Here is a 72,089-nt window from a genome sequence, read left to right on the forward strand (position 1 = left end):
CGATCGAAATATTTGAATTTTACACATAGTGTACTGATGCACCTTGAGTATGCATCGATGCAAACACGCTCCCAACTATTTTATTTAATTGTTTTCACAAAATAACGGCTCTATTGACTTCACCAATGATACCCAACGTTCAGAATGATTCAAGGTGTATTTAAACAAGCTTAGGAGCCATTGATCAACAACAATTAAGAAGATAATCTAGAGAATCAAAGAGAAAGCATCAAACCTCAAGTTTAAGCATTTCAAGCCAAATTTTCATTCAATATTCATTTTGCTTTCAAGAACACTTATTGTGCTCAATTGTATTCATTTTTAGTGTTCTTTCTTTGTTCTAGAATTGTGCAAACATCTTACCTTGTGAGGTTTTTCTGTAAGTTTGCAAATTTGTGTATTTCTCTTTGGGAGAGAGTGTTCTCAAGAATTTGGGGTATAATTCTTGAGGGAGTTGTAAGGTTACTCTTTTTCCTCAAAAGAAAGAACAAATTAGTGAATTTGTTGTGGATAGCTAAGGTAGTGGACGTAGACTTTGGTTGAGAAAGTCGAACCACTCTAAATCGATGTGCAAATATTTTCTATTTTCAGCAAAAACTTCCACCAAAATTTTAATTGTCAATTCACCCCCTCTTGGCTATTTCATTGATAGATTAACTCAACACCCAACCACTTGAAAGTTGTACAACCATAAACATCATCTTATAATTGACATAAATCCCTAAAATTTCATTTTCTCTTAGTTTGAAAATTACTAATTCGCCCCTCGAACTTTGTAATTCTTCTACTTTATCCCTTATCCTCCCATTTGACACTTCCTTGTTAGGAGTATCAATTTAACTTCTCTTAATCCTCTATTACTCATAACTCTAGTAATAAACAACTTAATATCGATTAACCATGTCTCGAGTTCTAGACCTTGTCTATACAAAAATCTCCATTGGGAGACTTGCCCACCGAAATTAGGTGTACAATGCGGGTCGATCAAATTAGTCAAGATGAAGCCCTGGAACCAAGAGGGAAACCAAAAAAAATTAGATTCTACACCAAAATTTCAAGGGTTTACACTAAATGTAAAATATAATACATGAACATTTCACAAAATAAAAAAGTTCCCTGGCGTTGCAAAGCCATATTTTATTTCCTTTTATTATTAATAATACCAAAACTTGATACAGTGTATACTTTTATGAATCAACAGTAAATAAAATTATGATACGTCACTAAGTATGAACAAATACATAATTTTACGTTGGGGTGAATTTATAAAATTTAAAGGAGAATGAAGTTATAAAATTTCAGAGACATGAAAATAAATTTTCAATTGAAAATATAAAAAATTATCTAAAATATTAAAAAAATCCAAAAAAAAATGTATGTTAAGGTATTACAATAAACTATACATGAATGGATTGAATTTGAGGGTCATGTGTAAAGTGGATGGATGACAAAGAGGACCATGCATGTGCATTTTCTTATAGTCTACTAAAAAACACTTTTTGACTTGATATTGGGAAAAGCAATAGAAAGAAGGGAACTTTATTATTTTCATGTAATCAATGACCAGTGGGACTTCAAACTTGGGGACTTCAAAAGTATGGTCCATGCCATAACGAGCGTGATTGTGTATTCGAACTTGAAAACATACTCTCTTTTTGTTATTTATTTACTTTTAGTTCGTTGTAGATTCTTTGCTCTTAATTTAGGTGCATTGCCATCCGTGGAAAGGTATCATGGTTAAACATTGTGCTGACCCATTGATAATTGATTATTGACCATTGACTATTTGTCTTTACATTGTTTTTGCATGATGATGGGGCTTTTACATATTAAACAAGCTCAATATACACGGATTATGAGGTGTAACCCTAATTAAGAAAGAGTAAAGATAATTCCTCATAACTTGTTTCCATCTACTTGGTGTGATGTGATGTGATCAAACTAGTAAAGAAGTGAGGAATAGGATAATTGGGTATTTAGTTGTAAGTAATCTAATTTAAAGTTCATATAAGACGATTTCAACTTAGAATCTTATCGTATTCAATTTAAAATATTATAAAATTGTAATATTTTCAGTTGTAATTAAAAAGTTACATTGAGGGAAGTTTAGGGTTTACAACCAAAAATTTTGTGAAGAATATAACATTTTTTGTTGCAATATAAAATGTTACGAAGAATGTAATATTTTTTGTTGCAACATATTCAACCTGAAAATTTATACTATTGATTTTTGCCTTTTTTAACCTTACGTTAAGGAGTTGCAATTTAGAATTTTGTGGATAATAGAAGTACCACATTAAACTGAAATTCTAAAAGTAAGTTCAAACAAGCAAGAAGCATCATGATTTTATTTGCTGAAAAACTTGATTAAAGAGCACAGAAACTATCATAAAATGTACAGTCAACCTTGGTATACATCAAGCTATTATTACTGTCTGAGGAACTCACCACAAGCAAAGAATCCAAGTGGTAAAAAGGTTATCGACAACTAAAGATACATGGACCTCTTGTTTGTTTTGCAGACAACAAAGAAATATATATATATATATATATATATATATATATATATATATATATATATATATATATCTGAAACTATGATAAGTAACGTTACTTACTATAAGAAATGTTACTTACGATTTAAATTAGATGAAAATTTGAAATTTTGAGAAGAGACGATCGCGCTTATCAATCTCTTTTGATAAATCTATCCTGTTGAATGTTTTACATATAACAAAGCTTCTTGTACCGATGAATCAGAACATTAAAATTTGTTCTCAGGTTTGCACCAACTCAAGCAGGTTTATTAATATGAAAATAATCAACAAATGGTCGAAAGAAACTGTAATAGATTCTTTTTCTCATACATTTAAATCAAGTTTAAATCGTAAAATTGTTAGTTTTTTTATTATTAATATAAGGTAATTACAATGATAATATATGTTCTAGAGACTTTCAACAGTTTGACAATAAATGCTCAAATACCCTTGCAATTACTAGTGCTCAAACTTATAAATTCTAGAGATAACAATCATCACTTTAACCATTGAGAAATGTAAAATTATTAGTATTTTTTAAAAGAATTTACCACTTAAACTTATATAAGACCGTTCTCAAACTATCAAATCGTAAAACCGTAAAAAGTTCGAGCACTCATGCTAATATTGAAAAAGGGTAAAGTACACAAATGATCGCTGTCTATATGGTGTTACTTTGAAATCAACCAGAATCGAAAATAATCCGAACAAAATCAACCCGAACCGAAAGCAATCCAAACTGAAAACAACTTGAACCGAAATCAACCTGAAACTAATTTACTCATATCCGATTCGAATCGAACTTCGACCAGATAATTGAGTCTAAGTAAATGGATATTTTATTATTATTATTATTATTTATTTTTAATAATTTGATAAATTGTAAAATGATGCATATTTTATTCCCATTTTGTATTATACTACTAGTTAACCATCGGTCTATCACCTTTAGTAATAGTTGAATGGTTCAATATAACATTTCCTCATTTAAAAGATCCTCTTTTTATCTGATTCAATAACTTTTAAATTATTTAAAAATTATTTATATCAATATTAATTCGAATATAATTATTTTATATTTTTTAAAATTCAATAAATATTATATTTATAATTAGACATCAAACATCTAATTAAAAATGTTAATTGATAATAAAATTTATAATTTAAAATTCAATTCTTCACCAAATAGGTTGCACCACAAAATTTTCATGTTAGACCATTATAAAATTCAAGTCACAAAATTTAATGTCTTATAGGTTCAGGTCAAATTGTCATCCATAAATAATAGAGTAATTTGAAACATTGAATGTTTGAAAGTTGAACTTGAACCTAAATGATAAGATCGACAAGAAAAATATATTTTTTCTTATGATTGGGCTCATACTTAACTCAACCCAAATTGACCCGAACTAAAATTGTTCAATCCGATATTGACTCGAACCGAAAACCAACCGATTTGATTTTGACCCGACCTGACTTACCATTGACTCGAATTAAAACCGAACCCGAAATGACCTGACATACACAACCCTGACTCAAATCAAGTCTAAAACCAAAATAACCTAATCCGAAATAACCTGGCCCGATCCAAATGACTCATTTACCACCTCTAATCTATATTATCGTAGAGTGACTAAAAATATCAATATATAAAGTTCAATTATTAAATTTAAAACTTTTAAAATACAATAAGTATAATATGAGAGAAATTAAAGTTGAATAAGAATACTTAGAATTTCCCTTGAATTAATTGTTTGCTTGGGGTTAAGGGTTTTAGGGTCTTTTTTTTTGTAATGTAATTTGGCTAAAGGGTTTAATTGTAGCTAGGGTTTTAGGAACTCGATGCCAAATGGGCTGTCGATGCCCTGAACGAAGCCATGGTAGAGGATAACCCAACAAACGTTTTGATAAGAGACTTTAAGGCGCTTTTTAAGGAGGGTTGTAATTGAGATTGTTTTTTTGCTTCTATTTACTGAAAAATATTAAATTATGATTTGATAATATTATGTGACTAATAGGCGTATTTAGAATTAGTGTATATATATATATACAACCACACGAATCTCACTGATTTCAGTGGTAAAAGAATTATTATTATTTTTTGAAATTTTTGGATTTAAGTACCAAGAATGTTAGGGGTACAAATCTTTCATATCAAGAGGTTAAGAATTATCTCTGAACAGATATTACATTGTACTGATCGCAGATTAATAAAAAAAATTAATGCATATATTTACACCAAGTTAAAAAAAAACCGAAACATTAGAGGACACGTTTTCCTTTTAATGGACTAGAAGATAATGACAAATTAGAAACTACTTTCCAATTATCACAAAAGTTAGTTGAAAGTTATGTCTAAGTTTCATTCTAGTCTTCTTCAAATTAGAAGAGTTCTAGATCAACTTAAATTTCAATTTGTGTAGGTTATAGTAACCAAGAAAACACTTCCCCTAATTTGATAATTGTTATGTTTAAATTCAGCACGAATCAGGCAACTTTGACTTTCAGATTTGAGCATTTGAATGATAAGATGTGAACATTCAATCTCATTTTTTATTTTTATAATTAAGATTCTTAAATTTTTTCAATTCCATAAAATTCTCAATTTCCTATCACTTTCTCCATCCCTCTCATTAATTCATTTAATTTTGAATTAAATTTAATCATATATTTCTTTTTTTTAAATTATATTTTTTAATTTATCAAATATTCTTTAACTCTTAATCTTCTCCATTCTCATTGTAACAGTAAAATAATACAATATTCTTTATTTTTTCCATTTATTATTCAAAATCAAATTTTGTATCATACTCAAATTTAATTTTTTATTTATTCTTTTAGTTGTATTTAAAGTTTTTTTTAACAAATAATAAAATACTATTTGACAAAATTTAATTATTTTTCTATAATTTATTAATATAATATTAAATTAATTATTCAAAGTAATAAAACATACTCGCACCCTATAATAGCTATTTTTAAATTTCGCTTAAGGCTCTGAAATATTCGAGACAGCTCTGAGGATTTTTATATTATCCCATCTCATATAGATTCAAACTTTTATATTTACTTTTATAAACCCTTTGGGGCTGAAAGAATCCCAATAAATCCCTCTGCTACAATATTACGTGTAAAATAACAAACTAACCGTCTCTGCCAAGAAATCCCTCTACTTTTCATTTCTTCATTCTAATTATATATATATATATATATATAACTGCATATATATAACTGCTTTCAGTAAATTCAAATATAAACCCCCTTTCCTGCATTTTCTTTCATTTCCCACTTTTATTTTGATCTCAAGTTTCCTCTCCAAGTCTTTTCCCATCTTTCCATTCGAAAGTATCTTAGCCAACTTGTCTTCCCTACATTTCTGATTCATTTCTTACGGCATAGATCAGGGGACTTCGTTAATTCATTTGGTCTTGGAAACAAAAAAGAAGGAATGCTGGGTGAATTCATTATCAGGTTGCTTATGTAAGTCTTTTTATTTTGCTTTGCATTTGAAGTTCTTGGCTGAATCAATCATAAGAATGTTTAGTTGGATTCTGTATTTTGATTTTTGCTTGTGTGGTTGCAGGTTGATTCTTGGATATGCATATCCGGCATTTGAGTGCTTTAAAACGGTGGAGAAAAACAAGGTTGAGATCCAGGAACTCAGATTTTGGTGTCAATATTGGTATTGAATGAAATTCTTTCTTCTTTCGTGTTTTCCTGCATTTTCCTTTCTAGCCGTAGACTTTTCTCATTCTGGACGACCTTTGGCCAATTCAATCTCGTAGAATTTTGTTTGTTTGATCACGCTAAGCTTGAAAAATTCAGCGCTGACAAGTTAATTGTTAATAAGACTAGATTTCCTACTTGCTTAGAACATGTCATACTCAGTTAGGCTCTTTAATTTGAATAGGATCATATCTTTAACTTTTATTTCTAACTTTGTAAATTTCATTGATCTTTTTAAAATTTTCTCCAAGTTTAACAGTATAATTGTCTCTGTTTTTTCAATTGAACAAAAAAATATATATATCATATCCAGGGACGAGACGGACCTAAGATATTATTGTGTCCACCCTTAAATTCGAATTTTTTTCGAATAATTATTTATTTTATTGTATTATTATCTAGATCTTCCATTGTATTATTATCCCAGATCATATAGAATAGGGGTATGGTTAACCTTTTATTTATTGTTTTATTATTTAAATCTTCCATTGTTGCCGGTGCTTCCTTTGTTTAGCTTTCTGTAAACTTGAAAATGATGGTGGACATGAATTTTGCAGGATCCTTGTGGCGTTTCTGACAGTTTTTGAGAGGATAGGAGACATATTCATTTCATGGTAATTCAAATTGTTAATGGCTCCTCCAATATCATTTGATTAGAAGCCTGATCTAAGATTCTTAACTGTTGTGAAGGATGCCAATGTATGGGGAGTTGAAGCTTACACTCTTAATCTACCTATGGTATCCCAAGACCAAGGTAAAACACAAAACTTATTACAAGGAACATATTTGATCTTTCTTCCCCCTGCAAAACTGAGCTCAAATTAATAAAAAAAATTGAAGCTTTTAATATAATGTAGGCAGTGATGGATAAGGGGGCGGTCGGACAATCACTGTCCCTCTAAAATCTTATAAGTCTGTGCTTTAACATAAAATTTTACGTTTGTCGTGAATGTTGCGGCCTTACATGGCAAGACATGGAACAGAAGTAGACAAAAAGGTGCAAGAGGTGAGAGCTAGAGCATGGGACTTTGCTTTGTATTACTGGCAGAATTGCACCGAATTGGGGCAGTCGAAATTCTTGGAACTGCTTCAGTATTTGGCTGGCCAATCTTCAAGCTTCAAACATGGCAAACAGGTAAAGCTTTTCCCCTTTCATGTTCATCAAATGTGCGATTAATAGTTTCCATTTTCATGTGGAGAATGAGCATAACTTGAAACAGTTTTTGCAGAAAAATGATGAGCAAAAGCCAAACATTCCACCACTATCAGGGAAAAGTAAGAAAAGCTCCGCCGTGGAATCTCCCAACTCAAAATGCTTTCAGTTCTGACCTGACGGCCAATCGGAATACGAGATTCCAGATGTCCAAAGTCAATCAAGAGTCCAGCAAGCTCTTCAGAAACTCCGCCGTACCAAACCACACAATTAATAGTTTGTAATCATCCAACAAAATATGTACAGAAAAAGAACCCAAAAAAAAAAAGGGCAGCTGGAATTGTTACTAGAATATCAAATCTGAAATTCAATTCAATTCTTTCATTTTTTAGTATAATTAATGTTTTCTATATCCATTAATTTATCGAATGGTCAAAGATGTTGATATGATAATTATAGTTAAAGAAACAATGGCGAAACTTTGTGATATAGTTTGGGGTGATCAACTTAAATTTTAAGAAAATTTAGATGTTTAAATTAAGATTTTTAAACATTTTAAAGGGTTTAGTTTATATTTTTTCTTAAAAAATTAGGATCTAACTACAATTTTTGAATTTTTAAGAGGTTTAATGAAAATTTTAAAAAATTATGAGAGGGAAATTAATTAATAACATTAAAAAATAAAATTTAATTTGAAATTTTTAAAATTTTAAGTGTCAAATTGAATTTTTTCTCTCTAAATTTTAAGAGTCATGGCCTCCTCTAGTTTAGCTTATGTTCCGCATCTCTAAAGAAACTCCATTTTTTATGTTTTATTATCAACCCCTTTTCTTGCATGTGAAACTCAATTCCTGTATTTTTTATTTGACTTAATTTGAGGTTTGGAAAATCACTCCTAACTTAAAATCCATCACATTTTTTAAGGACAAAATTCACACCCTACTCAATTTATCAAGTTCACATTTCGTTCGAATATTGTATTAAATAACACTATCTCTGTAAGGTGATGATTTTCACATCCATTCTACGACGAGTGTTCTTGAAAATGATTACGAGTAAGAAAACTTTATCAAACATTAATAGACGAAATATATATATATATATAATTCCTTTTTATTAAGTAAAATAACGATCTAATTAAAAAATAAAATAAAATATGATATGATATTATTAAAAATATCTTTAAAAAATATAAGAGATATTTATAATATTATATCGGATCGAATTAAATTATATTTTTTATCTTAAACTCCAAACTTTTCAAAATAAAATATGATCTGGCGTGATCGGATAGTGTCATAACTTTTCAAAAAGAAATGCACATCCCTAATTCTAACTGATCGAACGATCGGAGCTTCGGTCATAGAATTTGATGAGAAAAAAAAAATCAAAAAGAAAAGAAACGGCGGTAAGCCCAAACCGACAGAAAGAGTAAGGCCCATAGGGATGCGGAAGATGACATGGATTGAAGATAAGCCCCAGCCGCCTGTCAATTATCAATTTATCATTTATTTTTGTATTTATGACTTTTAATTTTTCTTTATGTAAAATAATATTAAAAAAACAGTATTTGTTAATGTCTTAATCTACATTGTAGTCCCGAACTATAACATTTATCTCACTTTGGCATTTAAATAATATTTCGTCTTAATCTGATATTTAAAATTTTATTCCGTTAACTTATTTATTTTAACTTACTTCAATAGTAGTAGTCAAATCGATCAATATGTTTCGAAACGTTTTATCTTCTAAAATTTAAACGTTTTATTTATTTTAATATATTGCAGATTTCAAAATGTACCACATGAATCTAACCAATTCAAATGTATCATGTGACATTGACTATTATATTAAAATAAAATAAATAAATTAGTTTTCTTAAATTTTAAAAAAACATATCATTGATATTTACAACCTTTGATCAGGCTGTTCGACCGTCTAGCACTAAGGGGATGTTTGGTTCAAGGATTGTGGGCCACATTCCCATGTTTGGTTGGCAGAGAATCTCATTCTCGGTAATATTTTATTATCAATAGTAGATTTTTTGGGGTATATTACCGGGAATGACATTACCTCCCTTCCCTTAGGTATTGTAACATTACCGGCATTTTGGACTAAAATGCCCTTAAATTTTTATTTTTTTCAAAAATATCATTCTTCTGTCGTTGAATAATAAAAATTCTACTAAGGTTAAATTATAAATTTATCCTTAAATTATTTTAGATTTACAAAAAAAATCTATAATTAAAATTTTATATGAAGTTCAGGGGTTAAAAAAAATTTACCCTTTCATTAAACCTTTTTTATATTTTTAATTTTGTAAAAAAATTATATAAATATTATAAATTTAACTTTTTAAAGAAAATATATAAATATTTTACAATTTGTAATATTATACAAATATATAATAAGGACAATTTGGTCAAATATACATTCTAAAAATCTTTTATTCCTTTAACCAAATACGGTAATCTTACATTCCTGCTAAACCAACCAAACACAAAATACAACATTCCCAGTAATCCTATTCCCTGGTAATCTTTTATTCCCACTGGTAATCTTATATTCCGTGAACCAAACACACCCTAATAGGAAGTTAATTGACATTGACTTATCTGTTGAATTGACACATTTGACGTCAATTTCTTTTAATTTTGAGATTTTTTTTAAAAATACACATTTTTTTAACTTTTTTGCAAAAAGAAAACTTTTAAAAGTAAAAGAATAAAAATATTTTTCATTTTAATTTTAGATATATTTTAAATTTATATTTTTATATATTGTAATTGTCTAAATTTTTGTTTTTAAATTATTTTGAACTTTTAAACTCTTTTTGACTTTTTTATATTTTTGAATTTTTAACTTTTTAAATTATATATTATGATAGAAAATACGTGTCGAATTCTTAAATTATATGATAAATTTTATGATATTCATTAAATATTTAAATGTAAAATAAAATTATAATTTAAATAATAAAATAAGACAAAAACTATTTAAACACTAAATTAAATAAAAGTTTGAATATCAAGCTGTGCACTAAACATTTGTCGATTAACAAAAGGCATAGCGATAAAGTTAGAGAATGTTGTATAAATAATTATTCCACGAATATAAGCAGAGTGTATAACAATAGCCAACGAAAAAGAATAAATAATAAAACCTATAACTTGATGTAATAGACGGGTGAAATTCTCAAAATATCACCGGTGATCGGTATATTTACCAATCTAACACTGATCAGATTATATTTTTTGATATAACACCCGTAACAGTAAAGCGCGCCCTTGTCCCGCGCTATATGTTGATTTGGCGTCACGTGGGGTATAGCGCCCCTGCACCGCGCTATACGCTGACATGGATTACACGTTGGTATAACGCGGCCCCTGATCCGCACTATACGCCACGTAGGGATATAGCGCGGATCAGGAGCTGCGCTATACCTAGTTATCTGACACATGGGGTATAGCGCGATACAGGGGGGCGCTATACCCATAATTACCCCCATACCCCCGACGCTTCACACCCCCAATCCTCCCTATAAATACCTCCATCCTCAATCACTTTCATCACACCAAATTCTCTTAATTTCTCTCAAATTCTCTCAAATATTCTCTCTGTTTAAGGTATATTTTATAATATTTTTAATATTATGTATTTAATTTATTTAATTATTTTACTTTATTTAATATTTTACTAATATAATTCTTTTGCAGATATTTAATGGAAGACATTCTACTTCGCTTGGATGGAAATCATATATCTCGACACTTTGCTGATACGGTAACATTTTAACGTTTTAATTTAATTTAAATTATTAGTAATAATTAGTTGATTTATTTAATGCATGATTATTAGATTAAGAATTATTTTTTGTAATTATTTATTTTTAGGAGAATGGCCGTGTATTAGATCATTTTATTAGGAATCTTAAGTTAGTGATACCTAGCTGTGTCTTGCCGTATTTAGTAGAGGCTGGATTTGGTTACATAGGTAGATATCAGGGTCACTGTAAGATATAACCAAACCTTATTTCTGCCTTAGTAGAGCGGTGGAGCCTGGAGACCCAAACATTCCATCTTCCGTGCGGAGAGTGCACGATCACGCTTGAGGATATTTCTATGCACCTGGGGCTTCCGGTGGATGGAGATGTGATATCAGGGATAGCTTCCGGTTCTTGGACTACTTTGTGTCGGGATAATCTAGGACGTGTCCCGGAAGTTTTATCGGAGGTAGGATACCGTTAAATTGGTTAGATGCCAATTTTCGGGAGTTGAGCACAGATGCCTCTGAGGATGAGGTTAAGATGTATGCACGGGCATGCCTATTGTAGTTGATAGGAGGGTTGTTGATGCCGGACAAATCGCGCAACCTAGTTCACTACATGTGGTTGCGACTTTCGTCTCGCCGGATCATTCAGTTGGGGCTCGGCAGTTTTGGCTTTGTTGTATAGGGAGATGTGTGGAGCCACTGACTACAGGCGTAATGCTATCGACGGATGTCTCCTACTGCTGCAGTCTTGGGCATGGTATCGATTGCCCTTTTTATGTCCCGTTGTGAAGAACCCATTCGTATTTCCACTACTTCTGAGGTAATTATAAAACTGATTTTGTATATTAATAATTTTATACAGCGTATAATAAATTTTTTTCCTTGAATAGGTGGTCTACTAATAGGAAAAATCATCAGGAGCTACCTGATGATTTAGAAAAAATTAGGGTGCTAATCGATCAGAAGGCTGGCATACAGGTATGAATTTTAATGTTTAAAAATCGATTTTAGATTATAGTTATATAATTAGATTATTATTTTGAACCAAATTATATATTATTTATTTTAGTTTGAATGGGTGCCATATTCTACTGATGATGTGAGGGCGGTGATCCCACCTGAGTTGAAGGGTCCATCAGATGTTTGTATGGCGATGGTCCCTCTGATCTGTTATGCGACCGTCGAGTGGCACTCCACTGATCGCGTGCTCCGACAATTTGGTTGTTTTCAACCAATTCCGGAAGCACCTCGTAATATGGATGAGTTGCATAGCTTAGATAGACGCGGCAAAACAGATACAGATTGGCTGGTGAGGCATCATGAGTTGGTCGTGTTGTGGGAGGATGGACATCGGCGCCTTCCACGTAGATAACCCATTTTTAATGACTTCTTGATGTATGCTGAGGATTATTATGAGTGGTTCAACAGTAACGGGAAACCGTTTCTACTTCCCGAGGATGCACGAGGCCTGACCTTGCCACGACGTCGACAGAGACGTTCACCGACACATCACCATCATCCCCCGACTCGCAGACGGAGAGCAGGTGCTTCCGGTTCATCCTCAGCTGCACCAGCAGGACCTTCACAGCAGCCACCGCAGCCATTTATGATGTCACCATCGCCTTTTCATTACCAGATGCCGCCGTCGCCACCGTCACATATGACCCCTCCTGGAGGCTATTATGGGTCTATATTTGCAGATTCAACTTGGGGTTCATATGCTGGATATTTGGCGGGTTCAGCCTCATCACCCATGGTCGCAGCACAGACACCTCCTGTACAATTTTCACACTCAGCGATGTCTGGGTTTTCCAGTTTTCCCAATATTCCCAGTTTTCACAGGCCGGTGGGATAGTTAGTCATACACCTCTAGTGTCCTTATTCTATGGAGGTGCTTCATCGTCATCAGCTCCTCATCAACCTAATGTACCTGCTCAGGACGGCGACGACGACGACGATGACAACGACGACGACAACGACGACGATGACGACGATGATGATGACAGCGAGGAGTCAGAACCAGTGATACGAAAAAATTCTCCTCGAGACCGACAGCCACCGCCCTGCGGAACACATTCGAGACGCATGCATGATAGATTTTTTTTATTATATTTGTATTTACTTTATTTTGTTTAATTATAATTTTTTATTGTTTTGAATTTAATACTTACTTTATTTTGTTAAATTTGTTGGACTTTTTTTAATATATTTTAGTTAATTTTGTTTATTACCATTTAATATCAGTTATTGTAATTTGGTTATCATTTACCATTTAATTCTTATTGTAAGTTTGTTGTATTTAAATACCAAATTGTTAATAGTTTGATAAAATTTAATGACTGTGTTCGTTTTTTTAATCTTCACCAGCGATTATCGAATGAAATTAACTTGAAGTAAATGCAAATTAAAATACAAGAATTATTATTTGATAAAAAAATACATCATTTCCTCATCAATTGTTACTTGATGACAACAGAAGTGGACATATTTTTCTAGTGTGTCCTGGGTTTCTACAATGGCCACATCTTCTGTCTTGTCTAGATCTTTCTCGTATATCCATATCGTAATGAATTCGATTGGATTTTGGACGACCACGCACCCTCAATAAACTCGGATTTGGTATAATCGGAAGCCAATCTTGAATCTTATCAAGGTCTTTGTCATTACCTATGGGGAGAAACTCAAATTCGTATACCTTAAAAACTTCAGATAGTAGGTATACGGGATCCACAAAATGGTTATAGTCTTGACGTGTATACGAGCAAGTTGCTATCACATGAGAGCATGAATACTTCAGAGCTTGAAAAAACCCGCAGTCGCACGTTCTGTCCCTTAGATTTACTCTTAACGACACAGCTTCAATCCCTTGAAGAGGTCGCGACAACTTTGTGACACGAAACATTTCATGCCTTCTAGAGAAGCTTGTTACAGACATTTCATTTGATGCATCAATTTTTTCCTGTAGATCTGTAACTAATCTAGGGTGATAGACATGACCGCCTTGCATCCAGGTTTGAGCTTGTCCCCCGAGCTTCGAAAAAAGCACCCCCAAACGAAAATATATAGTTTTTACCAAAGCCGCTACAGGTAAGTGACGTGCGCCCTTTAAGGTTGAATTGATTGCCTCAGCCAAGTTGGTTGTCATGTGTCCATATCGATATCCACCATCATATGCGTTCGTCCACATTTCTTTATCGATGAGGCTGATGTAATCGTATCCTTCCTCGTTCTTCGCTCGCAAATCTTGAAGCATTGATTCAAACGTTCGAGGAAGTAGTTCGTAACCCTGATCAAAAAATGTATAACTTACTAACTTGCTTTCTTTGCAAAATTAAAATGATCAAAAAATGTATAACTTACTAACTTACTTTCACTTACCCATGCGCACAATTAATTGACGCTCATCATTCTTCTTGTACCTTCCATGATAGTTCGCAGCAATGTGTCGGATACCTATGTTAGACAAAGGGTGGTTGCCATATTGGACCCAAATACTCCATTACTGCTTTGATCCCAACTCCGCGATCTGAAATGACACAATTGTTTTCCCTCGTGATAATATGTGCACGTAAATTTCGGAGGAAAAAAGCCCAAGAATTTGTATCTTCTCCTTCGACAAGAGCAAAAACAACTGGAAGAATGTTGCGATTGCCATCTTGGACAACTGCCAATAATAAAACTTGCTTGTATTTTCCATACAAGAAAGTCCCCGTCGATCTGAACCACAGGCTTGTAGTATTTAGCAGCATTAACGCACTGTGGGTAACTCCAAAAAACCCGGTAGAATTTGCTTCGATCGCGAAGAACTCGATCATTATGGTATGCATAGGAGGTTTCAAAGTCCACAATTGTCCCAGGATTCAACGTCCGCACCAGCCTAAACCAACCTGGAAATTCGTTGTAAGATGTATCACATTCGCCATGAAGTTTGACAATGACATTTTGTTTTGCCAACCAAGCTTTTTTATAGGAGACAGTTTACCCATACTGTGATTATATAGCTGAAATCAACACTGCAACAGCTATATGAGAGCTTGCTTTTACCATGGGCATGATGGCTTGTCATATCACTTCAGAGTCCAAGTTGGGATGATCTTAGTTGACCGCTCCAGCACAACATGTATGAGGATCGTTCTATACTGTTAGTTCTCATATGTTGTTTTTCCTCTTCCTTTTCGATACGCGAACCATCCAATTGCATCCGTTTTCGCGTCAGGCACAGTAGCATACATATTTTTCGGTCGTGGATCGGTTGACTCTGGACTGAACAGAATTACGGATATTGTAATTTTTTATAGCCATCACCGCTTCTTCTTTGCTTGAGAACTCCATGCCTAAAGATAACTCACCATTATTTATTGATGAGTAATATCCATAGTCACCGAGATGAGGCATATCTGCAAATTCTGGCCCGTACATTGCACCATAATCAGCTTCATACATGTGTGCAGGAGGGTCAGTTTGTGCCACATTTCCTGAAACTTCATCATCATCGGAGTTAAATTGCGGTGATTCTGGGTGAATGAATAGTCCAGTCTCAGCACCATCCGCACCAGGCTCACGAAGCAGTTCTTCTGGTGGAGATGATGGTTCCTCCATGCTCTCCACATTTAGGTCGAAGAACCTACTACTTGCACGCCTTCCCCTTGAACTGGAAGGCATATCGACATTGAGATCGAAAAAGCTCGCAGTCGAATGCCTCCCCCTGGAGCTTGAAGCCATCGTGTCAAATGGAAACTGCACAGATGGTTGCATCGATGGCATCTCCATATGGTCAAAGAAATTTGCAGATGAATGCCTTCCCCTTGAATTGGAAGCGGTGTTTCCATACGGATTGTTCGTGGACCCACCTCGGTACATATCGTAAGGAGTTGCGGATGAATGTCTCCCCATTATGGCATTAAAATCATTACACATTACTGTAGTCGGGCTGTCAACTTGATTAACTTGTTCAGCCAGCCCATAGTGTGAGCTTAAAGATTGACCCCGAACAGCACGCACTTGAAAAAAATATGCATACATCTCAATAGCGGCGTTTGAATAATTACTTTGAGCTTCAACTATCATTTGAACATCATCGTTGTTCGAAAGTTCGAATGCTGTATAAGTTAATGACAACGATGATGTTGGAAATCTGTACTGCAACGACGACATTCTTCTACTACTTCCAACATGAATCTTCCTCGAAATCTTCGTTATCAGCTCCTCAAGAGTTATGTTTCTCTTGAATGATATTTTAATACGCTCATTTGATACGAAAACAACGCCGGTTTCATCTTCTCTCGAATTTCACCATCATAATAAACAATAGCTGAAAGTCGCGCCATTCTTTGAGTGTAAAAGTGTGGCAATATTATATCTGCAAAAAAAAAAATAACTGAAACAAACCTGATTAAATAAATTATATATGAACGAAAATATAACACAATAAATTTTTTACACATCAACGTAAATAATTTAAATAATATAATTTTATATTATTACCTGCTCCGCACAACTATTTCGACGTATGCTCCCGCTTTTCAATTTTACAAACATAAATATTAATTGAAAATAATTAGTATAATATTTTTTTTTCAAATAATGATAATAAACAATAAGTATAATTAAAAAATTATAACAAAATTACCTTATAACGAAAAATCGCACGAACTTCTAAATTAAGTATGAGAAGATTGCCAGAATTATTATTCGTTGACAGAATTGTTGTATTAGTTTATAAGTTGAGAGGAGAGATGCGAGGAGATGTGAGAAACTTAACCGGCAGATGAGGTATTTATAACCATATAAGGCGCGGTACTTGCACCGCGCTATATGTAATTATTCAGATAAAAGATATAGCGTGGACCAGGGACCGCGTTAAATATAATTCACCCCTACGTGGCGTATAGTGCGCCCCCTGATCCGCGCTATACCCCTACGTGACGTATAGCGCACCCCCTGATCCGTGCTATACCCCTACGTGGCGTATAACGCGGATCAGAGGGCGCATTATACACACGTGTAATCCATGTCAGCGTATAGCGCAGTGCAGGGGGCGCGCTATACCCCACGTGGTGCCAAATCAACATATAGCGCGGTTCAGGGGGTGCGCTTTACTGCTACGGGTGTTAGATCGGAAAATATAATTTGACCGGTGTTAGATCGGTAAATATACTGATCACCGATAATTTTTCGGGAAATACACCGTAATACACGAGGTATTAAATTCCAAGCAAAAGAAAATCGCAGGGACTTGACGTGAAAAAGAGAAAACTGCAAGGGAGGACACAAACAATTTAATTACTTAAATACATTATTTGTATTAACGTGAAGGCATATGGTTTTCCGTTGTTGTTATAGATAGTCTAAAGAAAAAGTGGACATTTCTGGGCATATCCCATGCACATGAACAGTTTGGGGAATTGTGTGTCTTTTAGTTGGCCCCAATTTGCAATGGAGAAAGGTCTTAAGGTAAACGACGAGGTCACATTTGTAGAAAGACATCAACAAAACTATGAGGAGCCTTAGAGCATATTAAAAATTGAAATCAAAAGAAAAATCAGATTATTTGAAGTGAACATATGGGGAGTGCTTAAGGTGTAAACCACACATTACTCTTTAACGAGGAACCACGACAGAATAAGATTGTCATTTATGACTAAATATTTATTATGTAATAAAGTCTGTGGTTTAAAATAAACAATCATCTTTTTTATTTTTGATCTTTATTATTTTCAATCTCAATTAAACGTACTTTTATCATATCAAGAAATATAACGTGAAAGTAATTTCATTTTCATATTAAACTTTATTCATTGATTTCTTTAAGAAATCATTTTTCTTTTATATTTTGCTTATGCTACTTTATATTTTGCTTATGCTACTGACATGGTAAAATTAATATAGATTAACTTCATGTAATCAAAACAAAACAAAAACTTAAGTTTAATGATAGTTTTTTTAAGAAAAATAGTTGAACGACTAAAATAGAACAAGAATAATTGAGTGATTAAACATATAGTTTACCTTTTTCTCAATAAAATTAAGGATTTAAGGCAAATGAGATAACAATTTTAACTTTGATGAAATGAATAATAACTTATAATATGTAAATAGGTGCAAGTGGGCAATCAAATGTGCCCAGTAGTAAAAGCTTGTTTAATGGCATTACTGATTAAACACCATGGTTTCTTCCATCAGTGGTTCAGTCTCTCATCCTACAAACCACCTCAACCCTAGGAGTGAGCAAAACTCGACTCGAAAAAATTAATCTTTTCGATTTGACTCGAATTGAATGCAACTAATTAAATCTATGAACCATAGTTTCAACTAATGTGTAAATTATCACGCCAAAGCCTAAGCTCGCCATCATAACTGGCCTAGAAACCATCAAGGATACTATTACTTGACTTCAGTTAACAGAGAACTAAACCATTCGAATACAATGAACAAAAAGTTATAGTATGGACCCAAGATAATGAAGACATATATTTGCTTCACCTGGTTATACTACATTACCCTGTAAAAGAGAAATGAGAAAATATTCTCAACCGATTCAAAGGCAAAATGCAATTTATCCCACAAATGAACAGCTTCGAGCAAATATAACAAACCAACAAACACACTTAGATAACAAGAAGGCCAACAACGACCTCTAATCACAAATTTGATACCCGAGAACTATTCGAAAACTGTCAAAGAAAATACTACTCACGCCATTCATCTTCATTTTAATCTACTTTGGGTGCACTTCGATGGCCGGTGGGATTGTTCCACTGTGCCATCTCTACCCTTAAAGCTGTGCATTTAGGTGGCCATTGGGAGGGATTCCTACTACCATGGATGGACCGAGATGGGAAAGGCTGAAGAGTCGCCCCTGAAATTTTCAAATATCATATATTTAAGATATTTTCTCTGTATTTTCTATTAATAATCTGTTTTCAGCCCTCTGCCATCCACTAAAATTTTAGAAATTCGCCCCAATTTAGGCACCATCCAATTGCAGCTCCAATAATGAAGGCAAGTCACATAAAAATCAACTATTTTTTTCACTGTATATTGAATCATAGTATTAAGTATCACAGTTTTCTCTACACCATAAAGGAGACCCCTTCAACGGCAACGTTGAATTACAACAAGCCTCCAGTCTATTATTAAACTCAACTTCACTCGTCTTTAACAAAGCAGGCAAAGGAAAACAAACCCTTTTTTCAACACAAGTTTGGTGCCTCGGATTTATCCTGTTTTCCAAGCTAAACGAAAAATACTGAGGGAACTCTTTGATTTCTCTCAAATCTCTACCCATTTCCACCACAAAGTAATTCAATTTGGGCTCGTAATTTTCCTTAACACTGTAATTAAACAGTTGGGGAAACGTACGGAACATTGAAATGGATTGCCTGTGAGAGAATCCGATTTTTTTGGAAGTAATCGATGCGAGGGTTGAGTTTATTTTCCACGCTGCAAGACAATAAGGAAGTGAGTTTTCTTACCTCGGAGATTCCGATGCTTTGGAGGAAATACAGGGTGGGACGCAGCTGGGTCTCGACGTTGCATGCCAGTAATCTGGGCCGTCTGTTGATAACCCTCTTTAAATCGGAGCCGTTGACGCGGGCTTCGCGGAGAAGGAAGGTGAAGACAGGGAGGAGGGAAGTCGGTTCGACGGTTAGGATATGGGGGCACATGGAGAGGATTCGGCGAAGCTCGAGCGTGGTGAAGTTCATTGAGGCGAGGAAATCGACGGTGAATTTGAGATGATGGAGAGAAGAAGATATGATGGGAGGGTGGTGCTGGATTAGAGAGAAGAAATCAAGGCCGATGGAGTCGAGGTAAAGCATTTTCTCTTGGAAGTCGGAGCGGGAGTTTGGTTGTGGCGGCGGCGGGATAGTGGAAATGGAAGGGATTTGGAGGTTGGGGTTTTGGGGAAGAGAGGTTTTGGAGGAAAGGGTGGGGAAATGGAGGTTTCTATGGCGAGAAAGCGAGGGGAAATCATAGTGTTTGAGGTGGTAGGAGTAAAGCAATGGAGGGAAAGGGTTGTTTTTGGAGATGAAAGGGAGTGTGTCTTGCATGGTGTATGGACTGAGCAATCTACATTGCCCGGTGTTCTTGTTTCTGCCGCTTCTCATTCTTCTCTTTTCTGGTTTGGAGGAGGAGGAGGAGGAGGATAAGGGTTCAAAAATTATATGAATTGAAGGTCATCAGGCATCAGCCAGATTGCTTCTGGATTTCTAAACACAGTTGAAATTATGATATTCATTTTATCCCAAACTATACATTGCATCTCTTGTTAATAGATTCCATAGTCCAGATTATATTATTATATGTTTAAAAAAAATAGTTTAAACTATGATGAAACTAATTATATATTTAGATGAAATTGGGAATGAAATTAAAATATTCAAAAAGTTTTGGGATTAATTTAGAAAGAGAGTCATAGTTTAAAGATAAAATTACAATATTTAAAAATTTAAAGATCATTTTAGAATGAGGATTATAGTTTGGAGACATGCAAGTAACTCAACTTTCTCCATCATACGATACCAGATTGGGTGATGAAATGAAAATAGATTAGACCCCAATTTACTTGGTTTAATTTTGCTACAAGGCCCAATTTTTGTAATATACATTCCTTTTTAACTAAAATTATTATATTATAATGTTAATATGCCATACACTGTCACTGGAATATTTTAATTTTATAAATAATACTTAAATATTATCACATATATTTGAATAAATTTTAAAAATTTAAAATTTAAATTATAAAATCTTAATCTCAAAATCTAAAGTTTAAACCCTTAATATCACATGTTTTCTATTCAGTCCTACTTGTAGAATATTTTAACTCCATGCAATGTTTTAGGATAATTTTCCTTATATAATATCTATTTTGAGTCCAATGTTTTCATGAGTAAGAATGTTTTAAAATTCATTTTTTTCCAACTTGAAATTGGAAATGATTATTTTTCATATTGATTGAATTCAAATTGATGGTATTATTATCTATATAATATGTAAGAAGACGTAAGTTCGATTATACTAAGTGCTTAATATATCTATAGACATCCGTTTTTGTCCGGATTTTTAAAAATATTTATTATTATTATTTTTATTAATATTTTTTTCTTTTTTCAGGCCCCATATTCAACCCCAACACCACATCACCTAGTGGTTAGCTTCCCACATTCCAAACGCACTCTTTCACGTACAACAAACGCCGAAAACACAGGGAGCACTTCTCATATTTTTTCAATTAAAATGGGGACGAGGAACACGTTCACCGGGGGGATAGATGGCGTGAATGCACTGAAAGAATAGGGGTATAATCGTGGGGATGGCACTAAAAAAGCAAAAAAAGTAATTGGAGGGGGTACCGGCACAAACAAATACAAAAGGAGGGATTAGACAATGTTTTTCAGTTTTCATGCAAAATGGCTCTAGAATGGGTAGTGCTAGGCTACACCGCCGGTGCCGAAGCCATCATGTTGCTCCTCCTCAAAGTTCCAGGCCTCGACGGACTCGGCAAGGGATTGATCGCCGTCACGTGTAACCTCCTGAAACCGTCCATGTCGATGGTTCCTTTCTGCCTCTTCCTCCTCATGGACATATACTGGAAATACGAGACGCGACCCAGCTGTGACGCCGAGTCATGCACATCTTCCGAACATCTCCCTCACCAGAAGTCCATCATGAAGAGCCAACGCCACGCGCTTCTCATCGCCGCTGCCCTTATTCTGTACTGGATCCTTTTCTCTGTTGTTAAAATCGAGCAGTTAAACCAGCGACTCGAGAAGCTGAAGAATCGCGATTGAGATAAGTGATGTGAACTTTAGATCTGTTGTATTTGGCCTACTTATTTTCTTTTTCAATAATCTTTTGTTTGAATTTCTTCACGGATTTGTTTGGATGATTTGGAGTGCTTATCTTACAATAATTATATGATGTTATCATTGCATCTATGTTTTTCAATTTCTGATTTGATTAAAAAAAAGTTAATGTTCACTTCAAATTACTGTTATTTCTCCAATACTGAGAATTGTTTGTGGAGTTGAGATTTAGGCTTTACTAATTTCCTTCTCCATGGCCCTTATCAAATAAATTTTCTAGAGACCAAACGAAGTGGCTCGAAGGATCTCAGATGAAGCTTTCACGATGGTGGTTCAAAGAGGAAAGAAGGGTTGCTGCCATTGTCGTGCTTTCCGGGCAGGAACTATTTTGGTTGCTGTTTCGTTCTCTTCGGATTTTGGTGATTGAATACCTTATAAAGTCCTTTCTTCTTTTACGTCAATGGTAGAGACCGTTTCATATGGTCCATGGTGAGTTGCATCACTCTGAATTCAACAAGAAGAGTAGTGCTTGCGAGCTGTAGGAATGACTTTACAATGGTTGTAAATCTCAACCTATACGGAATTGCTTTTATAGTATTCGAAGTCATCAAAGCAAAAACACTTACCGATATTGAAAATCAGTATCGTTGGATTGCATACCTATCAATATCTTTTTTTTTTTCGTATTAATTTTTCAGTGATAGATAAGTGTTTCTTTTGTAATACAGTACATAGAGAAACCGAGTCATTTTACGTAAATAAATTTTTTTATTTCTTAACATTTATTATTATTATTATTTTTGTTTCTGTCATTTCATTTAATATTTTATTTTACGATCTAACATTTTCAATTTTTAGGTATATTTTCAATCGATCAAAGGTAATTAGTTCGAATCAAATTTATAAAATTAAATTTAATTTTTTTAATTTTCGCAATCAAAGACAACCGACAAATTAATTGGTACCGAAAGGGTTGTTCAAGAGTGTTAATCCTTCCTTGACCGTAACCGACTCCCGAACCCGACACATTTCTGGTAAAACGTAGATCAGGTAAGATGGTGTCCGATCCACCTAAATGTTTTTTTAAAGTGATCGGTGGCGACTCTAACCCAATTCATTCAAGTCGAAGCCCAATTCCGGGCCCATCCGAAAGACGGCCGCGAAAGCTTGGCGACTCTACTGGGGACAGGTAGGGATGCCAACTCAACCCGAACCTGACCCGATCGGGTCGGATTTTTTTTAAAAAAAATTCGAATTCGGGTAGGGTCAGGTCGGGTTTTTTTTTAATGCACTGTTCGGGTCGGGTTTAGGGTGAAAAAAATTCGACCCGACCTGACCCGAAAAATGTATATAATTTTACCTATATATTTACAGATAATTACAATATTACCCCTCTATATATAATTTTTTTAATTAAGTCACTGTTTCTATTGAATAAAAATATATTTTTTAATTATTTCGGGTCGGGTTAGGTCGGGAGGTCATATATTCGGGTTGGGTCGGGTGAAACCTTAATTTATTCGGGTCGGGTCGGGTCACGGGTGGGGGACCCTTTCTTCTCGGGTCGGGGACCTAAAAACCCGACCCGACCCATTGCCATCCCTAGGGACAGGTAAGTGAATCAGGCCGAAATTAATTTTTGGTTATCTTTTTGAGCGAAAATTGCAAAATTTAATTTTAATTTATTTATCCGATTCCAATTATTTATCTTTGATTATTTTTCAAGTAAATAGTTGTACTGACTTTTTTTTTCAATGATTTCAGATTTTCAAAATTTTCATCTCAGGCTCTATACCCGAGCTCTAAACCCTATTTAAGTGGGGGTGAAAGCGACGCCTTCGTGTGAATTTATTCACCGCACATGCCTAGCAAGTAGCCTTCGGGATTCATATACCTTATTTCTTCGTGTGAATTTATTCACCTCACAGACATAAGGGAATGTGTCCTCTCGAGTATAACTTAGTCCACACAAGCTTGTAATAGGCTTAGGACTAAGGGTCTGGCAAGCCCAAGGAGGCACCAGTGAGGAGAACTCGAGTACCGTTTTTAAAACCAAAACCAGGAGACCATGGAGAATTAGAGCCCACCCCAAAACCTCATTTCAAAACCTAGGATGCTTGAGTTATTTCCCTTTACTTTCTGTTCAAAGCATGCGAACTAGAAAAATATGCGGTTAGAATTTGTTTGAAATTAGCATACGGGATAGAGATCATGTCCGGGTAGAAATTAAAGCATGTGTAGTAAATATCATGTGGGGTAGGATCTTTCATTTTTATTATTGTTTTGATTTACCTCGCTAACTCTTTTATTTTTTTGTTCTCTTTTATTTTGTTTTCATCATTCGCATCATTTAAAAGAGGTATTGATCCACCAAAAATATATTTGTTAAACATGAATAATCTGCATTAATGGACAAAGGGGTTGTAATACAAGAGATAAAAATACAGATGACAGTCTACAAGGCGACTATGTGTTACATTCAATCCAGAAGATGTTGTGCCCACAATTGAAAAGTATATCACTCTGATGCATTATAAAGGACTCAGAATGAACGGATCTACATCAAGCACAATGAAAGTCTATCTTTGAAGAACTGATTGGCAAAGGTTGCAGTGGCAAGATGAATGTTACTGATCTTAGGAGTCCCTTCAAAGACGACAATGGAAAAATGATAACTGAAATTAGAGACCATTGCTGACGAATTCAAGAAACAGACAAATGAACTTCACATAGTTCCTATCAGTTGAGGGCTCCAATGACGTATTCGTTGGGAATAGATTCAAAAAAAGATAAATGCTAGAGATGCAGTCATTCGAGACTTCTTGTGTCAGTACAAAAAACAACTCAACATTTGCACGGTTCATCCAGAGAAGCCAGAGCGGTTCGACAGGTTATTCAACCGGTGACAGACTAGTCAACATGTCAGAAGCTGTCAGGATATTTTTGTCTCTTAAAAGATAAAACACTTTTTTCCACAATAAGGATTATTTATAAATACAAGCATGTTTTTGGATCAATGCCTCGAACATTGCATGCATCATGCATTCTTGCATATTTTGCTTTATTTTTATTTCGTTTAATTACATTCACATGTCTAATAAAAGATGAGAACATTTCGATCCTATGACATATAAGGAGCTTTACTAACAATTGTTTGACGCACATGTGGTGTCACCATATCCAGAGAAATCCATGAAGCCCCCGTACCCCAGGTAGTATGATGAGAATGCTCATTACGAATATCATAGCAGTGTTCTAGGGCGCACTATCGAGAACTACTCCACATTCAAGAAAATCGTACAGAAAATACATAACAAGAATTGGATCGACTTCAACAACTCGGGGGCATCCAAGTGAGGAAGACGATTTCATCATTTGAGGCATTCTCTTTGAGTTTGTTTTTCATTTTTTCTCAAGTTTTTGTAAGAACATTTGAATAAATTTATGTTACTTTAATGATGACGAGCAATGAATCACATTTGCAAACTTGCAATTCTTTGAATATCAACTGAATTAAGAAACTTTGTAAATGGTTCAGAGTTACAAATCTTTGACAAAGTAACATAATTTAAGCAAGGACTTTGACCTTACCCAGAATATACCCTTAAACACCATACCCTGCTCTTGCAATTAACCAATATAACCGTTTCCTTTCATATGGTGCAGACAATATGGGGCATCCTTTTGCATATGACATTACTATACTTTTTGTTTAAGACGTTCAATGATAATCATTATCTTTACAGATGGAATAATCGAGTAAGTGAATCTAGTTTAGGTCAGTTGCTTGAAAATTAAACTCTAAAGATGAGATTCCTTTACTTTTAACAGTACCTAGGCTATAACAGGTTCTTCTTGATAATCTTAAGAAATTAAATCCGTAAAAACTAAGCTATTTTGCTAAGGCAATTGGTTATAGAGGAAACTCGAAAGCCATGGCTTTATGAATAGATTGCGTTTAAACCATGACATTGCTCGGACACTTGGCAACTTGGTGTTTTCTCCACTGCTATTGTCAGGCTGAAGACTTTGTGATGAGATGAACCCTTCAGTTAACCTGATAAAAGTGATTATAATATTAAGCTTTCCCTATAAAGCAATTGGTTAAACGCCCAGGCTTTATGGATTTGGCTAGCCAGATAATGGCAAATTAAATCAAATTTATCTAAACGAGAAATTTTCGGTAATGGTAGACTAAGAGAGTTAAAAAAACACCTGTTATAGTCAATTTCACACGAGCACTCAAGAGTTTCATTTTTAGACCGATATTTCTACACTACCTTTGTTAGAGGAGGTTACAAAACTTGAACAAATGGAATATTTCAGAGAACCAAAATATAAGGTCTAGTAATTGATTATGCTAATTGCGTTATTTTGTCCGTATCCAATTAAAATGTCAAACCAAGAAATAGGGGAATGTTGCGATATTCAAAAGGAACGAGAAATAAACAACATTTTGGTGGCCAAAACCATAGAAAATAGGAAGCCAACCTGAAAGCAACTCATCAATTTTGGACATTTGTCAAAGAGCTATAACTTTGAGAGCGATAAAGAGCTATTGATTCTTTTGATATTCTTTGAACTCATGTTTATAATTTGATTTGATTTGATTGTGAACCAGTTTTTTGGAACTAAGTTTTCTCTCTCTTGAGACAATTTCTTTTGGAACTAAGCTTTTTCTCCCTTGAGACAATTTCTTTTGAACTAAGTTTTTTCTCTCTTGAGACAAGTTCTCTTTAAACAAATTTGTTCTCTCTTGAGACGGTTTCCCTTAAAACAAAGTTTTGTCTCTCTTGAGACAGTTTCTTTTGAAACAAATTTTGTCTCTCTTGAGACGGTTTCCTTTGAAACAAATTTTGTCTCTCTTGAGACAGTTTCCCTTGAAACAGATTTTTTCCCTCTTGAGACAGTTTCCCTTGAAACGAAATCTTTGAATATGTTTTTCTTGAAACAGATTTCGTCTCCATTGAGACAGTTTCTTTTGGAACTAAGTTTTGTCTCTTTTGAGATAGTTTCTCTTGAAACAAATTTTGTCTCTCTTGAGACAGTTTCCCTTGAAAAAAAAGTTTTGTCTCTCTTGAGACAGTTTCTCTTGAAACACCAGTCTTTGAATATGTTTATCTTGAAACAAAATTTTGCCTCCCTGGAGACAGTTTTTCTTGAAACAAAAAACCTTTGAAATCGTTTCTCTTGAAAAATAAAAAAAAACCTTTGAAAATGTTTATCTTGAAACACAAAGACCTTCGAGTTCGACTATGCTCAGCTCCAAGACACATCATTTGCAACATAACTCAAGGCTAGAAGGGCTATCTATCAACAAAAACTGACGAATTCGATTTCATTCAGCTCGATGACAGCGAGAAACTACTTTCTGGAAGAATTTTCAAGCCGAAATCTTTAAACCAAGAAGAAAACAAAGGCCCAATTTCAGGAAGCACCGGACAAAAACTGGTTGTCTTTTTTCGTCTTTGCACTATCCTTGTTAACACAAGAATGTGCAAAGATGGGCAACTGTAGACACCCATTTTTTTTTTCTGGGCTTTTGAAAATATTTATTATTATTATTATTATTATTATTAGTATTATTATTATTTTTATTAATATATTTTTGTTTTTTCAGGTCCCATGTTCAACCCTAACTACACCACATCACCTAGTGGTTAGCTTCCCACATTCCAAACTGTAACACCCTCAAAATCCTTAATTTCTTTATTCTTTACTTGCTCTATTCTTTTCAAACATATTTCATCTTGACTTTTCAATTCTCCTATTCGGTCCAACCATTATGGTTTAAGTTTTAACTCTGTACATAGACCACCTTCTCCAGTCAAAGATAACCTTGCATCCATAGCTCGTAAAGTTGCAAACGCTTTTCTACTCAAAGCATCTGCTACCACGTTAGCCTTTCCGGGATGATAGTCAATTATTATATCATAATCTCTCAAAAACTCAACCCATCTCATTTGTCTCAAATTAAACACTTTTTGAGTCATCAGGTATTTCAAGCTCTTATGATCCGTATACAAGTAACATCGTTCTTCATACAGATACTGACGCCAAATCTTGAGAGCGAACACCACTGCAACCATTTCTAAATCATGGGTGGGGTAATTCTTTTCATGTGGTTTCAACTGTCTCGATACATACGCTACCACCTTACCTTCTTGCATTAATACACACCCCAACCCATTGTGGGACGTGTCACTGTATATTACAAAATTCTTTCCAGATTCCGATTGAACCAATACATGAGTTTCTGTCAGAATTCTCTTTAAAGCTTCAAAACTTTCTTGACATTCAAAAGTCCAAACAAACGGTACATTCTTTCTCATCAGCTTCGTTAAAGGCATCACTATCATCGAAATTTTTTTAACGAATCTTCGATAATAAAAGGCAAGTTTCGGATACATTCTTTGGAACTTCCCAGTCCATTATAGCTTTTACCTTTTGAGGGTCCACCTGAATCCCATCTGCAGAGATCACATGCCCCAAGAAAATTACTTCATTTAGCCAAAATTCACATTTGGACAATTTGGCATAAAGCTTCTTATCTCTGAGAATTTACAAAACTGTTTGTAAATGTACGCTATGCTCTTCAATGGACTTCGAGTAAACCAGTATGTCATCAATAAAGAAAACAACAAACTGGTCCAAATAGGGCTGAAAAATCCTGTTCATGAGATCCATGAAAGCAGCAGGTGCATTCGTTACTCCGAATAGCATTACAATGAATTCATAATGGCCATATCTCGTTCTAAAACAGTCTTTGGAATATCCTTCTCTTGAATCTTCAATTGGTGATAACCCAAACGTAGATCGATCTTCAAGAATACCGAAGCTCCTTTTAGCTGATCAAACAAGTCATCAATACGTGGGAGGGGATACTTATTCTTGATGGTCACCTTATTAAGCTGTCGATAATCAATGCAGAGACGCATTGACCCATCATTCTTCTTAACAAATAACACCGGAGCTCCCCAAGGCAACACACTTGATCGAATAAATCCCTTCTCTAACAACTCTTACAATTGATTTTTTTATCTCTTGCAATTCTTTCGGAGCCATCCGATAAGGTGCCATTGCAATTGGAGCTGTTCCCGGCATTACTTCAATTTGAAATTCTATCTCTCTTTCTGGAGGTAATCCTGGCAACTCAGTAGGGAAAACATTAGGGAATTCCTGAACTATTGAAATCTCATCTAATACTTTCTCTTTAGCTCTTGTATCTATCACATTTGCAAGAAAACCTTGACATCCTTGTAGCAATAGCTTCTTAGCAGACATTAATGATATTACATTTGCTAAAGGATTAAACCTTTCACTGATCACACTTATTTTTGTTCCTTATGGACTCTTCAGGGTTACCTTTTTCGATCTGCAATTAATATCCCCATAGTAACGGAACAGCCAATCCATTCCCAGAATCACTTCAAACTAGTCAAAGGGTAATTCCATCAGATTAGTAGGGAATTCAATTCCCTGAATCTTTATGGGACACCCCTTACAGACTTTGTTCACCCGAGCACTATGGCCTAAAGGATTAGTTACTATAATCTCATTACTCGTAGCTTCTAAGGGGATCCTCAATTCCTTTACTAACTTACTTGTAATGTAAGAATAATTATAACCCGGATCAATCAGTACCAATACTAATTTATCATACAACTGAAAAGTACCTTCTATAATATCAGGTTGTCTTTAAATTGTACACCCGTGCGGTTAACCGAACTTCAGGTTGAGCAGAGGATTCAAACTGGTTCCTTCTTCTGCCTCTTCTTCGTCCTCTCTGTGAGGCGGAACCAACTCTCTCAGATGGTGCAGGTTCACCAACCATCAACGAATAATCCCGGATAAAATGTCCAGCATCTACGTATCGGAAACAAGTCCCAACAACCATCCGACATGCCCCAAAATGGTTTTTCCCACAATACTGACACTATCTTGCTTGACCCTGGTTGAATCTCCCAGCAACAGATCCCACTGACTGTGTCTGTCTAGGCCTTGCCTGACTTGCTCCCCTAGCAGATAATGCAACTGATTCTAATCTAACTTGTGATCGAAATCCTGAGTCTCTTCCTCTTTTTGATGGTGCTGAGCTGGAAGAAGCACATGTCCTCTTTGATATCTGAACTCTTAAGTCTCTCATTTTAAGCTCTTTCAAGAGCTTTGGCACGATTAATCACCTCTTGGAATGAGGACAAATTCAATACTATCAGCATTTCTTTCAATCTAGGGTGTAAGCCCTCCACAAACCATTCACACACATCTTTTTCAGTAGGCACAAGCTCAGATGCAAACCGACTCAGCTTTTTGAACTCGCATTCATACTCATATACAGAGCGGTTCATCTGTTTCAAGTTCATAAAGTCCTGCTTCATATTCTGAATAAATTGATCTCCAATGTACTTGTTTTTAAATTCATCTAAGAACAAAGACCAAGTTAACTGGTCACTTGACATCCTCATGGTGACGTTCGTCCACCATATTCTCGCCTGACCCCTCAGTAACGAGACAACTCCATCTAAATTCTCCACTTTAGAGCAGTTGAGACCATCCAACATGATTTTCAAATCATTTAACCAAAGATTCGTCGCAACCGGACCTTCCTCAGATTCTCCCTTAAATTCGGGAGCTCTCAAACTTCTCAACTCTTTTGCTACATTCATTCTTTGAATTGGTGGGGTAGGAGGTTGAAGACCCGTTAGAATAGCGTTCAACATCTTGAAGAAAGTGTCTTGGTCTTGTATAGGCACTCCCTGAGATGCATGTCCTTCACCTTGCCTAGCCAGGGCAGGTGAATTACTGCTTTCAGCAGGCCTATCTTCTCCCGCTTCACTTCGGGAGCTATTATGTCCGGACATCTAATAAAATAAACACACTGTTCTATTAGCAAAACATCATACTCATACTATACCAGATAAGAAATTCTTACTATTTGTTGGCATATATTCCATTTAAAGACTCTATAGACTCTGGTTTATGCCTAGAATCGGCTAAACCATAACACTGATACCATTAAATGTAACACCCTCAACTCATACTCGACCCGGATACGATTTCAGGATGTCACATTGACTATACAAAATAATACTCTTAAAACAATGATAAAACATTTGAACTTATATTATTAAAATACAATAATATACATATGTTAATACAAGTTTATCAAAATACTCAGAGCATACATAACTTGACCCTTTGATTACATGCCAACATTCATTTTCATTACATTTGTTTGTTGTTATTATTATTATATTACCTCACTAAGTCGATGACTTAGCGTGTGAGTGTTTCACACGTAGGATCAGAGAAAGTAGACGAGACAGGTTAAGCAGCTGGACAACACTACTCCTACAACTATCAGATCAGAGGCAACTTAATCAGTAGGTCCTTTTGTTATGTAAATGAATGTTGGCATTTAATCAAAGGGTCAAGTTGTGTATGCTCTGAGTATTTTGATAAACTTGTATTAACATATGTATATTATTGTATTTTAATAATATAAGTTCAAATGTTTAATCGATTTTTTTAAGAGTATTGTTTTGTATAGTCAATGTGACATCCTGAACTCGTATCTGGATCGGGTATGAGTTGAGGGTGTTACACAAACGCTCTCTTCCACGTACAACAAACGCCGAAAACGTAGGGAGCATTTCTCATATTTTTTTCATTTAAAATGGGGACGAGGAACACGTTCACCGGGGGATAGATGGCGTGAATGCACTGAAAGAGTAGGGGTATAACGTGGGAATGGCACTAAAAAAGGAAAAAAAGTAATTGGAGGGGGGACCGGCACAAACAAATACAAACGGAGGGATTCGACAATGTTTTTCAGTTTTCACGCAAAATGGCTCTAGAATGGGTAGTGCTAGGCTACACCGCCGGTGCCGAAGCCATCATGTTGCTCCTCCTCACAGTTCCAGGCCTCGACGAACTCGACAAGGGATTGATCGCCGTCATGCGTAACCTCCTGAAACCGTCCATGTCGGTGGTTCCTTTCTGCCTCTTCCTCCTCATGGACATATACTGGAAATACGAGACGCGACCCAGCTGTGACGCCGAGTCATGCACACCTTCCGAACATCTCCCTCACCAGAAGTCCATCATGAAGAGCCAAAGCCACGCACTTCTCATCGCCGCTGCCCTTATTCTGTACTGGATCCTTTTCTCTGTTGTTAAAATCGAGCAGTTAAACCAGCGACTCGAGAAGCTGAAGAATCGCGATTGAGATAAGTGATGTGAACTTTAGATCTGTTGTATTTGGCCTACTTCTTATTTTCTTTTTCAATAATCTGTTGTTTGAATTTCTTCACGGATTTGTTTGGATGATTTGGAGTGCTTATCTTACAATAATTATATGATGTTATCATTGCATCTCTGTTTTTCAATTTCTGATTTGATTGAAAAAAAGGTATTGTTCATTTCAAATTACTGCTATTTCTCTAATACTGAGAACTGTTTATGGAGTTGAGATTTAGGCTTTACTAATTTCCTTCTCCCTGGCCCTTATCAAATCAATTTTCTAGAGACCAAACGAAGTGGCTCGAAGGATCTCAGATGAAGCTTTCACGATGGTGGTTCAAAGAGGAATGAAGGGATGCTGCCATTGTCGTGCTTTCCGGGCAGGAACTATTTTGGTTGCTGTTTCGTTCTCTTCGGATTTTGGTGATTGAATACCTTATAAAGTCCTTTCTTCTTTTACGTCAATGGTAGAGACCGTTTCATATGGTCCATGGTGAGTTGCATCACTCTGAATTCAACAAGAAGAGTAGTGCTTGCGAGCTGTAGGAATGACTTTACAATGGTTGTAAATCTCAACCTATACGGAATTGCTTTTATAGTATTCGAAGTCATCAAAGCAAAAACACTTACCGATATTGAAAATCAGTATCGTTGGATTGCATACCTATCAATATCTTTTTTTTCGTATTAATTTTTCAGTGATAGATAAGTGTTTCTTTTGTAATACAGTACATAGAGAAACTATGTCATTTTACATATATAAGTTTTTTATTTCTTAACATTTTTTATAATTATTATTTTTGTTTCTGTCATTTCATTTAATATTTTATTTTACGATCTAACATTTTTAATTTTTTAGGTATATTTTCAATCGATCAAAGGTAATTAGTTCGAATCGGATTTATAAATTTCAATTTAATTTTTTTAATTTTCGCAATCAAAGACAACCGACAAATTAATTGGTACCGAAAGGGCTGTTCAAGAGTGCTAATCCTTCCTTGACCGTAACCGACTCCCGAACCCGACACATTTCTTGTAAAACGTAGATCAGGTAAGATGGTGTCCGATCCACCTAAATGTTTTTTTAAAGTGATCGGTGACGACTCTAACCCAATTCATTCAAGTCGAAGCCCAATTCCAGGCCCACCCATAAGACGACCGCGACAATCTCTATAATCTATGAGTGGAAAAAATCCAAGTAATATGAGTATAATATAAAAGTATATAACTTTTTATTTCATTATAAAAATTTATGTGCTAAAAATGCCCCTCATTACTTATGGAAAATTGTAAGTCATCTTTCGGTGGTTTTAATGTTTTCCTTAAAAAAAACAAAATTCATCATGTGATTAGAGTCATCATCGATAGTTTTCGATTTGGTATAATCGAATATTCATAAATGTTAATCTGCTCCTAACCTCGAAATCAAAGCGAGTTCGAGAATCGATTATGTGTGAGAACAATATAACATTCCTACTATGCTCAAAATTGATAGCTTCAAAATGTTGTCTGAACTTAAAAAGTAAATTTGAATAACATTAAAAAGGGGGAAAATTTATGTTAGCTATAATAATAACAATAATAACAATAAAATATAAGAAAAATAAATGTTAAATATGTGTCTTGTAAAAAATGATCCTACAAAAAAGAGAATAATATGTTAGTAAAAACTTTTTATTGTTAAAAAGACTATCAACTACTCAAAATGTGTTGCATATCGCATTTATATATTTTGAAAAGTTTTATTTTTAAAAACTTAAAATTATTTTTTTTTAAAATACTTATTTTTTTAAATATTAGAAAAACTACTAAAATTTCTAAACCCAAAGCATCATCCCGTGTCATAAAAAACTTGCCGACCATCCCTTGTCAACCGTCTCCTTCGTTGTTGTTGTCGCCCTTAAATCCCTACACATCAGTCAAATGTTACTGATTTTACAAATGACATGAAAAAGAAAAACTTGAAATTCAAGGCGTTTTTTCTCGAAAAATCATCGTTAAACAGTATATTTTTTTGATCAGACACCCGTCAGATTATATTTTTCGATCTAACACCCATTTCAGAATAGCGCGCCCATACGTGGCGTAAAGCGCACCCCTGAGGCGCACTATACTTGATTTGTAATAAATTCGGGTGTTAGTTTTATAAATATTTTTAAACTGGTGCCTAATATGTAATTAATTTATGTTAGGATGATATTTGTGTAAAAATGCCAATTTCAAAACAAACCAATATGCACCTTTAGACAAACAATTCTGCAAAGAATATTTGATGGCTCCCACACGTTTTTACTGTCTTTCTTTTGTCTCTTCCGCTGCCAGATTTAAATTACATTTACCTTACTATGACGGATTCAATTACAATGTATTACTCCCACAATTTATTATTCGATTTTAATTATCCTTTTTGTTTAGCTTTAATTTTTTTTATTTAGAAATATATTAATATTATTACAGAAAAGTTAACTTGTTATTTCCACATAATAATTATAGAAAAGTTATACAATTTAATTAAATAAAAATAATTAAATTTATATTTTATATATAATATATGAATTAATAGCATAATTTGACAGCCTTAAAACGTTGCTATGATCCTTTGTATTATTTGGAGAATTCAGCTAAGTCTTTGCTTTTATTTATTTGTGGTTGGCACTACCACTGCCAATGCAGGGAGTTAAAGTTGTCTTGCAAGATGTGCTTTTTAATTCAATGCTAATCACTTTTGTTTTGCCCTTTTTGTTTGATTGACTGTTGCAAACAAATCAGACTTAAAAATTATTATTTCTTTATTTAAAATATTCTTTATAATATTAATTATAAAAAATATAAAATAAATAAAAATGCAATAAAAAAGAATTAAAAATGAATAAAATTCAATAAAAATATAATGTAAAGCTAAAAAATATCACATCTTTATTTAAAATATTATTTATAATATTAATTTTAAAAAATATAAAATATTAAATATTAAATAAATATTGAATTTTAATTTTATTAAAAATGAATAAACATTATAAATATTATTAATGCATATATTCTTTTGCATGAATGTTATAAAAAAAAGGAGTTCATACGCGGGAGAAAATGATGAGACAAAATAGTTTTTGTGAAGATTGAGCAGAAAAGATCAACTCTTTGATCGAATGTTTATTCGTGGTACAATTGAGTTGATATTTAGACAGCAGTTAGACAATTTTGAGTTATTAACTTTGTATGATCGAATTTTCATTCGATCCCTGTAGCTTTCCACACCTACGACTGTTTAACAATCATAAACTTGACTTTAGGTCTTGAAAATACAATATTTTAAAATTAATTGTTTAAAAATATAAAAAATACTAAAATAAACTTTTAATTACACTTCAGAGATCAAATGAATTATTATTCATTAATTATTTTTTTTAACAACAGTTAATAATGTTTATTCATTTTTAATAAAATTAAAATTTAATATTTATTTATTTTTTAAAAAGTGAATAATAATTTTTTTAATATTTTTAAAAAATTAATTTTAAAAGTTAATAAATATTATTAAATATTATTAAATATTAAAAAAATTATTATTAAAAGAAAGACAGTAAAAACATGTGGGTTTGTTTTGAAGTTGGCAGTTTTACACAAATATCACCCTAACATAAATTAATTACATATTAGACACCAGTTTAAAAATATTTACAAAACTAACACCCGGGTTTATTACAAATTAGGTATAGCGCGCCCCAGGGGGCGCACTTTACGCCACGTATGATAAAGCGCTCCCCCTGGGGCGCGCTATACTGCAATAGGTGTTAGATCGAGAAATATAGTCTGACGGGTGTCTGATCAAAAAATATACTATTCAACGGTGATTTTTCGGGAAAAACGTCGAAATTCAAAGAACTCACAAATTTACCTTGCACCAAAAGGCCGTGAAATCTCATTCATACGGGCCATCTATCACCTTCATTGCACGTAGTTGTTGTATATCACTGTCACTACACCAATTGTCGATAAGGAATTTAGGGAATTTGGGTATCAAAGATTTAAGAATTTAAGTTTAAGAATTTAGGGAATTTGGGTATCAAAGATTTTAGAGATTTAGGAATTTAAGTTTAAAAATTTATGGATTTAAGGAGTTGAGGCGACGTCAAGGGCGATCAATCATTGGGTGGGGGACGACAGATGGAGGGTTTTTTGGTAACCAAAACAACAATTGACGATAGTAATAGGGGTTTAGAATTAATAACTTTAAGAGTTTAGTTTTTTTTAGATTTTAGAAAAAAAATTAAATAATAAATTTAATCTTTTTAAATATATTTCTTTTAAAATTTATACGCATGTATCTCATTTTGAATGATTGGCGATTCTTTTAACGATCGTGATGAACTAAACACCTAAAATGGAAGCGTTAAAAATGTTAGACATTTAACTTAAGCGAAAAATACGTTAGACGCCAAAAGTGAAATAAAGAATATAGTTTAATTACTTACTTTTCAATTAAGCCATAAAAAATACTTAATATAAAAAAAATGTTCAAACTACTTTTTTTCGATTACTGTAGGTGTCTAACGTTATGAACACTATTATTTTAAGTACATCCATCACAACCGTTAAAAAAGTCTGTTATCTGACACGTTTTGTGTTTATATTTAAAAAAAAATTAATTGTTAAAAAACCTTAAACGTATTATTATTTTAAAAAACCTTAAAAAATTTTAATTTTGAAAAAGTAACTCAAATTCTTAAAACCCTAATTCTAATATATTTTCTCTTATTGTCAATCATCTTTGATAACTCATTCATCGTCAACCGACCACTTATGCGTTGCCGCTCATTTACTGATTAACCATAATCCTTTTCGTCGTCTTAAATCCCTAAATTCTAAAATTATTAAGAATCTCAATTGCACAATTCTTAAACCCTAATCAATAATTATCGGTCATTGACAAACCTTTTAGTGAAAACAACAACCACGTTGCCTTCACATTTATTTGTGACATTGGTGATGGCGATCAACGATATTGGTGGCAAGAGGAAGTAATAATGGATTGAAATTAAGAATTCTAAACTATTTGGGGGTGTTTTTGAGATTTTAGAAAATATATTTTTTTAAATAATAATATTTTTAAATTAAAATATTTTAAAAAATATAAACACAACACATGCAAGATAATGAATTTTTTTAATATTAAAAAATTACATTGACATGTAAATGTTTAAACACTTAAATGAAAAAAATAATTTAAATATTTTTTATTTAAAGTCTAAAAATAATATACTTTAGGGATATAAGCCTAGAAGAAATGAGATTGGGTAAATCTCGGGTTTGCCCAAAATGTGTGGAGGCGGGTAACCCAATATAGAACCCATGCCCTCCAATATAAAACCCGATACTGCTCCCGATTTCGAGGCAGAGGCTGTCTTCGATCCAGAGTTCATCAAGGTATGTTATATGGATGTTTGTTGAAGTATATTTGGGCCCTTCACCACTTTTCCTATTTTGATATGAAACTTTTTTTTTTCAACTTCATTCGGGATCATGCATTATTGTTTCAGGTCAAGCTCTCTGAATACATTGGGAAGAAATATATGATTCTCTTCTTCTACCCACTGGATTTCACATTTGTTTGTCCCACAGGTTTGTTTCTATCTGAACATTTATGTTGAAGTTTTATACGATATTTGGTTCTTATTCATAATTTTTACCTCCCCAATTACATTTTTGCAGAGATTACTCCTTTTAGTGACCGTTATGAAGAATTTGAGAAGTTAAACACAGAAATACTAGGTGTTTCTATTGACAGTGTTGTAAGCTCCTTGTTACTGAAAACCTCTGGCTTAAATGATGTATTAATTCTTTACAATCAATTAAAGATTTGTTACTTTATTATCTATCTCCAGACTCCAGTAAACGCTCCTTATTTGCATATAGAATATGGAGAAATTGATATTATACTAAGGGCTAAGCTGATGCTCGTTATTTTAATTTCCTTTTATTGTCTATGTAACTGTGCTTATAATAGCTTGCATCATACTTGTTGTGTTGTAGCAGCATCAATATGTTTATTGCAGCATCTGAATATGTAATTTTCTAATGAAGTATACATCATTACATTATAGTTTAACATGTGTTTTTGCATCCAAGGTATACAAAACTTTACCTCAGATTACTCTCTATGCAGTTCTCTCACCTTGCCTGGGTTCAAACAGATAGTCTGGTGGTCTTGGTGATTTGAAGTACCACTTATATCTGATGTCACCAAGTCAATTTCAAAATCTTATAGAGTGCTGATTCATGATCAGGTATGAGATAACTTCATGTTTTCTAGTATCTAATCCTGGGTTGGCAAACTGTTTTTTACTTTAACATTTTGAATACGTTGCACGCAAGAATGTTGCATATCACATTTGGTAGGGTTTCCCTTTGGTAATTATTGGGATGTGCCCATTGGTCGGCTGGATTTTCACCGAAGGGGTTTATATTATTGCTTTGCGTATACGTCTATATGTATATATATATATCTATATTCCTTATCCCTCAGGGTTCATTTATTTCATCTCTTGGAACTGATTTTTCTTTTAATGTTCGGTAAGCCAAGATTGTTGGGGTCAAACGTGAAGGTTTTGTGTTAAAAAAGAGAACTGTTTTTTCATCTTTTATTTTCTTTTAATGTTTGGTAAGCCTACATTGATGTGGTCAAACGTTAAGGTTTTGTTTTTAAAAATAGAGCCAAACAGTTTTTTTTTGAGAAAATAAGATGAGGTCTAGAGGTTGTTTTCCAGCCCCATTCCATCTTACTCGATCTATCCATCATTCCAAGCTGAAATTATGGCTGAATGGTGTTCAATCTTATGCTTTTTTAAAAGTGTGTTTTGCTTGTGCTACAGCATACCAACATGGAGTCTCTGTGCATTCGACTGCTTGAATTAAGAAAAAGCAGCACAGGTTATTTTAAAAAGAATTTATAGTTCTTTTTTTTTTTGACAATTGATGATTCTCGACTTCTAGTGCTTCAGATTTAGAAGAGTAATTCCTGCAAAGACATATTTCCTTCCCAATCATTGTCAGTATTGATATTTAGGATATCAACTATCCCCGCTTTATGTGTATCTATATTTTAGTTTCAGTCCGAGGACCTTCTTTGCATTCTAGGTGAGGATGGATGTTATATTTGCTGAAATGGATTTAATAAGTTCAGGATTTATCTGGACCAATGAAATGCATATACATGCAACAGATAATGACATTCTTCTTAACTCTGCTTATCCCCATATTGCCCTATTCGAAACATGATTCTTACAAATTGAGTTTGGATGTTAGGGAATTGCCTTGAGAGGACTTTTCATTATAGATAAGGAGGGGGTTATCCAGCACTCTACTATTAACAACCTTGCAATTGGGCGAAGTGTCGATGAAACAATGCGGACACTCCAGGTAATTACATTTTACCAGGCTGGTTTTGCAATAGTCTAAAGTTCCATTTCGATACATGTGCTTAGTGCCATTTATGGAGGCCAGGGTGTTGGGAACCTCTCCCAAATTGGTTTAAGAGTTGAATCGTAAGTTGCTTGCTTTATGTTGAATTTTCCTTTGTAACATGTTGCCATATAAGTTGGTTTTTGGCACTTTTTTTTTCTTGCAGGCCTTACTGTACGTGCAGGAAAATCCAGACGAAGTTTGCCCAGCTGGGTGGAAGCCTGGGGAGAAATCCATGAAACCAGACCCAAAACTCAGCAAAGATTACTTCGCAGCAATTTGAAGGTAATCGAGCGATCCGGTTTTACTTCTCTGATACTAATCATTGGCGAGTATTGAATCATGTTTGGATACTTTTTTGGACGGGTTTATATAGGGTAATTTTTCACTCCCAAGTATTTTTTTTTGGGGGGGGGGGTCAAAATGGCACATGTATGGATGAAACATAAATAAATCTAAACACTAGGTAAGAGTTGACCATATTTTTCTGCTAATCTCAAAGAATCTTGATGTGGGATCTTAATGATCCTAAAGTAGTCAAAAAATGGCCATCAGTTGGATCAACAACCAATACGGGTCTCACGTTATACTCACTATAATATGGTAATGTGATGCTTCCAACTATTTCAGTTCATTATCCATTTCCATACACGACTTCCGAATGATCCAAAGTTGATTTCATTTAATAATTGTGCAATCATGCTAGCATTAGGGTTCTTTATTAACAACATAGTTAATATATCAGAGTAACGGAAGGATTCTGATTATTCAATGAGTTCGATTACAACGGCTTAGCAATAAGCATCAATAATCAATAAGTCGTTGAAAAAGTCGGGAAAAAAATCAATTAAAAACCTATATGATAGAAACTCGGCGAAGGAAAAGATATATCCTACCATTCAGAAGTCTACTACGGGGCTATCTTGATGTTTGATTGATACTATATGTGAACTCTGTTAATGATAAATATGTCTCATGAATCTTTAAACCTTATAATGCAATAACATAGCATGTCTTCAAAAATTTGAATAACTTTCTCATATTGGTCATTTATTGGAGGATGGAATCGTGTTTCCATGGGACTAGGTAGGGAACCTGAAATCTCGAGGTGAACCTCAGATCACGGTTTAAAATAATAGAAATTGGTATGTCACGAAGTCTCACACTCTCTCAAATATACAACTTCGTATATTTTTTATAGAATAATTTATTATAACCGAAATTAAGTGTGCTGGCTTGGTGAGTCGATCTACTGTTACTCACATAGAATCTTTTTTAGTTGGAAATAACGAAGTCACGACACAAAATCTATTGTAATTCTTTCTCATTTCCATTGAGGAATAGTTATCGGTTGCAACAATCCAAAATGTACTTTATGTTCAAATTTCACTTGTTGACATATCAAACACTTAACAATAAATTCCATCACGATCCTCTTCATTCCCGACCTCCAAAAGTGTTTACAAATTTTGATACATTCTATTACCCCATGGATGCATTGTGAGAAAAATACACCGAGTCTCTTGTCTCAAGTCTTCATCATTGGGGATATAAATCCTCCCTCCTAGTATAAACACCCATCTGGCTTGATTTCATCATGAATTTTTCGTCTGCCAACTGAAGCTCTCTATTATGGTCTATCAAAGTCGGATTCACTTGCAATTCGGCTAACAAATCACAAGTAACGGAAGTATTCTAATTATTCAATGAATTCGATTACAACGACTTAACAATAAGCATCAATAATCAATAAGTTGTTGAAAAAGTCCGAAACATTAAAAAAAAATCAATTAAAAACCTATAGGACAGAAGGCGAAGGAAAAAAATATCTCCAACTAGGGGTGTTTAAAATTATCCGATTCGGTTGATTTGATTCGCTAATCACCAACCAAAACCTTAAAAAAATCGGGTAATTTTTTTTTAAAAAAATTATTCGGCTGGACCGGGTATCTGTCCATGATTTTTCTCGTATAGTTGTGCCAGGTCTAGATCGATTTTTTTTTTTATAATCGGGTATCCAACCCGATTCGGTAGTTTTAATATATACATATATATATATTAATTTTAAATTATATTTTTATTTTAGATTCTTTAATATTTTTACCTTAAAACTAAATTTAAATTGCTAATTTTTTTTTCTAGATTTGTATTATGTACTTTTAAATTTTATTTTTTTAAAATAATTTTATTAATTTGTTAATATGAGATTCAAAGGAAAAATTCAATATCAATATTAATATTTTTAATTTTTTAAAATAAAATTTACTATATATATATATCTAAATATTTATTCTTAAAACTAATTTCAAATCATTAATTTTTGTTTATGGATTACGAATTAGTAATTTTAAAAAATTTATGGGTTTTTTACGTGATTTGTTTTTGAAATTTTTTGAATTAAAAAAATGATAACCGGGTACGGATACCCGATTTTCAAACTTTATCATGCAAGCACATAGCATGTCTTCAAGGATTTGAATAATTTTCTCATATTAACTACTTATTTGAGGATGAAATCGTATTCCCAAGGGACTAAGCAAGGAACCCCAAAACCTCAAGGTCAACCTCAATTCACAATCTAAAATAATAGAAATTGGCATGTCACGAAGTCTCAGAACCTCTCAACTATACAACTTTCTATATTTTTTTTATAGAATAATATATTATAACCAAAACGAAATGTGACGACTTGGTGAGTCAATCCATTATTACCCACATAAAATCTTTCTTGTTTAGAGATAACGAAAGTCTCGATATGAAATCCATCGTAACTCCTTCATATTTTCATTGTGGATTAGTTATCGATTCTAACAACCCAGAAAATACTTTATGTTCAACTTTCACTTGCTACATGTCAATCACTTAGGAATAAATTCCATCACGACCCTCATCATTCCCAACCACCAAAAGCATCTTTTCAAATCTTGATACATTGTAGTACCCCTTGGATGCATTGCGAGCGGGATACACTGAATCTCTTGTAAAATATCTTATCTCAGGTCTTCATCGTTGGGGATATAAATCTCCAACATCATGATTTTTTCGTCTACCAACAGGAGCTCTCTAATATGGTCTACCAAGATAGGATCCACTTACAATTCGGCTAACAGATCACCATAATCTCTCAAGGATAGTTGTGCATCAAGGCTCTCAAAACAGGAAAAGTGTTTTGACTCAGCGTGTCAGCCAATACATTAGCTTTCTTCATATGATAATCGATCAAGAAATCATAATCTTTTAGAAGCTCGACCTATCTAAATTAGAACAAAAATAATTTTAAGTAGCAATGTAGAAATACAAACATAGTTAAATTAAACTAAACTTATTTTAAATTTCAATTTTCTAAAAAAATAATTATAGCAATTATTTAAATTAAATATTAATTCCATAAATATCCTTTTATTTGCAAACATCAGAAATGGGTGTAAACCATTTAGTCAATTGCCACATAATGATGACATAAAATAAGATTGAGAGGATCATGTCTCCCTTGACCACTCGTGCCCTAATTCTTACGTGTAAAAAAGGAACGACATTGCCGCAAAGATGTCTATTTCCAACCGGTTACATGCATGTCACATATTCTTGTCTACTCCTTAAAAAAGGAATATCTGAATCAGCATGATTTATGGAACAACAATTGACATCTTTGTTTCTTATGTAAACGAAGGATTTAGATATATATTTTTAGAATGAATATATATATTAATAATAAAAAATAATTTATAAAATAAATACAAATAAAATTTTAATATAAATATTAATAATAAAATAAATAATTAATATAAATAAATTCGAATTTTAAAGTAGGGTGTGCCTACCTCTGTTTTGAAAACCGGACCGGATCGGCCGGTTCAACCGGGAACCGTTGCTTAGTCCGATTCAATCTAAATCGGTTGAACCGCTATTAGTGAACCGGCCAGAATCGCTAAACTGTTCGAACCGGACCGGCTGAAACCGGGATTTTTGTTTTGTTTTTTTTTAAAAATTAAACCAAACAACGTCGTTTGTTAAACGAGCCAAGTCGAACTCGAATATTGCTGAGCTCGACTCGAACTTGAAAACTTTAAAAGTAAGCTCAACTCAACTCAAACTCACAAGTTAAAAATTATCAAATTCAACTCAAACTCGAAATATAATATTGAAACTTGAACTCAAAAAGGCTTGAACTCAAAAAAAAAAAAAAATTAGAAGCTCGATTGAAGCCTAAAATTCGAGCTTGATTGAAGTGAAATAATAATTCACTCAATGCTCACCAAAAGGCTCCATGATTTTGAATGCCAAATTACCTCTATTATTTATAGAAGTTAGTTGTGATGCGCTTTTATATTTCTTAGCAATGTGAGATTGTTTTGTTCTCATATTTTTACTCTTTAGACTTTTGGGATGCTCTTCTATGTTTTTTAGCCATGTGAGATTGTTTTTAAAAAAAAAATTAAACCAAACAATATCATTTTGTTATGATTTTTTTAACCCCAAATTTATTTTTTAATTATAGTTATATAATTATATTTATTATTTAATATATTTTACCTTAAATATTATGTTGTAGTTAATTTGAATCATTGTGTTTCACTTGATTTTATGGTTTTTAACTTATATATGTTATGACTTGCTTTGAATATAACTTGTAATATAAAAAATTATTTTTTATTAAATATTTTTGGTAATTTTATTTAATTTTTTAAATAATTATGACGTCGTCCGATTCTTTCGACCGGTCAGACCGATTTGACCGATTTAACCGATTGAACCGATGAACCGATAGCATGACTGATTTACTAACCGGTCCGATTCTGAAAACCATGGTGCCTACTCTAAACAAACCCTGCTTCCACCACTGTCCTACAGTTCAATCCTTAAACTATTCCTTTTTTTTATTAATGAAATACACTAAATTGATATATGACCCATGTTCACATGTTTCGAGATGAGGTTTGTTCAAGTGATTTAAGGAAAACTTCATTTATTCCGTCACTTTTTTACTTTTTTTAATGCATTGCTTAAGATTGAATTTAATATTTTTTAAAACATTTGATTAATTATATTTTTAGTATCTTAATATGATTTTATGATAATATATTTTTTATATTAATCTAGATAAAATTTATATACACTTTGACAAATGGTGTTGCTCGAATTTGAATTATCTATGAGGAATATGTTATTATTATTTTTGAATAATCTGTAATGATTATAATGTAATATATATATTTATATTATTTCTTAATCATTAATAATGCATACACATCCTACAAACGCAATTGCTTGAATCCATGACATCTAAGGAGAACAACACTCCCTTTAACTATTGAGGTCGTTAGATGGGTTCATGAGGAATATGTTATTATCAATTCAAACATTAGTTAATTTTCTTTTTGAATAACTTGGATGATTACAATGTGATATCTGTTCAAAGTTTTTCTTAGTCATTGACAACACATACACACCCTGCAAACGTAACTACTCTAATCCAAATTATCTAAGAAAATAATATTCTTTTTTATCATTGAAACCACTTTACAAGTTTAAACATTTTTAATTAATGTTTATACATAAAAATAATTAAAATTATCTAAGATTTTTTTTACATATTTGACCGTTTGTATTATTTTTTTAAATATATTTGTTCAATATATAATAATACAATATAATTTAAAATCAGATTTATGGGACCTTGAGAGGAGGTGCATTCCCTTATGAATGGTTGTAATCTTTAGTTTGAATTTTAGGTTTTTTTTCGTAAAGAATTTGGATTCAAAAGATTATTGTCGGAACAATCCTTAAGTTTTTTGGGCTATGACCGGGAGCGATCCAACTTAATTTTAAAAGATATTGAGTTTTAAAATAATTGCACAAATAAATAACTTTGGAGTCACCATTAACCTTTGGGTTAGGTAGACCAAATACCTAAAAAATATCATTTAAAATAATTTAAAAAATAATAATTTTAAAAGATAAAAAGTGATATGAGTTTAACCAGAAACTCATTTTGAAAAGGGTTCGAGATTCGATTACGCGTAGGGAAAGATTAACACCCCCATAGTGCCTAAAATAGGTACCTATGCGATTACACATCATCTAAATATTGAAATTGACAAATTTGAATATATATTTAAATTATGATCTTATAAAAATTTCGAAAAGGATATTGCTTCTTACATACCATCTTTAAAAAACATTTATCGCTAGTTAAAGCACATTTTTATGGATTCTCAATACCAAATATCATTGTCTTATAAAGGAATGTCATTTCGCGCTAAGAATCCTTGGGAACACTTTCCTTGCCAGTTAAGGCGCGTTCGCCTATATCTCTTTATGAAATGATATTACCTTAAATATTTAAATAAAAAATATATATTAAACTAAGAATCATAAATAGAGGTTTCTCATAAGGATTAAATTAAAATAACCCACAGAATAACACATGAATGGGACGAAACGAAATAAAATATCGAACATAAGGGAAATTTTGAAAATGTCAATAAAACAAAACAAGAATATTAAAATTAAAGTAATACACCTGTCGTAACCGGTTTTCGCCCGGGTACGAATTTTTACTGGGTTGGAAAAGTAATGTGAATAAATAAATGGTTTTTATTGAAATGCTTTAGGAGTCGCCATCGGCCTTTTGGGTTAGGTAGGTCGAATTCCTAAAATATCAACTTTTAAAAGAGTTTTTAAGAAAACATCAGTTAAAAGATAAACCGGTTTGCGTTTAACCAAAAATTCGTTCTTTTTAATAATAAAAAGGGATTCGTGGTCGGTTACGTTTGGGGAAGGATTAACACCCCCGTAACGCCCAAAATTGGTCCCTGTCGATTATAAATTGTCTCTAGTAATGGAAGTTTAAGAATTCAAATATAAATTTAATTTATGATCATTTTATTCCAGATTCAATATGATATTTCTAAGGAAAAAGTATTAAATATATATATATATATATAGGGTTTTGTAAATAGGACATTTATTTATTTAAAAATATCAGAAAATAGTATCTAGTTGCTTTAAGAGAACCCCTTTCTTAAAATAAATAAATATTAAAAAATATGATAAGAAAAATAATTTAAATAAAACTAAATTAAATATAATATTTTATTAAAAATATCAGAAAAGGACATCTAGTTGCTTTAAGACAACCCATTTCTTTGATATTAAAAATAAATAAATATTAAGAAGAATATAATAATTTTCTTAAAAATAATAAAAATGAAGTAAATATATATATTTTATAAATAAGATATTTATTTATTTTTTAAAATACCAGAATAAGACGTCTAGTTATTTTATGACCGCCCTTTCTTAATATTTAAAAATAAATAAACATTATTTAATCAAATATTTACATTTATACGAATAAAATAATAATTAATAATTTGAACATATTGAAATTAAAAGGATAGTAAAGAATAAATTGCAATTAAATAATGACTAAAACAAATAAAATTAAAAACTATAGGATTAAAATGTAAAATATCCAAATTAATGGACATAATTCGAAATATTATGAAAATCTAAGTATTAACAATATAATTTAACCTATATTAATTAATCGGTAATTAAAATATAAAATATTAAAACTATGAGGGACTAAATGATATTTACCCTAAATATACAAGTATATTTATGTAGTAACTAAATTATAAATAAAATAAAATTAGAAGATCGAAAAAAATGGATTTCAGTGACTAATTTGCAAGGATACAAAACTATAAGGATTGCGGAAAGGGTTTTCCCATGAGGGAAATTACAAGAACACCCCTCCCCTAAAACGACACCGTTAGGGAAAGGGTATATAAAGCCAAAATCCGGCCCCTAAGGGCCATACTTTATTCATTTCTTATTTTCTCTCTCTCTCTCTAAAAGAGAGAGATGGAAATTCTCTCTGCCCTCTCTCTACAAACCTCTCGCCGGAGGTTGGCCGACCACCAGCCGGCAACCGTGTTCCGACGTCAATTGTTGGCGGCGACGGTGGTCGGTGATCAAATTTATACCCCAAATCGAAACTCTCCAAACCCTCAACCAAAATCCAGCCTTATTTACCCTTAAAATCACTCGTTAACTCCAGATCTATAATAAACCGAGGATTTTTACCTTAGGTTCCCTACGGTTTCTGTCGACAGTTGAGTTCTCCGAGGGTAAGCTCTTTCTCTTTTCCTCTTTGTTTTTCTTTTCGAATGGTTGATGCTTGTTTGCTGTGTTAGTTCCTCGTTATTGTCGTTTCTTGTTCTTGCTTTCTGTCTGTCGCCATTGGGTCTTGCTCTCTGTCGCCGATTGTCTCTTCTATTTTGCAGGTTCGATGGCCATATTTACAGGCTACCACGAACCTGCTTTCGAACCGGGTAATAAGGGTGCTTTTCAGTGAGTCACCAAACTATGGTGGTTACTCACCCTAGAGCATACAACGTGGAGGGGCAGTTGGCTTCTGGAGTCTTCTGGCGAGGCTGGCGTCGTGGCACTGGAGCGTCGGTAGTAACTGGCTGAGGCGGCGACAGCGTGAATGAATCTAGAACCGGCGGCGGCGAGATGATAACCTAGAGTTATGAAACCCTAGGGCTTCCTCTGTATCTAGTTCTGATGGGCCTCCAGATTTAGGCCTCCAGGGTTCTTGTAAATTTGGGTCAGGTTTGTAAATGGACCTCAGGGATCTGGGTCTCCGATGTATTTGTAATTATTTATTAATAATAATACAATAATAATATAATAATAATAATATTTATAATAATAATAATAATTTTAAAATAAAATAATTAGTGTCTACAGCTGCCCCTCTTTGCTCATTCTTATGTTAACAAGAATAGAGCAAAGATGAAAAAGACAATAATTTTTCATTTGGCTTCTTGAGTAGGATGTAAATGTTGAAAACATTCTACCCAGAGGTCTTAAGAATGGCCCGGATGACTTATCATCTTGCTCGGAAGGCTTACAGATGACCCGGAGGATTTAAGATCAAGAAACCTTTGAAAATCAGTTTCTTAAAATCTCATTTGAAAACATCCTGTACTGGAGGTCTTATGGATGGCCCTGAGGTCTTATCATCTTGCACTATAGGTCTTACAGATGACCCAAAGGCTTTAAATATCAAAAAGCTCCCGAAGGCTTTTTGAAAACATCCTGCACTGTAGGTCTTATGGATGGCCCTGAGGTCTTATCATCTTGCACTGTAGGTCTTACAGATGACCCGAAGGCTTTAAATATCAAAAAGCTCCCGAAGGTTTTTTTGAAAACATCATGCACTGTAGGTCTTACAGATGTGGGAAATAGTTTACTAAGTAAGAAACTTTGGAAATCGTTTTCTTACTATTCAACAATTTCATTTTCAGAAAAGATTAAATGAGAAACTTTGGAAATCGTTTTCTCATTTTTCAAAATTACTTGTTGATTGGGTAACATGCCCTATTTCAAAATAATGCTTCTTCTGTGGATTGCGACCATTTATTCTTCAGATGTTTGCCTATCCTGATATGATTTGAATTCTACCTTCTCTTTGTAAGGTATTTTCCATCATGAATCTTCTTTTTTCATACGAAGATCTATAAAACTTCATATTTGAATACAATCAAATGTATCAATGTAATGTATTGTCTATTATGCAAATGATGTTCTTATGAATGCATGAATGTTGATGCAATCTTCATTTGACTTCAAAGTGGTGAACTTGGTCTTCATTTACTTAGTCAAAATGTCATTTCAAGCGGCATTTCTGATGAACCATCTGATCCACTTGCATATTTATGTGCTCTTTGTTTCATTAAAGTCTCAGAAGAAATGTTTCATTTATGGAACTCTTGTTGCAGTCAGAATTAAGACCTTGTTGACCCATTTTATCATGGATAACATCAGCTTTCTTTGCCTGGACTTGTGTAGAAATCCAATAAAGCTTTCTTCTTTGAAAAGAAAATCTATCATATTTGAAGAATATAAATATGCCCTATTCAGCAGAGATTAATTAGCAACGTCTGTTCTGATTTGACTCTTGAAACACATCATAAGGAGGATTTATCCTAATTCCTTTCATGTCTCCACATCTAATCGGATCTCGAACTAGGAAACTTAAACCATATCATGTTGAAATGTTTAACAACAACATATTGTTCAATCTTAGTTGGCTCCACTAGTTTCTTGTTGTTAAAATTCCAATGCTTCTTTTGTGGAAAGAAATCTTCATCATATTTCACTTTTAACCTTGGGGTTGAAGAAGTCAAACTCCATCTCGAATCAACAAATGGAAACACCATATGATCTCAACATTGGTTCAACATCATAATCACTGGTTCGTAAAACATTTGAGAACACATTCATCATTTCCTGTAGCTTCTGTCCAGAGGTTCGTAAAATATTTGACAACACATTCATCATTTCATGTGGCTTCTCCCCTGATGTTCGTAATACATTTGACAATACGTTAATCCTTTCCTGTGGCTCCAGCACAGATGTTCGTAATATATTTGATAATACATTCACCATTTTCTGTGTCTTCTGCACAGATGTTCGTAATACATTTGACAACACGTTCATCCTTTCCTGTGGCTTCTGCACAGATGTTCGCCAGTGAAGTTCTTTGCATAGTGTTCAAAGCTTTTGTATGATGTCACAAGACCACTTGATAACAAAACTCAGTGGGAATACAAGTGAGATACTGGTGTGTTTCATGACCAAAACTTGGTCAAATTCACAAAATATGCTAGTGTCGAATTGAATAAGAGACACTAACTAATCTTGATATCATCTCGGGCAAGGGAAAGTGTGATACCAACCCTATTTTCTTCCATAATGAGTATTGTAGGACGTAGAAACACATCCGCTATAGGAGCCATGTATGGAATTATTACTGCTGTAGATGAAACACACGTGATAAAACCAAATAAATGAAAACTCAGTTCACCCTGACTGGCAATGATAACCCTAGTAACAATGGGAATAAGGGTAATATACGTAAGCCAAACTTCTCTCTTTAATGTCATTAAGTAAGCGAAAACTGTTGTGAAAAACGGCTTCGTAGCCCCAACAACATGATTGAAACTGACTGCTAGGAACCTCAAAGAAATATTTCCAATCATCATTGACACAAAAAATACCAAATTAAAAGTCGAGATCTTGAGGAACTGAACCCTAGATCGAATGGTCTACATGAGGACCATCTTTATCCATGCAACTGTGATGTATCGTAACAAAGAACACGCTGTCATGTGACACATGGTTAAAAAGATTGGGTATTTGAAACCATACTTGCTGAGTAAATATTTGTTCAACAACAAGACCCTAATATTGGATGAGTACCAAGACGCTATTAGCCCGAGCGATAACACTTTGGAATTGTTTTTCATGGTTTTTTGGGGGAATTTGAAGATCTGGGTATCTTTATTTGGAGGAGGTGTTTGGGAAAATTGTATGGGTTATTTGGTGGAAAAAAGGATGGTTTTGGCTTGTCAATCATCAAATTATCAGAATAATGTAACTGCCTGATGAACTAAGCAATTATGTATAGTCAACTCGACTGTCACTGCTTCACCATTTTCATTTTTCATACCTTTCTGTCTTATTGAAAATATTTGCTCAAATTAGTGATCTTGACACAGGATGATATGAGCCTTCAGCATGCCCCAGTATTTGCTGATATGAACGATCAAAATGCATTCAAAATTGTTTCTTGATGATGTGAACCCTCAAAATAAGCTTTCAAAATATTTCTCATGAATCATTTATGTCTGAAATTGGCCTTCAAAATGTCTTAACATTTGCTGATACAGATGTTAAAAAGGAATTCAACATTACTTCTTGCTGAGATAAGCCTCCAAGAATGCCAAAATATTCATATTGCTGTGAGCCTTCAAAATGCCCCAACATTCTATTTCTGGTTAAAATGGGCCTTAAAAATGTCCCACATAGATCTGTCTGAATTGGGCTTTCAAAATGTCCCAACATTCTAAACTGTAAGGCTTACTCTCAATGTTTATTTGATTTGAATCTCATGACCCCAAGAGGTCCAATTTTGCTAATGCCCCCATTGTGGGTACTCGTGGCTCTATTCATGCATAAATATGTTAATCTTGAATGCTCTCATTCTGGTGTCACTAAACAGCAGTATTGTTCAGTAGCTTAAAGATTTTTTTTTGTTGCTACAAACATTTAAGAAGTAATCAATCCTTCTGACAGAAATGTCTGAGATATGCGCCTCTTCTGAATGAGGTGATCATTTTCTTCTTGATTGGTCGTTGCTAATGTCACAAGAGAGTGTTACAAGTTCAGTTCTCCAGGTTTCTGGCTTCTTGGATCACTTGCTTTCAGGAATGTGAAATGCTTCATCATTCTGGTGTCTTTTATTCTTTTTCTACAATAGAGGTAGAATAGGCAACAACTTGCTTCAAGAACCTTTCTCATTTGAGACTGTCCTATTTGAAAATGTTTTTCCTTATTTCTTTATCGAATAATGAAATAATTTTGTAAATTATTGCCCATTGCAGGTTCACAATTGAATCAAATCATAAAATATGAGTTTAATGAATATTAAATAAATCAACTACATTTTTAAATCAAAAAAATCATAGTCCTATGGCAAATATCAAAATTATTAACTGATTTAAAGTATAGGTTGATTCTGGTAAAGTGAGGTTTCTCAGGTTTGTTCAGCATATATGTGTCTTTGAGCATCCATTAACTTGAAGAAATGGTTGCTATACTTCTCTCATAGAGATATTTCTTGATTCCAGAATATCAAGAACATCTTTAGGATATACGGTGCTTCATCAAGAGCTTAAGACTGTCTCTTATGTCGTTATTACACCATTTGATATTCGAGCCGTCTTTTCAGGTTTTCAACTCGAATCCTCCTTTGGTTTCAAGACGTTATTTAGAAATTTTACATCTTAAACCCCCTTTTATCATTTTTCATATCATGCATTAAAGATTTTAAAAACCAATTTTTGCAAATAAAAATCAATCCTGAGAAGCATAATGAAATATGAAGATATTCTCTTTCACATAAAAATCCATGTATGATTAAAATAGACTCGAATCCATGATGCCTTCAATCTTTCCTTGCTTGATTTGAATCTGCTTTGCTACTTGCCTTTCATCATTTCTTTTTCTGGATTTCTCTAGACTGCCAATTTTTGAGTTTATTTCCATTTTCTTATATCTCCAGTATTTCTCTTGCATTTTTTTGTTAAATATGAATCTTTGAACTGATTGCACTTGATCAACATTGTATCTTGAGGCTCAATGAGTCACCCATCTTGATTCAATTTATCATCTTTTTTCTTGTTTTTCTTCTTCTTCTTTCTTCTTTTTTTCTTATAATGAATGAGTATAGGACTTCAATTGCTTTGAGCACCTCCTTTTCTTCTTGCATTTAAGAAATTCTTTCGTTATTCTTGACTGGATTGATCTTCAAGCACTCTGTATTTGATCTACCTTGTCATATCTTGATGTTCTCACTTTATTTCACCATGATTTACTTATGTAGCGATATCTGGATTGATGATCTTCACTCATGCGAGTAGATGTCCTTCATCTTTGCCCCCTAGTGGGGAGGGTGATCCTTGGTTAGGGTTGAATCAGAAGAAAAAATCTTTTCATACACAGAAGTGTTTATAAAAAGAGATATCCCTAGGGGGATGAATATTCAAGATTAACTTTATTTACATGAAAACAATGTAATTAATGCACGATATAATTATTTAAATCAAACCCCTTATTTTTTCTTCTTGCTTCGAGCATGCCCTAATTACTCAAAATTCTCTTCGACATGTTGATCCATGATGCCTCATCTTGTAGGAAGATTCACATATAATTGAAAGTTTGGTTCTTTTGAGGTTTTGGTTTTACCATTATGATGGTTTTGTATCTGGAAGAACAAATGTGTGACTTTTGAAGTCGTGTATATGGTGGAATGTCATAAATTGATCAACTCTACTCGAGAAGGTAAATATCTGGATTTGGTGTCTCAAAAAATAGGTATAAAGATTACTTCAGAGTTTGAGATAAATGTAGTGTCAGGATTTGGTTTTTTGTAAGGGTCAAGCAATTGGTGTTGGATGGGATATAAAAGGTATAATTTTACCACTTGCCAAAGATCTATAATTCTTGAAAAAGAATATTTAATCTACTTGATGCTAAAAAATTTCAAGATTAAAATTTAATTCCTTGCTCATAACCATAAAAGCAACAAAAATTTATTTATCACAACAAGGAAGAGAAAGGAACAAAAAACATGTTCAAACATTATGTTGAAAATAGAAAAGTACTATAGTGGTAGATAACAACTTCCACTTGTTTATCTATTATGCCTCATCATTCCTCGAATGTTGGATATGTACTTGGTCCAGGATTTTCATCCTTATTTACCCCCATCTTTTTATCATTTCTTGTGTCAAGACTCTCTTTTCAACAAGCATCTCTATGTCCTTTAACGGTTTCCTACAATTGCCCATAGAATGCCCAAATACTCCCAAGTGGAAATCACAAACACTACCTTGATCATAGCTATAAGCAGAAGGGTTTGGTGGCATTTTCATTGGTCTTGGTGTGATGTAATGACCTTTAATCAAACGAGGGTACATATATAAGATGGAAGTTTAGAACACCTCCAAATTATTTCTCATTCGTCTGACTTTCTTTGGTCTATCCGAACAACTACTTGCCCCTTTTCTTTTGCAATTACGGGGACTCTGGATGCGATATTCATTCACATAATCAGCTTTCGCTTTTTGATATGTCGGACTCTTGGATGTGACTTTTGAGTTTCATTCGCTGATTACATTTTTAATTAATTCTCCATTTGTCATAAGATTCTCGAATTCCTTCATCGTATTTGCCAACATTAACTCAAAGAAAGGAGCGGGAAGGGAATCACGAAACATATGTGACATCTCTTCTTCTAACATGAGAGGTTGAACTTGTGCTGCTACTCCTCTCCATCTTAAGGCATACTCCTTAAACCCTTCATTGGCTTTCATCTTTACTCCTTGAAGATCCATACGTGTTGGATCTAAGCCTTTAACATACCGATATTGTTCCAAAAATACATCAGCTAAATCAAACCATCTCTTGATCTGCTCTTGATTTAAATGATTGTACCATACTACTGCTGGTCCAATGAGGCTATCATGGAAAGAGTGAATTAACAAATCATCAGAATTTAAATATCATTCCATTTTTGTACAAAATATTCTCAAGTGGATTAGGGGACAATTAGTGCCATCATATTTCTCAAAATCAGGCATTTTGAATTTATGGGGAATAATGAAGTCTGGAACCAAGCTGAGCTCTCTTGCTTCTAATTCTTTGTGAGAGGCATTAAAACCTTTCATATTATTGATTGCTTTATCCGCCCTCTTGAATCTCTCCTCATATTGTGAATAATTAATGAGGTTATTCTTTGGGTTCGATTGGGATGCCCCAGAGTATGTTATCCTTCTTGACTCGTTAATCAGATAACATTGTTGCTCTTTAGCAGTTATCTCTTCTTTATCAGATGGCATCACTTGAATAATTTGATTTGATCCATCTTGTAAAGAATTCGATGCTTCATTCCTTGTGTCTTGGTGTAACCCTGTCAATTGTTCTGGCCACTGATCTTGTAGTCCTTAATAAGATTGCTCCATTATTTTCATGATAATGGTACAGTAATATAAATGAATGATCTCGATTTTACTGTTATAAAACCTTTCAGGAATTATTTACATGTTTTTATAACCAATGCATATAACAATACTTAAATAAAACTATAATGTAAATGCGAAAAAGTAAAAAAATGGGAATGCAAACTGTGCAATATGACAACAAACATAAAAGTATGAATGCAAAGTGCAAATGCATGTATGAAAAAGGTGTTACTCAAGAGTGACCATCTTAAAATATATTTCATTGAACACAAAAGTTTCGATACATCAACAAAACTTTTACATGTAGGGGATAACTTTCACTCCTAATTTCTCTATTTCCCTTAAAAGCCAAATTAACTTCCACTCAAGCTCAGGTGTGGAGTTATCAATTTGCTTTAATTCTCTTATGAAGACAGCTAAGTCTATCGCTTATGAGCCACATTGTTTGCTTGAGCAGCAACTTCCTTCATGATATTTTTTCCTTCATCTTTTGTGTCAATTCTCGGAGTTGTAAACAATGTTGTTCATTTTTTCTTGTGAGAGAATCTTTGTGTTCAAGAAGTTCTTGTATAAAATCTCTATAATCATCTAAACATTTCATCAATGTCTTGTTTCTGGTCTTAATGACTTCTAATTCAGCATCAATCTCACATCGATGAATCTGATATAAATCTTCCATGTTAATTATAACACTATTCAACCTTTGATTTTCGACTTGACATTTTTTCAAATTGACTACAGTTGTATTGCATCTTTCTTCTGCAACTCTTAAATCATGAGAAAACTTATTGGCTCATCCTTCATGCATCTTTCGACTTGACTTTTCTGGGGTATTTTCTATATCAATATTTTGAAAGGTTTGACTGACTTTTTGGAAATCTTCATGCATGGTTTCCATTTCTGTGCTCAATTTATCGTTTGTAATATTTAAATGACGTATTTGAGCCTCGTACATCAGCAAATCTTCTTCCTTTTGGGTGCCTCTACTAATACTCTTACCTTTGAACACTTTTGGTATTAATCTAACAGGACCTTCAGTTACCAAACTAGGTCGATCATTTATGATAAACTCTAAGATTCTATGATCCAAAAGACTTTGGACTCGATGTTTGAAGGCAAGGCAATTCTCAATGGTATGTCCTTGAGCTCCAGCATGATATTCACAATAAACATTGATGTCATACCAACTTGGATACGGAGACTGGAACGGTTTCACGTAATGTGGAGCCGTTTCTCGTGCTTCAAGTAACTTCTCGTATAACTCTTTATATGATATAGGGATAACATCAAAATGAGAACCACCTTTTATCTTGGATTGATCTTGATTTTCCGACGTCGGGAGCATACTAAACCTCGATGATTTTAGATTATATGATTTCATCTCATCTCTGGGAGCTTCTACAGTTGTCACCATTTCCTGGGTATTTCCAGACAATTTTTGAATACGAATGATGACTGTTTGTAATTTTTCAAAATGGTTAGGATCCGAAGTCCCTTGTATATATGAGATTGCAATGTTATGTTCATTGAGCTCTTTCTCCTTTTATGCAATAATTTATTTTCCTTTGGCCAAAACAGATATTCTTTCCATCATCTTTGACATTTTCTCTCTTATTTCTCTTATCTCCTTTTTCTCTTTAACAAGCATACGATATTTAGGTGCATAACTCTCCTCTATCCTCAGAGTTCCCTCAGGAAGCCATTCCTTGGCTGTGTCATAGTTTACTTGATCATAAAACTTTTTGTGCATTTATGAAAACTTTTCAATTTGATGAACACTATTTCGAATCAACACCTTCTGATTATGCCATGATCATGTAATGAAAGCAAAATAAATTAATGTAAACAAGTTGGAGCAAAATAAAATGTACAAAAAATAAAAATAAGAAAAAATAAAATGGTTAGTACCAATTAATGGAAAGGAAAGATCCTATTTATCATGGTATCTATATACAAATCCTAACCTCATGCTTTCTAGTTCCATGTTTTGTTTGGAAAAACTAACCTAACCACATGATTACTAGTTCACATGCATAGAAATAAATAAATAAATAAATAAAACAAAAGTTAGAACTTAATTATCCTTTGTGTATACCTATGGACAAAGTGTCAGTAATGTCTAAGATCGGGTGAATTTCTAGGGTTTATTATATGCAGGGTTTCGGTTCTAAGAGTAAAGGTACTCGATTTGTCCTTGTTGGTGCCCCCTTGGGCTATCAAACCCTCAATCCTAATCCATTACAGACTTAAGCGGACCGAGTTCAATTCGAGGGGATACATTTCCCTATTCATGACATGGAGAATAAATTCTCATGAAGACATATAGCATATGAACCACGAAAGCTACTTGCTAGGTCTGACACGGAGAATAAATTCTCACGAAGACATCGCTTTCGCTCCCACTTAAAAGGGAAAAGAGCTCAAGTATAGAGCTTGTGTTATGCAATGCAAGTGTTGTGTGTGAGGAAATATTTTCACACAAAAATTAATATCTAAAAAGCAATTAAATATTAATATACAAGAGTATAAAATAAATTGAAATAAATAAAAAGAATCGTAAACTAAATAAAACTGAATTCTTAATTTCTAACTATAGTGACAATATATAATCGACTTAGGTTGACCAGAGTCCCCAGCGGAGTCGCCAAGCTATTGTAACTGGTTTTCACCCGGGTACGAATTTTGCTTGGTTGAAAAAGTAATGTGAATAAATAAATGGTTTTTATTGAAATGCTTTGGGAGTCGCCATCGGCCTTTTGGGTTAGGTAGGTCGAATACCTAAAAAATCATCTTTAAAAATTTTTTAAGAAAATCAGTTAAAAGATAAATCGGTCTGTGATTAACCAAAAAATTGTTCTTTTTAATAATAAAAAGGGATTCGTGGTCGGTTGCGTTTGGGGAAGGATTAATACCCCCACAACACCCAAAATTGGTCCCTGTCGATTATAAATTGTCTCTAATAGTGGAAGTTTAAGAATTCAAATTAAATTTAATTTATGATCCTTTTATTCCAGATTCAATCTGATATTTCTAAGGAAAAAGTTAAATATATATATATTTAGGATTTTGTAAATAAGACATTTATTTATTTAAAAATATCAGAAAATGACATCTAGTTGCTTTAAGACAACCCCTTTCTTAAAATAAATAAATATTAAAAAATATGATAAGAAAAATAATTTAAATAAAACTAAATTAAATATAATATTTTTTAAAAATATCAGAAAAAGACATCTAGTTGCTTTAAGACATCCTATTTGTTTGATATTAAAAATAAATAAATAAAGAATATAATAATTTTTCTTAAAAATAATAAAAATGAAGTATATATATATTTTTAAATAAGATATTATTTATTTTTTAAAATACCAGAATAGGACATCTAGTTATTTTAAGACCACAATTTCTTAATATTTAAAAATAAATAAACATTATTATTTAATCAAATAAATACATTTATATGAATAAAATAATAATTAATAATTTGAACATATTGAAATTAAAAGGAAAATAAAGAATAAATTGCAATTAAATAATGACTAAAACAAATAAAATTAAAAAAATATAGAATTAAAATGTAAAATATCTAAATTAATGGACATAATTCGAAATATTATGAAAATCTAAGTATTAACAGTATAATTTAACCTATATTAATTAATCAGTAATTAAAATATAAAATATTAAAACTATGAGGGACTAAATAGATATTTACCCTAAATATATAAGTATATTTATGTAGTGACTAAATTATGAACAAAATAAAATTAGAAGACCGAAAAAATGGATTTCAGTGACTAATTTGCAAGGATACAAAACTATAAGGATTGTGGAAAGGGTTTTCCCATGAGGAAAATTACAAGAACACCCCTCCCCTAAAACGACACCGTTTGGGGAGGGGTATATAAACCCAAAATCCGGCCCCTAAGGGCCATACTTTATTCATTTCTTATTTCCTCTCTCTCTCTAAAAGAGAGAGATGGAAATTCTCTCTGCCCTCTCTCTACAAGCCTCCCGCCGAAGGTTTGCCGACCACTGGCCGGCAGCCGTGCTTCGACGCCGATTGCCGATGGTGACGACGGCCGGTGTTCAAATTTATACCCTAAATCAAAGTTCTCCAAACCCTCAGCCAAAATCCAACCTTATTTACCCCTAAAAATCACTCGATAACTCCAGATCTATAATAAACCAAGGATTTTTACCTTAGGTTCCCTACGGTTTCCGTCGACGGTTGAGTTCTCCGAGGGTAAGTTCTTTATCTTTTCCTCTTTATTTTTCTTTTCGAAAGGTTGCTGCTTGTTGTGTGGTTGTTTGCTCCGTTGGTTCCTCGTTGTTGTGGTTTCTTGTTCTTGCTTTCTGTCTGTCACCATTGTGTCTTGCTCTCTGTCACCGATTGACTCTTCTATTTTGCAGGTTTGGTGGCCATATTTATAGGCCACCACGAATCTGTTTTGGGACCCGATAATAAGGGTGTTTTTCGGTGAGTCACCGAACTATGGTGGTGACTCACTCTAGAGCATACAATGTGGAGGGGCAGTTGGCTTCTGGAGTCTTCTGGTGAGGCTGGCGTCGTGGCATTGAAGCGTCGGTAGTAGGTGGCTGAGACGGCAGCGTCGTGGATGAATCTAGAAGCGGTGGCGGTGAGATGATAACCTAGGGTTATGAAACCCTATGGCTTCCTCTGTATCTGGTTCTGATGGGCCTCCAGATCTAGGCCTCCAGGGTTCTTGTAAATTTGGGTCGGGTTTGTAAATGGGCCTCAGGGATCTGGGCCTCCGATGTATTTGTAATTATTTTTTTAATAATAATAATACAATAATAATAATAATAATTTAAAATGGAAAAATTACTGTCTACAACACCCAAACCTCATGTAAGGTTAGGATGAAAAATATAGGCTACATATCTACATATATACCATTTAAACATATGTAATATAATGTGTGAGAAGTTAATTAACATATAAATATACACTAAATACATTATGTTTAAGTAAAAACATATAATAGGTAACATGTAAGTAATTTAAATAATGTAATATAGGTCCTACACACACGAATATCACAAGTTAACACACAACTAATTGAGGATTAAAGAATATTATACCCAAAATTTAAGGACCAGAACAGTTATTAAATCAAAGCTCCTCAGAACATGCATGGTGACTAAAATGTAAACATGAATAAACTTGTAGTTCATATCATAACAATCAAAATCTGTATTTAGTGGCTAAAATGAAAGGAGTACAAAATACAAGGGCCCGGGGAGAGGTTTACCTACACGCTAAAATGCACACTCCGCCATCCTAAAATGACGTCGTATGGCGCGGGGTATTTAATCCCGATACCCAAGCCATTTTTGGCCTAAGTTCCCATTTCCCTCAATTTCATTGCTCTCTCACAAAAGGAAAAAAGAAAATTCTCTACCGTCTCTCTTCCTCGCTTTTCGCAAGGGAGATCGAAAACCTCCGACCACCACTCACCGTACTCTACTGCTACACATGGTGGTTAGAGATCTAAAAAAACTAGCCCAAAACAACCCCCTCTCTTCCCTAAACCCGAATCCAAACACCCCTTACTCTAGATCCTCTTCTCTCGTCCTAGATCTATGAGATTCAAAGAGGTTACCTTCGAAAAACTGCACCACCTTCCAACGATGTTTAGGTCTCTTGGCAAAACTAGAGATGGTAAAATTCTTCTTCTCTTCCTCTTTCTTTTTTTCCTTTTTCTTATCGAAAGGAGATATCGGTTTCCCCCCAAAAATCCTTTGAATTTTTAATCTTCCCCCAGTTTTCTCATTAAAGATTCCCCTTTAAAACGTGACCCCTTCCCCTTTTGGTTGTATGTTGAAAGTTCTTATTTTTTTTGTTTGTTTTCCTTTTTTCTTTCGATGCTCTGGGCGAGGAGTGAAATTCGATGGTGTAAAGGTCGGGGTAAACTCTTTTACCTAGAGGCTCTTTTCGTCTACCTCGAGGCAACTGACGACAAATTCAGTTGTGGTGATGACATCATATATATTTAGGGAATCAAGAGCGTTTTTATCGAGCCTAGCATACATCTAGGTTAAGGGTTAACCCTAATTTTCTTTGATATGGTCCATCAGATCTTGTTCAATATGACAGTTGTGATTTAGGCTGGCACTGAAGACTTAGTGAACTAGGGTTTCCCAAACCCTAAACTCCTTAGATACTATGGGTTATAATAATTTGGGCTCGATTTTGGGCTTGTAACAAAAAATTTGTAACAATAAATAATAATAATAATAATTAATAATAATATTATTAAATATTAAATATTAAATAAAAATAATAAGAATAAGAATAATATTAAATATTAATAATGATAACCTGGCAAAACAAGTATCTACAGTTGCCTCTCTTTGCCTATGCTTGTGTTAACAAGAATAGGGCAAGGATAAAAAGACCACACGTCTTTGTCCGGTTCCATCTCGATGATGTCCCAAGTGAGACCGACAAATAACCCGGAGGATTTAATCATCATGCTCGAAAGACTTACTGATGACTCGAAGGACTTGCCAATTTTAGAAATAGTCTACTAGGTAAGAAACTTTGGAAATTAGTTTCTTACTTTTCAAAAATTTCATTTCTGAAAATATTAAATGAGAAACTTTGAAAATTCATTTTCTCATTTTTCATAAACATCATATGAAATCATCTTGCCCAAACGTCTTATAGATGAACCGAAGGACTTATCATCTTGCTCGAAAGACTGACAGATGACCTGAAGGATTTAATCATCATGCTCGAAAGACTTACTGATGGCCCGAAGGACTTACCAATTTTGGAAATAGTTTACTAGGTAAGAAACTTTGGAAATCGCTTTCTTACATTTCAAAATTTTCATTTTCTGAAAAATATTAAATGAGAAACTTTGAAAATTACTTTTCTCATTTTTCATAAATATCATATGAAAACATCTTACCCAAAGGTCTTATAGATAGTCCGAAGGGCTTATCATCTTGCTCGAAAGACTGACAGATGATTCGAATGATTTAATCATCATGCTCGAAAGACTTACTGATGGCACGAAGGACTTACCAATTTGGAAATTGTTTACTAGGTAAGAAACTTTGAAAATCGCTTTCTTACTTTTCAAATATTTTATTTTATGAAAATATTAAATAAGAAACTTTGAAAATTACTTTTCTCATTTTTCACAAACATCATATGAAAATATCTTGCCCAAAGGTCTTATAGATGGCCCGAAGGACTTATCATCTTCTTCAAAAGACTAATAGATTTCTCGAAGGATTTAATCATCATGCTTGAAAGACTTACTGATTGCCCGAATGACTTACCAATTTTGGAAATAGTTTACTAGGCAAGAAACTTTGAAAATTGCTTTCTTACTTTTCAAAAATTTCATTTTCTGAAAACATTAAAGGAGAAACTTTGAAAATTGCTTTTCACATTTTTCAAATTATATAAAAACAACTTAATGATTGGGTAACATGCCCCACTTCAAAGTATTACTTCTTTTATGGATTGGGCCCCTCTGTTCTTCAGGTTCTTCCCATCTAAACACGATTCCCTGGATTTGAGGTTTGAATTCTAGTTTTCCTTTGTTGGAATTTTGACATCATGAATCTTCTCTTTTCATTGAATAATCTGTAAAAACCATGTGTTTCTATGTAAACGCGAATGCAATTTAATGTATCAATGTAATGCATTTTTTATTATGCAAATGACGTTCTCATGACTACATAAATGTTGATTCAATTTTCCTTTGACTCCAAAGTGGAGAACTCAGTCTTCTTCCAGTTGATCACTTGTCTCTAGGGTTTACTTAGATATCAGTGTAACAACTTATAATTTCAAGCTTTCATTTTGAAGAGGCACCTGATCATCTTATTTCTTGTTTTTCTTTCCCTCTTATCTGCATTAAGGTCTCAGAAAAATGTTTCATCTCTTGAATTCTTGCCGCGGTCAGAAATATGACCTTGATGCCCCTACTTGCGTGACTCAATTGCACTATTAGAGTTGTTTCCAGGACTCTACAGTTAATTGATGCTCGACTGGTTTGCTCCACAAGGTAATCTATTCTCAAATACATGGTCTGCCCATGACACTCCAAGTTGTGAGGCTCATTCTCAATATCTTTTCAGTCTAAACCTTGTTATCTCACATGATCTGGGTTTTTGGTCATACCCCAATATGGGTATTTCATGACTCATCCCTAATTGGGTGCCAAATTTCATCATTGACTAGTCTTGCTTTTGCATTATGTATCAGAAGTCACAAGCCTTCTTATTAAGGCGATTACCTATTTCATAATCTATTACTGATGTTGATGATGTCACAACAAAATATGAGAAGTTTTAAGTATTTTTATCTTTCAACTTCATTGCTTTGAAGAACGTCTTTATTTCTCGTACGCCATTTATTCTTCTTGTTTTAGCTCTTATTCTTTCCTCTCACTTCTTCCTTTGAGGTAGAACAAGTCTCATCATCTTCAGGGACATCATTCATTCTTGAGAGATTATCCTGTTGAAAATATTTTTCTTCTCTTTCAATTTTCGAGGTATGGGTCGATTTTGGAAAAGTAAGGTCTATCAAGTTGGCCTTTTAATTATAACATATCTTATTCTTTGGCATCCACTGACTTGAGCAAGTGGTTGTTATGTTCATCTTCTAGAGATACTCACTAGTTCCAAACTCTTAGGAGCACATTTGGGATGTGGGGTGCTTCATCAAGAGATTTGTAAGACCGACTCTTATGTCGAAGTTGCTAAATTTAATATTCGAGTCACCCTTTCAGTTTTTCAACTCGAATCATCCTTTGGCTTCAAGAAGTCTTCCAAAACTTTACGTCTTAAACCCTTTTTTCATTTTTCCTATCATGCATTAAAGATTTTAGAATACCTTTTGCAAATGAAAATTAATCCTAAGAGGCATAATGAAATCTGAAGATAGCCTCTTCTGTTTAAAACTCTGTGTACGATTAGAAATGACTTTTTAAGCACGTAATGTAGGCTGCAGTTCATGGTTACGAAAGAGAGGAATAATAGGCCCAAACAAGTGTTTAAAGGTGATTAAACCAAGGATCAATTTATTTTGATTCCTTCAATCTTGTCTTGTCAGATTTGAATTTGCCTGCCATTTGTCTTTTATTTCTATTCTTTTTCTGGATCCCTCTAGTCTTCCCATTTTTTGGTTTTCACCCTAGAGTTCATCTCCATTTTCCTATATCTTCGGCATTTCTCGCTTCTTCTTGAATCTGGATCTTTGAACCATTTGTACTTGATCAACTTTGTGGCTTGAGGCTCAATGAGACACTCATCTTGAAGTACTTGATTTGTTCTCTTCTTCTTTCTTTTCTTTCCTTTTTCTTTTTGTTGTTTTATCTTTTTCTTCTTTTTTCTTATCTTTTTCTTTTTATCTCTCCTTTTTTTGTTCGAATATGAGTTTGTTGGATGAGTTTAGGACTTCAATTCTTTAAGCACCTTCTTATCCTCTTTATTTGAAGTATTTTACACTTCTATCTGAGTATAAGTGGTTCTTGTACTCATACATCTTGTTGTTCTTAACCTGATCTGATATTCGTACTCTACATTTGATATATGAAGCCCCATCATGTCTCTTCTTGCAGGAAGATTTACAGACAATGAAAGTATACCCTTAAGGTCTTCAGGTTTTATTAGCATAAAAAATGAGGGTTTTGCATCTGAGAAGATGATGATGTGAATTTATTGCCTCAAGAGGTAAGGGTATAATTTTGGAGTGCCTCAAAGAGGGGTAATGGTATGAATTTGGTGACTCAGATAGATGTAGTATCAAATTTTGGTTTTGGTAATGACCATGAGTTATTTTAAGGTAAAAAGAATCAAGTAATTATGTTTTTGGCTTTGGATGGGATATGAAAGGTCTAATTTACCACTTGCAAAAGATCTATAATTCTTGAAAAATTAAGAGAATTTTTTAATTCACTTGATACTCAAAGAACTAACAAATTTAAAATTTGATTCATTGCTCATAATCTTAAAAGGTAGCATAAGTTCAATCACCAAATATTTTTACAAAATATTAGGTAAATAAATAAAGAACAAAAACATGCTCAAATAGGACAATACAAGTGAAATGATGTTTCATCATGGATGAAATGATCTCTTCATAATTAGGACCCATATTATTCGTCTAAGTGGTTCCACTTGACTCGATCAGATGCTATATATCATCCTTTAATGCCCTATTCGAGTTCATCATCTATTGCTCCACCAATTCTTGTGTCAATGTTCCATTTTCAACAAGAATTTCTATCTCTTAAAACAACGGCCTACAATTCCCCGTATAATGCCCATGCCCCAAGTGGAAATCACAAGCATTATCTTGATCATAGCTATGGGCAGAAGGGTTTAGTGGCACCTTCATTATCCTCGGTGTGAGGTATTATCCTTTAATCAAATGGGGTACATAATTGAGATAAAACTTTGGAACACCTTCAAAGTACTCCTTGATCGTGATACTTTCTTTGGTTGGTTCGAACGACTAGCTGATTCTTTTCTTTTGTGGCTGTGGGGGCTCTAGACGTAACATTCATTCACCTCGTCAGCTTTCGCTTCTTGGTTAGTCGGCTTTTGGAAGTGACTTTCAAGTTTCCTTTGCTAATTGTATTTTAAATTACTCCCCATATATCACAGATCCTTGAAGTCATTTGTTTAATTTGCCAACATTAACTCGAAAAAGGGAGCTTGAAGAGAATTATGAAACATGCATGATATTCCTTCTTTTAACATGGGAGGTTGAACTTGTGCTGCCACCCCTCCATCGCAGGGCATATTCTTTAAAGTTTTTAGTAGTTTTCATCCTTATTCTTTGAAGATCTTGACGTTTTGGGGCTAAGCCTTTAACATATCGATATTGCCCCATAAGGCATCAACTAGATTGACCTACGTCTTGATCTGCTCTCTGTTCAAATGATTGTACATACTACAGCTAACCAGTTAGACTATCATGGAAATAATGAATCAGCAGATTATCATTGTTTAAATACCCCTCCATCTATCTACAAAACATTTTAGATGAACTAGGGGATAACTGGTGCCATTATTTCTCAAATTAGGCACCTTAAGTTCATGTGGGATGACCAAATCGGGGACCAGACTGAGTTCTTTCGTTTTTAGTTATTTATGGGAGGTATTAACACTTTTCATAGCTCCGATTGCTTCTTTCAACGGATTGAAACTTATGCTCAAATTGCTCATGATTATGACTATTCTTTAGGTTCGAGTGGGATGCCCTAGGGTAGGTTATCGTTCTAGACGCATTAGTCTGATAACATTAATATCCTTTAGCAGTTATTTCCCCTCCATCAGCAGCCTCAGTTGCCAGTACCTGGATCATTTGATTCAGTTTGTCTTGTAAAGAATTTGATGTTTGATTCCTCATAACTTTTTGTAACCCGATCAACCGCTCTTGCAACAGATCTTGTGATTTCTTATGAGATTACTCCATTGTTTCCATTTGTTCGGTCATGACGATGAGGAAATAGTATGAAGATTGATCTTGATAATACTACCATATAACCTTCCATAAATTATTTCCATGTTTTCATAACTAATGCTTATAAAATGTTTAAATAAATAAATGTGATGCAAATGCATGTATGCAAAATGTGTAATTCCAGAGTGACCATCTTAAAACAACTTTCATTAAACACAGAGATTTTGGTACATCAAACAAACTTTACATATAAAGGATAGTTTTCACTTCTAACTTCTCTATCTCTCTCAAAAGCCAATTTAACTTCCACTCATGCTCAGGTGTTGTGTTGTCAATCTGCTTCAATTCTCTTACAAAGCCAACTAAATCAACCAATTTGTTGACCACGTTGCTTTTTCGATAACAACTTATTCATGATGTCGTTTTATGCTCCATCTTACGTGTCAATTCTCGGAGCTGTAGACAATATTGTTCATTCTTTCTTGTAAGAATCTTTGCGGTTACAAAGTTCTCATACAAAATCTCCATAATCATCTACAAACTTCGTTAATGTCTTGTTCTTGGCTCTAGTTGCTTTTAGATCAGCATCATTCTCATGCTTGTGGCGCTGATATGAAACTTCCATATTGGCTATGGACATATTCAACATCTAATGTTTGGCTTGACATCTTCCCAATAATTAACGGCTATATTACACATTTTTATGCAATATGTAAATCATAAGAGAACTTCTTGGCTTGACCTTATGCACATTGTAATTCTTTCTCCATTGTTTAGCATAGTTTTTCAGATTACTGACCCCTTTCGCCCACTTCTCTGGGGCATTTCCTATACCAGCATTTTTAAAGGCTTGACTGATCCTTAGAAAACCCTCACACATGGCTTCCATAGCTCTATTCAGTTTATCATTTTTAGACTTCAAATGACGCACTTGAACTTCATACCTTAGCAAACATTATTTCTCCTGGATGTCCCACTGATACCATTACCTTTGAAACACTTTTGGCTCCATCTTAACAAAACAATCAGCTACCAACTAGTTGACCTTTTGTCTCAAACTCTAAATTCCATGATCCAAAAGGTCCTAGACTCTATATTTAAAGGCGGTGTAATTTTCAATGGAGTGTCCTTGGACTCCAACATGATATTCACAATGAACATTGACGTCATACCAACTTGGATATGAAGGCTGCCATGGTTTCAAAAATGTGGGGCCACCACTCAGGCTTCTAAAAGATGATCAAACAACTCCCTATATGATATAGAGATAGAATCAAAATGGGAGCCACCTCCTGACTTGTATTGAACTAGAGTCTTCAGGTTTATTCCCTCTAACGTTGGAAGTAGACTCTCAGACACCAACGGGTTATGATTGCTTGTCTTCTTCTCATCTTTCTGAACTTCCACCGTTGTCACCATTTCCTTGGTGTTTCTAAACAACTTGTTGATACGAATGATGATTGTACGTGATTTTCCAGATTGGCTATAATCAACTTGTTCTAAAGCAATCTCTTGTATTTGACATCGCGAGATTGTTTTCATCAAGATTTTCTTCCCTCTTGTAGAAGTCTCTTTTCCTTTGGCAAAGCAACTATTCTATCCATCATCTTGGACATCTTCTCTCATGTCACTTATCTCTTTTTTCCTCCGTCGGACATACGATCTTTGGGTAACTCTCCACTATTCTTGGAGCTTCCTCAAAATGCCACTCCCTAACTGTGTTATAGTCTACTTTATCATGAAACCCTTTTTCCATCAGAAAGCATTTTACTCTGTTAACTACTCACAAATCGACACCTATGAAAAATGTCATGATCATGCGATGCAAACAATAAGAAAGGCCACACAAAAAACAAGTTAGTACAAATAAGATAACAAAGTGACAAGAATTATAAAAGAAATAATAACAAAATAAATAAATTAATGAGATAATGAAAAACAAGAATGCAAATGCACAAGGTGTTAATTCCAAAAGAGACCACCATAGAACAATCTTCATCAGACCATAAGATTTCCTACACTACACGACGAGCTTTATTTTCTCCATTTATTGCGATTGTTGGATCTCTAGACCTCCATTTTCGTGGAATTCTCCGCGAGAAAAAAAACCTTGATATCTCTTGAAGGATCTTCATTCTTGACTCAACTAGCATATGACTATTTGGTACCATCTCGATCTTCGTTCATTTAATAGGAGTCGTCGATCGACTTAGGATCTTTTCGTCGATCACTTTGTTTGTAAATCGTCACCCTTATGGATTTGTCTACCTAGTTATGGAACTCTTATATCGATATGAAAAACTTCTAATTTGGTCAATCACTTGTGAATTAACACCTTATTTGGTTATGATGTGAAAATGCAAATGCAAACAAAATACAAAGAAAAATAAGATAAAACAAAAGAAATTGTTAGTGCCATTCAATCAAAAAACAAGAAAAAATATTTACGAAAAGAAAAGATCCTACCCAACATGGTATCTACCCTGACATGCTTTTATAACAGTTCTACCCAGATTTTTCTACCCCATGTTTTGTTCAAAGTATAAATCCTAGCATCATTTTTTAGCTCATATGCTTCGTACGAAATATAAAACCTAACCGCATACTCTTCTAGTTCTCACGCTTTTTATAAAATAAATAACTAAATAAATAAATCTAAGGAAATGTTAGAGTGAGTTTCCCCTTTGTGACTTTTGAAGAACCACAGACAGAATTTCAGTAAAAAGGTTTTCAATACTACTAAAAGGGTCCTAAATTATCCTTTATTGGTGCATCTTTGGGCCTGCCAGACCCTCGATCCTCATCTATTATAGGCTTATGGAAAGTTCAATTCAAGAGGATGTACTTCTATGTCCATACGAGGAAACTCAATGTTTCGCTCGCAAACAAGGCATATGTACCCCAAAGATTACTTACTAAAACCCATGTGGAGAAAAATAATTTTTTCATGTAAGCGTAGCGTTCACCCCCACTTAACTAGATAGATCACATTTATAAGGCTCTAAGAAATCAAGTGATTATAGCGCGAGTGAGGGAAACTCACAATTCTTTTCCTCGATCCAAAAACAAACAAACTTAAAAAAATGTCAGAAATCTGAAACACTTAAATCACACATGCAATGCAACCAAAACATAAGGATAATAATTTAAATATCATTCATATTTATCATTTTCACCTAAACGATGACGTATAATCGATTACAACCTGACTCTCTAATATCCCTAGCGAAGTTGCCAAGCTGTCAGAATAATCCTGAAGCTTTTTGGGGCTATGACGGGATGCGATCCAACTTAATTTTAAAAGATATTGAGTTTTAAAATAATTTCACAAATAAATAACTTTGGAGTTGCCATATACCTTTAGGTTAGGTAGGCCGAATACCTAAAAAATATCCTTTAAAATAATTTTAAGAAAAATAATTTTAAAAGATAAAATATGATATGTATTTAATCAGAAACTCATTTTGAAAAGGGTTCGGTAGTCAATTACGCGTGGGGATGGATTAGCACCCCCATAACGCCCAAAATCGGTATATGATAACTCCGTAAAAGGCCACATTTTGGGACCTTTTAACTTAAGTTATTGAATGTCTAAAGGCTCATTTAGGACCATATAGATGCATTTAGAAGCATTTAGTTGCATGTGGATTTTGATTTGCCGTGGCATTTTATTTTTACTGCTGTGCTGCTTTATGGGAAAGGTACTTGTCTTATGATTTGCAGGTTGAAAGCAAGGAAAAGAGGAAAGAAAATGCCGTGACATAAGGAGATTGCCGAGTTAAATAAAAATGCCAAGTTAGACTGGCATTTCGAGAGCGCACAAGGTGAAAGAAGATATTTTCTAGCCAGCTGTCACCGACTCTCCGTGACCTTAGCCCGAGAAATCCACCTCGAAGATACGCCTGGAGGGATCGGTGCTGCACCCGCCGGTTCTGCTGATGACATTGTCTGACCCTGCAGATCTTGTCTGTCCTTGGGCGCCTGCGATGAGATTATGTCGGTCACTCAGCCAACTGCCCAGGCTGCATCACAGCCTGTCCTGCTCGACTCCCAAGCACTTTACTATGGTTTTTGGGGTTTCTAGGATAGTTAACACCAAGTCCTAGGATTTGTTTTCTCCTATAAATAGGATGAAGCCACTTTGAAGATGACTTTGGTTCCACCAGATTTGAGCTTAAAAAGTTAGAGAGAGAATGTCTCACTTTTCTCAGTCAATCCTACTTGTCGTGGCATTTCTCTTTGACAAGCTGAAGGGAGTGGCGTTCTAGGCATCCGAAAGGTGCTAGTTCGATAGGAGCAGCTCTTGGTGGTCGAGGAAGGCATTTGGCAGTGCACATTAATGGTTTTTTCTCTTTCCCTTAGTTCATGCTTTCATATTTTGTTGTTGGGTTGTAAGGAACAAATGAAACTTGCTTTGTGCATGTTTATTTTGAACCCCACCATGAACTAATCCTATTTGGTGGGGAGTTCACTTGGATGTTTAAGTTTTTATTGCAATGAATGGTTGATTTTCTATGCTTTATTCTGTTTTGTTTATGAAACTTAATGCCTTAAGGTTGTAGGAGCTACGAGAGTAGCCTTTCCTTAGGAGAGTTTGAGGGTTCAAGAGAATGACTTGGAAATTTATCCTTAGTGTTCGAGAGAAACTAGGGAGCAACTACATAAACAAGGGGTTTTAGATAGTAACTAAGCCTAATCTACCTTAAAGATAAGGATAGGATTTCATTCGACTAAAAGGAGTTGTGCAAGAACGATAGGTTAGATGTTAATGCTGCCGCAAAAAGGTATTGTCGAGACATATCCTGTTATCTCGACTAATAGGATCACTACAGGGTTTGACGCAAATTGGTTTTTCCAGGGCATCTTTAACCTGTCGAGTCCCTTACTAAAGATAGCATAGGGCACCTTAGTAGACCTTGTCGGGTAGGCTAGTCATAGAAGTAATACCATTAAGAGAAATAGACTTAGGTTTTCCTTGTGACTCTCATCACTCATTCCCATCGCAGCTTGTCGTGTGAGAAAGCTAAAGTCCTATTTATTAAATCTCGTAATTGCATTTCATTTTACCTTGACATTTTCATTTGTTTGCCACAACATAATCAATTTTTACCACTCTGCCATCATTCCATTTCCACATCAGTCATTCCATTTTGTCATAACATTTTCATTTGCATATACCATTACTAACTTTACTTAGGTGATAATTAATTTGCCACAACATAATCAATTTTTACCACTCTGCCATCATTCCATTTCCACATCAGTCATTCCATTTTGTCATAACATTTTCATTTGTATACCATCACTAAATTTACTTAGGTGACAAAGTAA

The 72,089-nt window shown here is 33.8% G+C and overlaps 4 protein-coding genes and 1 pseudogene across 4 annotated transcripts; 4 read left to right on the forward strand and 1 right to left on the reverse strand.

Annotated features, from left to right (window-relative positions):
- The first annotated feature begins 5,813 nt into the window (after positions 1-5,813).
- Positions 5,814-7,690, forward strand: LOC120131249 (annotated as a pseudogene).
- Positions 7,691-18,946: 11,256 nt separating this feature from the next.
- LOC120131241 lies at positions 18,947-20,319 on the reverse strand. Its single transcript, XM_039148281.1, has 2 exons — positions 19,662-20,319; positions 18,947-19,045 (listed from the first exon to the last, which is right to left on the reverse strand). Exons 1-2 carry the CDS (start codon positions 20,292-20,294, stop codon positions 18,962-18,964), a joined length of 717 nt encoding a protein of 238 aa, XP_039004212.1. The 5' UTR covers positions 20,295-20,319; the 3' UTR covers positions 18,947-18,961.
- Positions 20,320-21,593: 1,274 nt separating this feature from the next.
- On the forward strand, positions 21,594-22,060 carry LOC120131242. Its single transcript, XM_039148282.1, has one exon. The coding sequence runs from the start codon at positions 21,600-21,602 to the stop codon at positions 21,978-21,980; it is 381 nt and encodes a 126-aa protein (XP_039004213.1). The 5' UTR covers positions 21,594-21,599; the 3' UTR covers positions 21,981-22,060.
- A 9,782-nt stretch (positions 22,061-31,842) lies between these two features.
- On the forward strand, positions 31,843-32,428 carry LOC120131232. The gene has a single exon (XM_039148275.1). It carries the CDS (start codon positions 31,843-31,845, stop codon positions 32,221-32,223), a length of 381 nt encoding a protein of 126 aa, XP_039004206.1. The 3' UTR covers positions 32,224-32,428.
- A 5,158-nt stretch (positions 32,429-37,586) lies between these two features.
- Positions 37,587-39,978, forward strand: LOC120131250 (2-Cys peroxiredoxin BAS1-like, chloroplastic). The gene is given in 8 exon segments (XM_039148283.1): positions 37,587-37,661; positions 37,775-37,856; positions 37,947-38,026; positions 38,401-38,428; positions 38,431-38,454; positions 38,457-38,521; positions 39,540-39,653; positions 39,862-39,978. Coding segments are annotated over 8 exon segments (585 nt in total).
- The last annotated feature ends 32,111 nt before the right edge of the window (positions 39,979-72,089 follow it).

Source organism: Hibiscus syriacus, unplaced genomic scaffold, assembly GCF_006381635.1.
Source record: "Hibiscus syriacus cultivar Baekdansim isolate YM2019G1 unplaced genomic scaffold, ASM638163v2 tig00110551_pilon, whole genome shotgun sequence".
NCBI lineage: Eukaryota > Viridiplantae > Streptophyta > Magnoliopsida > Malvales > Malvaceae > Hibiscus > Hibiscus syriacus.

Coding starts and splice junctions, on each gene's coding strand:
- LOC120131241 (XM_039148281.1), bottom strand. CDS start 20,294: ATGAGAAGCGGCAGAAACAAGAACACCGGGCAATGTAGATTGCTCAGT. Junction 19,046..19,661: donor AAAGCATCGGAATCTCCGAG/GTAAGAAAACTC, acceptor TGAAAATTTCAG/GGGCGACTCTTCAGCCTTTC.
- LOC120131242 (XM_039148282.1), top strand. CDS start 21,600: ATGGCTCTAGAATGGGTAGTGCTAGGCTACACCGCCGGTGCCGAAGCC.
- LOC120131232 (XM_039148275.1), top strand. CDS start 31,843: ATGGCTCTAGAATGGGTAGTGCTAGGCTACACCGCCGGTGCCGAAGCC.